General features: G+C 42.0%; 1 protein-coding gene across 1 annotated transcript; it reads right to left on the reverse strand.

The window, feature by feature from the left end:
• Window positions 1–13,934: 13,934 nt before the first annotated feature.
• Window positions 13,935–59,541, reverse strand: LOC147710612 (uncharacterized). Its single transcript, XM_086919368.1, has 8 exons — window positions 59,069–59,541; window positions 56,385–56,454; window positions 54,308–54,378; window positions 47,224–47,294; window positions 38,479–38,916; window positions 37,444–37,659; window positions 36,798–37,007; window positions 13,935–14,108 (listed from the first exon to the last, which is right to left on the reverse strand). Exons 5-8 carry the CDS (start codon window positions 38,914–38,916, stop codon window positions 13,935–13,937), a joined length of 1,038 nt encoding a protein of 345 aa, XP_086775494.1. The 5' UTR covers window positions 47,224–47,294; window positions 54,308–54,378; window positions 56,385–56,454; window positions 59,069–59,541.
• Between the last annotated feature and the right edge of the window lie 12,548 nt (window positions 59,542–72,089).

Here is a 72,089-nt window from a genome sequence, read left to right on the forward strand (position 1 = left end):
ATCATTCTGATACTATGGGGCAGATTTACAAGCCCCTTGCGCCTCCTTTAAGCCGCCATTGAACACTTTTGTGACGCAGCGGCGGCGCAAAGCCAGCGCCATGCTGCAGGGTATTTACAACGTGACGCTTCTGGGAGATGCGTCACATTGTAAAGCCCTGTGCCACATATAGGCGTTCCGGCGCAGGGAGGGGGGGAGGGGCGTTCCGGCACAGGAAAGCCTCCTAAACGTGGCTGAGTGAAATCTACAAGATTTCACTCAGTCACTTTTAAGGCTATGCTGCGCCAAAATCCTGCGCATGCTTGAAACAGGCATAAGGATTGACGCAGCATGTTAGCCAATAGGGGCAGCCCGAGCCTTGCTGGAGCTGCGTCGCGCTTGCGACGCAACTCCAGCAATGTGCCGTCTTTCCGCCGGGGGATGCGACACGTATCTGCCCATCCGTGTGTCAAGGTGTGCCGCATTGTAAATGCGGCGCATCAGTGGTGGCTCACGGGTGGGCAGATGCATCACAACTCTTCTGGCGCATCCCTGCTGATTAGCAGAGATGCGCCAGAAGTAGTCACTCTGCCCCATAAGATTTATATACTGACTGTACTTAATAACCACTTAGTGTAAAATACCAATAGCTGTGTGTGTCTACTGTTTCCAGGTGCCTGGATAAAGGTTTACGCGTATACATGCAGGCCCTGTGGATAAGAGTTTCTGTGGCAGGGTGGTCTGACTCTTAACACTCTCAATGTGGATGAGGTGTCAGTGGTTAATTTGTAAAATAAAAGGTGCCGGGGCTCTCTTCAGGAGGCAGCGCTAACAGTAGAAATGTGCTGGTGTAAACTGCCTCCGGAGTAGAGCCCCGGCAATTAATATTCTAGACAGAACTTGGCCTAATGGCTAGAACTACCGATTCGGATCTGGGGAACCGGGATCGAGTTTCCGCGTGGCTCCACATCCTGTGATTCTGGGGGAAAATTACGATCCTTCCAAATGAGTGTGTCCTTAATTGGTGCTATAAGCTGCGGTGTCTGTGAAGGTGGTGCAATACACAATATCCCCTTGAAGTTAAGGAGATTCCCAGGATCGTCCCCCCTGAACTGGAAGCGGGGGGTGGGGGGGCGATTCATAAAATGAGAATCTGTCTCTTCGTGACCAACACTGAACAGTTACTCGGAAAGCACTATGCTAGAGAATACTCAGTTGCTCAGGAAGCACTATGCTAGAGCATACTCAAGGCGAGAGCTCTATTGTACTTTGGTTCCAAGCACCTCCCCATAAAGACTCAGCAGCACTGCCTTCAGCAAGATAAGAAAACTGAAAGTTCAACAAATCCTTCCTCCAAAATGTCTTGTCTCTCTAGGTTTCGCTATTCTACCCCTAGATTTATAGGTTGAAATGTTGCTTCCTTCTTTTTATCCCTAACGTTATTGCAAAGTTCTGACTCCTTTTTCTCATCTATTAACAATGGCTCTCACACGTATGTCTCTAAAATGTGTAGTCCATGATGGATACTCTTTATTTTGGCAAGCCTGTCTTCCAGTCCCTTTACACTGATATGTAAATCTGAGACTTAGGGGCCTATTATGATGTTGGGTGGAGTTTCCTCCGTCTGACATTGTCTTGGTCTTGGGACCGACCGACACCTGGTCGGCTGTCCCGACCGACTAATTAGGATGCGTCCGAACACGGTTCATTCGCATTCCTATACTTTACGATGGGAGCATGTATTCCGGCAGGAATGCATGCTCCCATTGTATAATAGGAGCTGCAGTTCATCCCTGCACCCCGTCAAGGTGCCTGCCACCGGGTGCAGGGATTACCACCCCCCTAAGGGGGTCCTGGTGGGGGACCCCAAAGTTGAGTTCCAACAGCCTTTCTGTGTCAGAAAGGCCGGCACGAAAAGGCTAATGAAACACAACATCATAAATACAGGGACGGAAAGAGCCACCTTTGGGATTACTGGCCACATTCTGACTGGCGGGCGGGCTCTCCGAGGCCGTCAGAAGCAAGTCGGAATAACCATTTGGACTCTTTTCTGACCACCTCCATCGTAATGAGGTAGTCGGAAAGGAATCCGACTGGCATATTATGCTGCGGTCGGAAAGGCTCCAACTGGGGGTCGGAGCCGTTTCTGACTATATCGTAATTAGCCCCTAAGTCTTAAATGTCAGCCCTGATTGCTTACCTCTCCAGCAACAATTCATGACTATCTCTGTTTGTGTCCACCTCATTATTGTCCTCTACCCCGACTTAGATTGGGTCCCCGAAAGAACATATGTTGTGATACCCTTAATTAAAGTTAGTAACACCTAGGCTTCTGCTGACATCTTGCCGCTCTGGTCCATTTTGCAGGTTGTGTGTCATTATTGCTGCAAAATCCACCAACCTACTTTGCTAACTAACATGCTCTACAGATGTTCCCCTGTATTCATACCTCTTTATCAGAAGTGGGAGTTAAAATCTAAGCCTACTTAGTAATTTCTTTATATGGTAGGAGTGTCTTACATTCCACAATAAAAATGCGGAATATGCTTATCTCTCTGTCTGGCAGGTGTACAACCTCTAAAATATTGAACAAGTGTGGATATTCATGGAATGAGCAACATGTGAACAACAGCTGGCGAATGTTTTGTCTTCAGGGGAACACGGTACACTTGTGGTATGAAAATGGTTCCCAATCCATGAAAACTCCCAGATTTTCACTTTCTAACCTCCGATATTTAGGCCTCTTCTGAAGTATGAGCCTCCCTAATATAGTACATTGTGTTAAAATTAGATTATGAGCTCCGACCTATAGTTTCAACCTTTTATTATAAGGCCAGCTGCCTATGGACAGCTAAGAAGCTCTAGGCTGAACGTAGTGGCCACCTAAAGAGTGTGTGTGTGGTTTGTGCATGTACTGTGTATGAGGATGAACGTGAGCTTGAAGTGTGTCTCTTGTGCTTTAATCTTTGTGGCAAGGATCAATTTTTGAATATCTGTGTGTGGCTGGTACACAGGATGGAGAATGAAGAGAGTCTGCCAGGCAGGGACATAAATTGCAGGAACATTCCCATCGTCCTTTGTAGTAGACCTAGCTCCAGTGAAAAGAAGGAGAGACATATGCCACTTTGAATTGTAGGGGCAGCTCCTGCCCTCATCCTGCTTCCTTCTTACTCAAAGGTGTAGACAGTTTACTGTAGTAAAGGAGTTGTAAGGCCTCCCTCATGCCTTTGTCTCAGATCCCTCAGGCAGTGCACAACCAGCTCCACCCCCTCTGTCTGAACAACAAAATACTTTAGCCTGGTCAACCTGGGGCCAACGAAATGTCTAGAGCGGGTGGAACCATCTTTAAGTGAAATAGTTGAATCCACACATACAGTTGCAAGACCACCTAATAGAAGCCCAGATAAGTGTGTCAAGATTCATAATGACAAATGCCAGCACATGCACAGCAGTGTGGATGGGAAATACTTGGGCTCCAAAGCCTTCCTTCCCAGACTTAGACAAGACCCCTCCAAGGAGGGCTGTAGAGTGCCTGGAAGGGGGTTGCTGGACTGTGTCACACAGAGGAAAATGTGCCTTTTGGAGTCACCTGCCTTAGTGTCTGGTCAGAGGTTTGGGTCCTGGCCCTAATGAGGAGCTGCTTCTGCCTCCAGGGAACTGACCAGCTTGCTGTGCAGTGGGTGCTTGAACTGTACCCCTGTAAGAGGTAGCTGTCTGGAAAAGGAGATTGCAACTGTGCAGACATACAACTCTGACCATTTGCAGTAACCGCTAAGAGAGAGGCTGATATGCATAGAAAATAACCTTAAACCACATAGAAATCGAGGTATGTTTGAGGAGAAAATTTAAATACATGACTGGTATCCCCAAGGGACTTGGACACCCACCCCATGTACTTAGTGTGGCCTTAAAGATGGCAGCAGAATGCCCCAGGTTGAGCCCGTGCAGGAAGATAGTGGGCTCCTCTAAATCTGCCAGGAGAGGGAAGGCAGGTGCCCAGGAGCTGGGGCTGACTGCATGTCAAAGTCATGGGGCAGAGGACACCAGCTGCTAGGTAACCAGTAAACAAAACAGAAGTCGCAAATCCTTCATCTCCCTTGGAGGTAACATTGAATGTGGTTGAAATTATGCATGTTCCTTGAAGGAGAGTTTGTTTTTGAATGCATTCATGTATTTTTAAATATGGCGGCACTCTGTTAACCGCTTCTCAGGAACTTAATGTTTATGTTTTATGGAATATTATGTTTCAATGATTTCATTAGATTATTGTTACAACGTATAGATGCGCATTCCATCTGGTCACTATTTTCATCATAAGCAACAGAGCCTCTTTTAAATTTCCTCCATTACAAGATAAAGGTGTTTTTTCCCCACTGACTTCCCCCTTTGCTCCCTTCCCCAAATAACCCAGCCTCCCCATCGAAACTCACAGTATCACACTTCTACTGACAAGCCATCTGCTCAATAACCTAGTACCCTAGTTTAACACACAATGGGGCATATTTACAATGAAATGGCCTGTTGGGAAGGGCGACCCTCTTTAAGACGATGTCCCTACCTCGTTTTCTGTATGCCCTCCAGAATACAATGGATATAGTTCCGGCCAGTTATTTCTGAGAGGTGGAGGGGGTGCAGCGTAGCCTATTATGGGAGGATAGACCTCGTATTGCTTTGGCTAAATTGACGTTACCGTGGTACGACAGTGGTATTGCCCTCCCTGACATCAGGAGATACTATTGGGCCTCTCAATTGACAGCCATAAACCAGGGTACGTATGGGCCTGGTTCGGACCCCGGGTATGCAATGAATAGGTGGCTGCTCCCGGGTGGAAATTATTGTAGAGATTTATATGCCAAGTCGGCAGGGAAAAGTTTGACTGGACCGATGAAGGTGGCTGTACGGATATGGCACGACGCCACTAGCTCTTTGGGATGGAGAAGCCGCCTTACGCTGGCCACTCCACTATTTGGCTCGGACAGACTGGGCAAGCTTTGGAACACAAAGGGTTTCTATAAGTGGGACTTGATAGGGATTGCTACAATTGGCGATATTTGGGTCAAGGGCAGGATTAAGACGTTTGCTGAATTACAAACCGAATTTGAGTTGAATGGAGCGGAGTATTTCCGCTATGCGCAAGTTCGACATGCGCTACAATCGGTGGTACCGGCGAAGGAGGAGATACTCGAGGCCTCGCCATTGGAGGATAGAATATTGGATGGGCATTTTCCAGATAGAACTATTTCCCTCATTTATAGGAAACTGATTAACCACAGAGCAGACCTCCTTGTCGAGTTGAGAGATAAATGGATGAGGGACGGTATTGAACTGGATGATGAAGATTGGCAATCGCCCGTGTCCTCCCCGAAGGTGGTTGCGATTCCAGCGCGATTGAGGCTAGTTCAGTTGAAAATATTACATAGGGTGTATGTCACAGGTCCACGCTTGGTCCGGATGGGGCTATCTGAAGAAGGTTTGTGCAGGCGAGGATGTGGGCAGATGGGCACGTTCCTCCATATCCTCTGGGAATGTCGATATATGGTCGAGTATTGGAGTTCGATACATGATGTTATGCAAGAGGTATTAGGGGTGACGATGTTACCAGAGGCGAGGAGATGTCTCCTTAATATTTGGGAACCTACAGATTTAAACACAGCACAGACCAGGTGGGCCACTTTTGGGGCAATGATAGCAAAACGAAATATAGCACAGCAGTGGGTATCCAAGCGACCGGCCACGACTGAGGAATGGAAAGAGAGCATGGACTGGTGTATGTTCCGGGAGAAGACCGTCTATCTGGCCAGAGGCCGACCTCGTAAATGGGCGACTGTGTGGGGATTATGGAATCGATACAGGGGGGAGATTTACGTTCCACCGGTTGTCTCTATTTTGGAAATACCTACATCCCCGTGACCCTGGTATGTAAAAGTATTTCATCGCCCCTCTCTTTTCCCATCCCCCCAAGTATCATTGTTATGTTGTAATGCTATGTGGGAATTTTCAAACTCTCTTCTATGCACTCTGTAGAATGCCTTGTATTAATAAAAATAAATATAAAAAAAAATGAAATGGCATAGTGCAGTGCTGCAAGCAATTTTACGTAGCCAAGCTGCGTCATTTAAAAAACGCAAGAATGCCCCATATTTACAAGAATACGGTGCACCCCTGTGCTCTCACCTGTGAGGGTGCACAAACAGAAGCAGTGCGCCAATGCAGGCACTCTTCTTGAACCATGGTGCAAGTGGGCCCACTTTGCAGGGATGATTGCGTTTGTGCAGGAAGGAATACTTCCTGCACAAAAACAATCGTTAATGGTCCTTTGCAGAATGCAGCACACTTAGAAAGAACGAAAAAAGAGCAGAAATAAAAGTATTTCTCCTTGTTACAGCACTTTAATGCCTCCCCTGTGAAGGGGTTAGTTTTTGGCACTGCCTCAGATTTGCGAATCGTTGTCAATCTGGAACAGGGTCAAAAAGCCATGGGTATTGTGTGGAACATCCACAGCAGCACCCATGACATGCCCCTTTGACGAGGAGGGTCATATTTACAAGACTGCGTAAAGCCATGCAAATTGGCTTTTTGTGGCCTTGTAAATATGGGCCAACACACAGGGTCACAGGAGCGTAAAAAAAGTAACGCACCAGCAGCGCAATTGGCTTGTAAATATCGCATAGGCACAGTTTATTAGCATTGTCATTGCTTGATGAGAATTAGGGTGTCTGATTCACCAGTACATGCTTAACCAGAGCACGTGCTGGTGCTGTGGATACCAAAATTCTCAACAAGCAATGGCAACGCTAAGAAACTGTGCCTAGGAAGCTCTATTGATTTTCACAATGTTTTTTAGTCACGGCTAAAAGTATATAGAAAAAAGCGCTAGACGCTGTCAACGATGACTCCGTCCTAGTGCTTTTTAGGTCGATTCTGGGCAGCACATGCGCTGCTCTGCGAGGTACGGCATAAACGGCCCGCCGATTTCCTGCTTATCTTTTCAATTGGCTCCTATTACTGTCTTTGCAAAATCGTCACTTTTCATTTGTGAATAGGCTTAATAGTCCCTCCTTGGTACCCCCTTGTCTGCATTTGTAACCTCCCATAACGACTGGACTTTTTACTTATATTCTTACACAGTCTACTTAATAAGTCGGTGAGCACTATTTTCTTTAATGAACTTACCCTTTAATTTACAATGAGGGTCGCTTTCAGTTTAGCGGCCACACTTATTTAAATAATTCATTTTACATCACAGGCTGCTATCACTTTAGCAGCTGCGCTAACTTATTTATTTCATTAGCACCACTGACTTCTTTCACTTTAGCAGCCGTGGTACAGAACTTTTTTAATAAAAATGTTTTTCCGCTTTGAGAGAAAGCGTGCCATAAGTGCTTTCACTTTAATGTTGGCCACTCCCCTTTCTTTAGACGCTGCTCGCTGTAATGTGTATATGTGAGCAGCGTCTAAAGAAATGGGTGCGGCCACTATTAGAGTGGTCTCGCATTTGCAAGAGTTTGAGCTATTGGCATTGAAAATGACAATGCCTTTTATATACGTGTTGCTTTAAAAATGCTTAATTAAAAGGCATTTTGCAACCAACAGGTGCCTCTAAGACCATGGATCAACAATCTTTCAACGCCGGAGATCTACTAATGTTATCTCCGAATCTGTTTGATTAATGAACCGTGCTTGCTTGTGTGGTTCTTATAACATCATGCTAGTGTTTTACCGTTTTTAAATTAGAATATACAACTCAAATGGATTATATAAATTTTTGCTCATATGCTGTATAAATTTGCTATATCAAACATTTTGTCTTTAAAACCAACAGTGGAATCGCACAGTAACACATTTGTATAGACCACAAAACAATTAATGCATTGTGTGACACAGGACCAAAAAATAGATCAACAATTTGGTCTACTACATTTAAAAAACAACGCACAAAATGACGAAAAAGAGCGTACTAGTCGCAGGGTGGTGCGAATGGTGCGGTCGCAGCGGGCACTGACCTACAGGGGGGGCGCTGTGTTTATTAACAACTTATGTTCCTCGAACCTCCAGTTTTCAGGCTGCAATGAAAATGTAAATATGCAAAGATTCTAGAGAGAGAACATTTTGTCCTGTGGCAGTTTTGACTCACCATAACAGTGCAGAGAGTTAATATGCATGCTGCAAAGAACAGATCTGTATTTTATGTGGATAGCTGAGTGGATTAGTAAAGCCAGCCTTTACCAGTACTTTAAAACAAATGAAATGTATGTGAGAGAGAGGGGCTATGGAGAGATGAGGAGCACTTTTGCCAGATGGTAGTGAGGGAGTCAGAGGAAAAGGTCATGGGGGAGGGGTGCAAAAAAGGTTGGTGCACCAAACGCCACCAGCGCTAAAGCTGGCCCTGCTTGACTACACTGAGTGACCTTGGGCAAAACACATAGTGTCACATAGTAAACTGGCTAATCACTCTTGAAATAAAATTGTGCATTGAAGTGCTTGCGCCAACAGCGAAGGACAGTAGAAGTGAGGGGAGCAAAGGTGGAGCCACTGACCACATCCGGGCTTCTGCAACTTTCTTTCGAAGTAGGCGTTGCTCCTCCCATTGATGGAGATCATGCTAGGGCAGAGGTCTTCAAACTTTTTGATGCCGAGACCCCCTTGTAAAACCTTTTGAAGCGTAAGGACCCCCTTCCGACAAAAGTTTCTAGAAACTGGTACTCCTCGTTATCAACTTTTGACAACCATAAATGCGCCTGTTAGACCTCATCACATCCATCCATCCATCATTCATCCACCCACACTTTCACACATCCATCCATCCTTCATCCATCCACCCTTTCATCCTTTCATCCATACATGCATCCTTCATCCATCCACCCTTTCATCCTTCCATCCATACATCCATCCTTTACCCATCCACCCATCATTCATCCACCCACCTTTTCAGACATCCATCCATCCTTCATTCATGCAACCTTTTTATTCATCCATACATCCATCTTTCATCCATCCTCCCTTTCATCCTTCCATCCATACATCCATCCTTCATCCATCCACCCTTTCATCCATACATCCATACATCCATCCACCCACCCTTTCATCCATCCATCCACCCATAATTCATCCCCCCACCTTTTCACACATCCATCCATGCATCATTCATCCATGCAACCTTTTATCCATCCATCCATCCAGCCACCCTTTCATCCTTCCATCCATCCTTCATCTGTCCACCCTTTCACCCTTCCATCCATACATCTATCCTTCATCCATCTACCCTTTCATCCTTCATCCATCCACCCTTTCATCCATACATCCATACATCCACCCACCCTTTCATCCATCCATCCACCCATCATTCATCCCCCCAACTTTTCACACATCCATCCATGCATCATTCATCCATGCAACCTTTTATCCATCCATACATCCATCCTTCATCCATCCATCCACCCTTTCATCCTTCCATCCATCCATTCTTCATCCTTCCACCCTTTCATCCTTCCATACGTACATCTATCTTTCATCCATCCACCCTTTCATCCTTCCATCCACACATCCATCCTTCATCCATCCACCCTTTCATCCATCCATTCACCCATCATTCATCCACCCATCTTTTCACACATCCACCCATCCATCATTCATCCATTTACCCTTTCATCCTTCCATCCATCCATCCATTTACCCTTTCATTCTTCCATCTAACCATCCTTCATCCATCCATCCTTTCATCCATCCATCCACCCTTCATCCTTACATCCATCCATCCATCCATCAATCCTTCATCAGTCCACCCTTTCATCCATCCATCTACCCATCATTAATCCACCCACCATTTCTGTGCCTCTCTCATGGGGGGGGGGGGGGGGGGGTGTCAGTATCTCTCTGCGTCTTCTTCCTTCTTCTTTCCCGCTCATGGGAGGGCATCTCTGTGCCTCCCTACTGGGGGCGGTGGGGGGGGGGTAGAGGGGCAGATAGGCTGTAACAACATCTCACCATGAAGAACAGACTCTCAGGCACATTTCTCCTGCACAGGTACCAGGTATGAGGGCTCCTGGGACTTGAACCAATGATTTATGGGACGTGTCACGGGACCCACAGCTCCAGGCGCGCAACGTCCATTGAACTCAAAGGGCTACACTACAGCCTCCTCCCCCAGCCCCTCCCCCAGCTCGTGTATGTGAGCCTGAAACAGCTTCAGGGACACACACACACAGCCACACCCGAGTAGTACTTCACAGGTCTTTAAAAGACCTTTTACTTGTTACTGAGGCCTTGATGTTTTTCACCCCTCGGTGTGAATTAGGCCTCTGCCGTGAGCAGCCTCAATCAGCCCAACGTCAGGAACTGCATGCTCTGACAGAATCTGCGACCCCCTTCCAAGGACTCCACGACCCCCCTGGGGGTCGCGCCCCACAGATTGAAGACCTCTGTGCTAGGGTGTGCGACTGCGGGCAGCAAAAGACAGCCAGGGTGCAGGGTCAGTAAGGACAGAAAAAAAGGCTGGCCACCAAAATAAAAGTGGCCCAGTTAGTGAATTAGATAGCTAAAAAAAGTGCCCGTGTTTGGAAAGTGACGCAGTTTCGAACTTGAAGAGACTGTTTTGAAATGTATGGTAGACTGCATGGATTTGAGCTTGCAGTAGGAAATGCTTGTTGTAATAGCAAGAAAATCAACAGTAACAAGCAGTGACAAAGCCAATAGGTCTCGCCTATGGAAGTGCTGCTGGCGTTGCCAATGTTTTTAGTCAACATGTAGCTTCTGTTCAGAATGGCTTAACGTCAGCAGTGTAGAGGAGAGTGATGTAGAGTGATGAAGAGTAGAGTAGAGTGGCAAAGAGTAGAGTAGAAAGGAGAAGAATGTCGTAAAGGGGAGTTGAGCATCCTGGAGTGTCTTGGAGAGGAGTGGTGTAGAGTGAAGGACATAGAGTGGAGGGACTAAGTGTCTATTCACTAGAATCTTATTGGTGGTTGACAAAAATATCACAATCTCACCTCCTATGTCTAGGGTTATCATTAAGGCGCTCCTGCTAAATTGTGCCGATTGACTCTTCATCCCTTACATGTTCTGCAGTTCTCTGGCAGAATAGCCAAAGCTGCAAGATATCTATGAAGGGACCTGTCCTCTTCTAAGGTTCCACTAACTCCATGTGGGCCATGTTCAATATTGACCATGGCTGCTGTCCAAATAGAGGTTTGAATGGGGATAGCTCTGTTGATTACTGGGGAACACTTCTTCATTTCAATAACAGAGGATATCATTTAACCATATCTTTCCCATATCGATTGATCACCTTTCTCATCACCTGCCTAATGTCTTATTAAACTATTCTACCAACCCAATGGGCTGTGATTGGTAAACTGAAGTTTTTATGTGCTCGATTTTTAACCTTTCACAGACTTAAGCCATGGGCTTAGACATGAAATCTACACCCTTGCCCTTTAATATCTTATCTGAAAGTCCTACTAGAGAATGGTACAGGATGAACACATTACATATAAAGGCAGCGGTGGAGCTCCATAGGGGAAATGCCTCAGGATATCTCTAGACATAATTAACTAATGCTAGTATCTACTGATGCCTCTCCTTGATGGTTACATGTGCCTATAAGGTCCATCCCAATTCCCTTAGAAAAGTCTGGTATGATTGGTATATGTTGAAGGGGAGCTTTGGGTATATAACCCGGATTTACCTTTTGACAATCGTGACACTGCCTGCAAGGCTTAAGGGTGTATCCCTGGCCTGTTAACCCAGAGAGTGACCCTCAGATGCCCTCTTGTAAGGTGACTATGACTCCGTATTAACACCAATCATGTATGTACAGTGTTCTGCTGCCTCGTGGGTAGGTTTGCACTATAGAAATACCCCAAACATACATACCCTTTCCCTGTGAACGAGGTACATAATAGTATCTGTTTAGTAGTGGGCCCTTCAGCTTGCATATCTATTCTATACACTAAAATCGTTTTCCCACTAGAAGTATGGACATAATGGTGGGATGGAAGTGTCCCATTAGTTTTATTTCAAGCTCATTGAAGAACATAGGTAAAGGTAGAGTCCATGCGTTCTTCTTGTTGAGATGTTCCCCAATTTTCATAATTCCAGTTTATGCTCTGATCTGCTGCCTGGGAGGCCAATACTTAGGTTTGCTTATTCCTTCTCTTTTCCCCCTTTGAGTTCTTCTCCCTGGGTAGACTGCTCGCTAAATCTATAGCAAAAAATGAGACCTCTTCCCAACATTCATCGGTCCTACTCTAATCTTCTCTAGTTAGCCTTCTTGATGTCATCATAAGGGGGGTTTTGCCATCAAAACTGGCTGAATTATATGCCGCCTGCATCTCTCAAGTTAATAAGGGAGCAATATAATGTCCCCAACATTCTGTGGGTCATGTTGTGCTCCGGGCAACCCATTCGAACACACTAAAAAGTAACTAGACAAAGGCAGCTGCAATGACATCTTCAAGCTGCGTCATGGCCTCTTGATCCTTTTCATGGGCTGAGGTCTGTCATTCATCCTAGCCCAAGACTATCCACTGAACATCCTGGCAGCCCTCTTCTACATGGTGTTGGAACTGCTTCATGACTTGGGCTTATTGCGTTTGCCCCTTCCACAAGCTGTTGAAACAGGGATTTCATCTTGCCGGGTCCTTCCAATCCCACTTCTGACACCACTTGTAATGAATCACCAGTACACAAGGTATCTTTTCCAACAGAATATGGATTTATTCAATAGATTAAGTACGTTTTTTATGATCAAAATCTTTTCTTTGAGCAACAAAACACTTACAAAGGTATTTAATAGAAAAGTCCATTATAAAAATTGAGTTCTGTCTCAAAGATTATTTCAGTCTTTCAAGTGGTTACATCACTATCTTCAAGGGTTCATATTCTCCATTTCAGTCTCTGGTCTCGATTTTATCTGGTCTCTCTATTTTCAGTTAACTTAGACTGGTGTGTTGCACTCGATCAGGCAACTCTTTTACCTCAAACATAAAGGTTTCCCAGGTATGGACTAGCTGTGTTCCCATGCTGCATCCTTGTCTGAATGATTCTTCCCTGGATTTTTTTATGGATTCACTTCTCCTCTTCCCAGTTCTAGATTGATCACCACCAGTGGCGGCCAGCATGGCTTGCAGGTGGCGCAGTGGGGGCGGGACACGCGGGGGGTGAAAAATATAAATAAAACATTTCTAAAAAACGTACCTTGTCGCTGGGTCCTGCATCTCTGCTCCTGCTGTCCTCGTCGAATTCATAGAACAGAAAGCACAGCCAGGCCCCACTGACCAATCACAACACTGCAACACAGCAGTGCAATTGGTCTGTGCATCCTGGTTCAATGCTCAGCCAGGGAATGGGGTCCCAGGTATGTTCTCCAGGCAGGCTATAATGCAGTCTGCATGGAGAACAGGGAAAGTGTGCATGACTGTTTTGTGTGCCCCAAGGGGGGCGGCCAAAGAGTCATGTGCACTTAGGAGTGGGCAAACCACTCCTCCCCTGCCCTGCTCCAAGAGCAGATCAGCCCCACGCTCCCGCCCACCCGTAAAGCAGCACAAGCATGAAATGCTAATAATTCAAAGTTAATATTTTATTTTTCTACTTCGCACTGCTTAAAACAGTGGGGTGAAGCTCCTCCGCCATAGTAGCGGAGCCACCATTGGTCACCACCTTCCATATTCCCCACCTTGTCTGTCACTTCCGGTTCCTATTGGTTCTTTCACCCATAGACTCCACCCCTACAAAACCCAGTGACCCTGCCCCCTCCCCTCACAATGAAATCAAGAAGTTTCTAGCATTTTCCATGTAGTGTGCCTATTATTCTGGCTTCTGCTTTGAATTGTAGGCATCTCCCCAAGGAGCAAAGTAATGTCTTGCCTTTCTTACATGTAAGAAATAATGCAATTCATGGCCCTTTCATTTCTCTGCCCTCCATGCAATCCTTAAATTGCACCCCGGTTCTTTCATCCACTTTATGCCTGCAAACTACCGCTATCTGGCTTGGGCTCCCACTTCACCTGTTTGGAGCTATCATACCTACCATGAAGTTCCTCTAGATACCTGCTGCTGGCAATGGCACCATGTTCTTTAGGTATATTCTCTTCTGCAACTTCTTGCTGGGTCCCCCCTGCCAGGTGGTAAGCAGTCTGCAGATCGAAGATATAGCATGCATGTCTTCTATTTTGGCAAATAACATCTTTTCAAATTTAGTTAACTTCCTGGTAGCCTCTGCTTTCACCCCTGGGCTGTGTATCCAGTGCTTAGTTTGGAAATGTCTAATTTGCTCTTGTTCTAGAATGTGGTAGCCTTCCTTCATCTTTTTAAAAGATTTAACCCATCCTACCTCAAATACATCAGGGATGGTGAGACAGTTCCCTTCCCTCCACCTCTTAACTGACAGCCTATCTATCCCCAGCATAAATTCTGAGTTCCGTAATAAAACAGTAAAAGGAGAGGAATAAGATATCAGAACCTGCATAACACCAGTCAGTTACCATACAGTAAGGGGCTCATTACGATGTCAGGTGGAAAATCTATGCCCAACACCAAATCGGAATCGGGACAAACTGGCTTGCGGTCAGTGGTTCTGGCTGCTGGATTACGATGTGAACGGACACTGTTCGGTCGGAGTCCCATTGTTCCCTACTAGAGCTCGTGTTCCGCCTGGTAACCGCCTTAACACAGGCTTTAATGGGTAAATGGGGTGTGTGCGGAAAACCCTGCACCCTTTTGCAGGCACCACATGGTGCCTGCAACACAGTGCAGGGTTTTACAGGGGGTCACTTGGGTACCCCTCGGACAGCAACTGTAGGCTGCGGGGCCTAGAGGGCCCTGCCAAGGGTCCCCAAAGTCACTTTCCGACAGCCTTTCCATGTCGGACAGGCAGACACAGAAAGGCTGTTGGAAATCGACATTGTAGACCAGAGGGTGGAAATGCTGTCCATTAAGCATGAGCATAATTTGCGAATTCGCGATATGCGAATTCACGCGAATTTGTATCGCGATTTTCAAAAATCTGCCAAATTCCGCAAGCTTGCGAATTTTTTCTTTGGGGAGTTCGTGAGATTTTTTTACCAGTTCGGGAACGAGAACTTGCGCATGCGGTCGCAATGGTCGCGAACATGTTGTTTTCACTTAACCAGCCTGCTCGCAATGCCTTTTTCCTGTTTCGGGTTGCAATGACGTGTTCGTGTTCGCAATTTCCTGTTTCGGGTCACAATGACGTGTTCGCGTTCGCAATTTCCTGTTTCGGGTCACAATGACGTGTTTGCGATCGCGACATCGCGCGGCCAGCGACCAAAATCTCCCAGCGCACGCGAACAGGGAGGAAAACTCATCAGCGAACGCAGAATCATGGTAAGTCAATGCCGCGCACGCAATATTGTATTTTTGAAGCGCGAACAAGAAAAAAAAATCCGCCGACTCACGAATTGCAGATTTTTGGTCAATTTTGCGCGATTCGCGGATCGCGAAATTGCCCAAAATTTGCAAATTCCGCGAGGGGAACAAATTTTCCGCCCATACTTACTGTCCATAGGGGGGCATGATGCAATTCTGACCGACACGAATACTCCGCGAGTCGCTCGAACTGATTCGGAATGACTGCGCAGTTTACATTCCAACTGCAAACATTGTAATCGGGCGGTCGGAATGTAAACCGTCCGAGTCGGTCGGGATGGCTTCAATGCGGTCGAGGAGATTCCAACTGTCGGGAGGAAGCTCTCCGCCCGACATCGTAATGAGCCCCTAAGTGTTGCTCTAATCACTGGCGAGGTCTGTAAATTAGTATGATGATTATTCTGTCTAAGCCATGTGTTGTAAAAAAAGATGGATCCTTTTAGGCTATATGATGTAGGTTTATCTAAGGAGATACCACTTAGTTACAGGTTAAAGGTTCAAGGTAATGTCCCACCAGGAGTAGCATCCTTGCTGCTCAGCCGACTCACACCAACTGACATTTACAATAATCAGACACTCATCAACATTCCGTGACCTCACACACACACACAGGCTGAGCAGTAAGCAGCTGTGCACTATGGAGAGGTTGCATAGCAACCATGACAAGTCACAACACATCTCCCCCATAAAGAAATAATTGAAAACATAAATAATCAACCAGTCCCATAAATATTCATTGTCATTAATAATCACATCAAAAGGACAAGAGTTGGAAGAAGCGATCAATCAGTCCTATGAATATTAGACTCATAAAACATCAACAGGTAAATCCAATTTACGCCTACTGCACACAGTACGCTCTTAACCCTTAAGAGAGACATTACTCAACATCAGGATGCAACACACATGCCCCTACAACACATCATCCTAAACCACATCAGGGTGCAACACACATGCCCCAGCAACATGCCCATAGTCCCATGGGGAGGACACTACAGCATGTCCTTAACTCCTTAGGACAGACACCATAGAAAGGGTATCTTTCACCCCACACTCAACAACAGAACACAGGGCATCTTGTGAAAATAACAATGGCTGTCTTTCAACCCTCACTCATTCCCACACTCAGGACATCTTCTGAAAATAACAATGGGTATCTTTCACCCCCCCCCGTTCATTCTCAACCAGAGGGCATCTTGTGAGAATAACAATGAGTGTCTTCCAATCCTGGTACTGGGAAGTACACCAGGCTCAACCCACATTTAGAGCCAACGTCATCTCTCCAAATTCAACTTATAGACCACACTACCCTCACTCCCCTACTGCACCAAGCACAATCATAACCTCTGGACCCAGTATTGCTCATAAGTTACACTGCAATAGACTCTGGCATAAACATATTTAAAATCCAGTATGGTCGCAGTGACAGTATATCTAAAAATTATTTTCTGGAAAATACTAAAATCCTCAACACCAGTGAGCGACTCCTCACTCGAACATCCTTATGCCTCATATCAGTTTTTATTGTAAGGGCTCTGTCAAGTCTTAATCTTCACCAGTCAAGAACACCTCACAGTGCTCTTAGTCACTCCCGAAAGCAGAAAGATGCACAAATCCACTGATGCACCGAGATCCCATATTCCGCCGCTCGCGTTCCAGACTTTTGCCTCCAAACACTGTAACTACCTCTTCGAGCTGCTGAGATGCATACACTCCCTGCACTGAGCACAGCAACCCACCCCAGGCCTGCTGTTGTCAATTGCCGTTGCCTTGGGCGCAACAGTCTTGTGCAGCTCCCCAGTCTTGTGCGGCTCACCAATGTTGTGCTCACAACCACTGCAAAATTCAGGGTGACTCACCCCTCAATGCACCCATCTGTCACATTTTCTCAGAGGGTCAATTTCATCCACCAGTATTTCTTTACACCTTGCTGGTGCACTCCAGTCCAATGCTGCAGGTTCACTCCAAATTTACTCCAATTAAACGCTGCCAGTTCAATTAAATTCAAAGTTGCTACTCAGTCGCGGCTCTCATGACTTGTTGAAGGAGATCGTGTGGGGGTTCGCACCGGGGAGGGGTGGGGGTAATAATTTAAAAGTAAATTAGAAACTTACCTCACCGGGTCCCGCGCCGCCTCTGCTGCTGGCTGGGTCCCATGTTTTCCTACTGCTTCAGGAGAACAGGAAGAAGGCATCCTCCCTCACCTCCCCTAAGCCAATCACAATGTTGCAATGGCAGCGTTGTGATTAGTGTGGACGGGACCCAGACGGGCGCCTGTAGGGAGGCCATTTTCTCTATGTAGGCTGCATGCAGCCTACATAGAAAAAATGTAGTGTTTCACTTCATTACACATGGTTCCATCTCTGAACCGTCGCCAGTGTTGTAAATGAAGGGGGACCCTTTTAAGGTTAAATGACGTAGGTTTGTTTAAGGAGGTACCACTTAGTTACAGTTTACAGGTTTAAGATAATGTCCTACCAGGAGTAGCATTCTTGCTGCTCATCCCACTCAGAATGTACACCAACCAGGCACTCATCAACATTCCGTGACTTCAGATACATACAACTATCCTACCACTATGGGCTGAAATTGTAAACGGCACTCTGAGACTAGGCGCCCTTCTGGACTGTCTTAAAATAGGGCAGGTCACACCTATACTAAAGAAAGCTGACACCACCCCATCTGATCTTAACAACTACCACCCTATATCCAACATCCCCACTTTGGCAAAACTGTTAAAGAAATGTGTGCAAATTCAATTATGCAACTATATTGAGAATTACAAACTCTTAGGCAGTTACTAATCAGGTTTCTGTCAAGGTCCCAGCACTAAATCTGCACTCACTCACATTATGGACGACATTCTAAAAATGCTTGACCACAATGAGTCACGCCTAATGATACTTTTTTTTTTTTTTAAAACCTTTAGTTTCTGACTGCACAGTACACAGCGTCTGCCTACAACCCAATCGGGCAGGCTGCTATGACAAACATCTGGATACCAGACAACACAATGTAACAGTAAAGCCATAAATCGCAACATATCGGTGCACTGGCATCAAACATCATAAGGAAAGGATCGACCAGGTTTTGTTATTATAATTTTGATGAAAACAAGAACCAACATCACAAACACTCACATGGTAGGAGCAATATCTGGGGTGTGAGGTAGGGAGGAGGAGGAAGTCAATTTCTAAGAATTTAGCGACTACTATCAAGGGACGGGGGATGGCGAAAAGGATCACAAAGAAATGCTATTGGTCAGTCTTTAGGAACGTCAATTACGGGGACGAAGGAATACCAGCAGTGTACTCGAGTGGAGGGGCACAGATATCTCCAAGGTACTCATTCCATTGTGACCAAATCCTGCCTCACTTCCTGGGACGGCCCGAGCCTCATAGACCGTCTTCTCCCGAAACATGCACCAGTCCATGTTTTCTTTCCAGGCAGTTATCCCAGGCGGTCTGTGAGAACCCCAGAGTTGCGCTATGTCCCTCTTGGCAACCATGTTGCCAAGAGTAACCCAAAAGGTCTGAGCGGCCGTACAATCCGTAGGCTCCCAGACATTAAGCAGGCAACGACGCGCCTCAGGTAGAAGAGAGACCCCGGTGACCCGCCCCATTATATCATGCACTCTGGACCAGAAAGCGGAGACCACCGGACATTCCCAGATGATGTGGAGAAAGGTGCCATTCATGCCACAACCACGCTTACACAGTCCGTCAGTCGAAAACCCCATACGAACCAGACGCGTACCAGTCATGTAAACTCTATGGAGGATCTTCAATTGCACAAAACGAAGGCGAGCTGGAATAGCCACTTCTTTAGGGAAGGCGATCGCTATCTGCCAACCTTCGCCGTCTATTCGAGGCCCTCCGCAGTCCAGGAGGCCCGAAGCCGCACCAAAAGATCAGCTCTGGTGTTGATAAGCTTTTTATAAATCAAGGAAATCGTACTGTCCGGCACGTGGCCGTCCAGAATCCGATCCTCAAGCGGCGACGACAGGGGGATCTCCGTTCCAGGAGGGAACACGGAGACCAGGGCATGGCGCACCTGAAGGTATCGAAAATACTCCCTGTCGTCCAGCTGATCCTCCACCTTAAGGGCTTCAAAAGGACTTAACTGTGCCTTTGGACCAAAGATCCTCCACCTTACTAATACCGATCATATCCCATCTATCAAACCCTTTCGTTCGCCACAGGCTGCCCAACCGCTCAGAGTCATACAATGGAGTCAGCCGTGTCATCCTATCACCCCAGCCTGTAGCCGCAGTCGCATCTCTCCACGCACGCACAGCACATTTTGTTGGTCCAGTCAGGAGTCGGAATGGCTCCTTCGAATACAAAGCCCTGTTGAAGTTGCCACCCGGCAACAGTAATTTGTCCATAGCGAAGGCAGGGACGGGGCCCGGGGAATACGTCACATGATTGACCGCACTCAACTGTGAGGCCCAGTAGTAACGATTGATGTCCGGAAGGGCTATGCCACCATTATACCATGGCAACGTGAGTTTAGATAAGGAGATACGAGCCCGTACGTCCCTAATCAATTGCCTTTGGAGTCCCTCAACCTCACGGAAGTAGCTAGAGGGAACAGGGTTAAAGAAATTCTGCAAGGCGTACAAAAATCTAGGGAGGGACATCATTTTGAAAATTTGTCCCAGTGTGGGACAAAGGCAAGCCGCGCCACCGTTGAACGTCCCGTTTAAGGCGCCGAAGAGGAACATATAGATTGCGGTCGTATCGTACAGAGGGATCCAGGGAAATGAAAATTCCCAAATACTTGAACCCAGTCTCTGCCACTTGGATCGGAAATCTACGGGGTAGTGGAGGCAGCACCCCCGCTATAACGTATACACACGATTTAGTCCAGTTAATAACGAGCCCCGAGTTCTTCCCAAATGAGGTGAGGACATCAAAGAGCACATTAAGGGACTTCTGAGGGGAGGTAAAGTAAAGAAGAATATTGTCCGCGTAGAGAGAGACGCGATCCTCAAGGTCCGGGGCCCACCGGATCCCTTTAATCGAAGGCTCCCACCGAAGCCACGCTGCCAACGGTTCCAATGCCAAAGCAAAAAGGAGGGGGGAGAGCGGGCAGCCCTGTCGGGTGCCGCGCCCCAGCGGGAACGATCCAGAGACTCTGCCATTAACAACTACCTGGGCCAACGGACGTTCATACAGGAGCTTTACCCACGCGATAAAGTTAGGGCCAACACCAAACTTCGAGAGGGCCGCCCACAAATAAGGCCACTCAATAGTGTCGAAGGCCATCGTGGCATCCAACGAGGCCAAGATGGCGGGTTCAGTAAGCGTCCCAGCTCTCGTGAGAACACCATGAAGTCTGCGGAGATTAAGCACCGTATTCCGATGAGGAATGAAACCGGACTGATCCGGATGGATCAAGTCACAGATAACTGTTAGTAAGCGATTCGCAAGGACCTTAGCCAGGATCTTAGGCTCAGCGTTGAGCAACGAAATAGGACGATAAGAAGTGCAATGATCACGAGGCTTACCGTCCTTGTAGATGACAACTATAGTGGCCAAGCGCTGATCAAGGGGAAGGAGGCCAGCCTCAAAGTCATCAATGAACATATTGCGCAGATGGGTCCCCATCTTATCAGGCCTAAGCTTATAGAGCTTGATGGGTAGACCATTCGGCCCCATAGCCTTACCCGAACGCAAGGATCGTATGGCGATTGCAACCTCATCCACCGTAATGGGCGCGTCCAAAGCGGACCTATCCTCCTCCGACACACAGGGCAGCGCAATATCACGCAGAAGCAAGCGGGAGTCAGATTCGTCTCTATCACTCACCGATCGGTATACTGTTTGGAAATGGTCCACAAAGCATTCGACAATCTCCCCTGGATAAGACACGCATTCCCCAGTCTCACGGGTGATCACGGGCACCACACGGTTCATTCTCTCAGACTTATCCAACCATGCCAATAGCTTACTAGCCTTATCTCCCACATCATAGAGCCTGCCCAGTTGATTCGTGTGCATTACCTTAGCAGCATCGGTCACCCGGGCCCTATAATCAGCCTGTTTCAGCGCTAAGGAGTGCAAGATTGCAGGGGTATCATCACCACCCAAGTCACTTTCAAGCGAGGTAATTTCGGCCTCAAGGACTAACAAGTTTTCCCTCTTGGCCTTCTTGTCAGCGGCAATGAAGCACAGTGCAGAGCCCCGTATTACAGTCTTGAAGGCCTCCCACAAGGAAATAGGGGAAGAGACGGACCCCTCGTTCTCGTCAAAATAACGGTATACACCCGTTACAACGCAACTTTTACAACTACCTACTATTACAACGCAACTTTTACAACGCATACCATTACAACGCATTGCGCTGGGGGGCGCTCTAGGATAGGGAATACGTTTAATTTACTATCCAACGCCTTCCCTAGTGTCCACGGGGACTGGAGTTGGAATAGTAAATTATACTTACCACTATCCAGCACCCCAAAGCGCTATGCGTTGTAATGGTATGCGTTGTAATGGTAGCGTTGTAATGGTAGGTAGTTGTAATGGTATGCGTTGTAACATGGTACATCCCAGAATAACAGTCAATAGCCTTGACAAGTTCCGAACAGAGCTTACTTAAGTCCCAAGTCCCGCAATCGACGTTTCACTCCCTGGAATCCCGTCCGTTGCCGCTGCACTTGAGGAGTGAAATCAGGGTAAATAGAAATGGAGCTGTTCTCGTATTTCAGTGGGCCATGTCTACGAGAGGCCTGGAGGATAGCGTCCCTATCCCGAAAGTGCAATAGCCTAGCGATGAAAGGCCTCGGGGGAGCCCCCGGCTTGGTCTGTCCACCCGGGAAGCGGTACGCATGCTCGACCGCAAAAAACTTACTAAGGCCTGCGGGAGCAAGATGAGTCACAATTAAGTCCTCCACCAGTAGATCCACGGTAGTATCACCACTGTTCTCAGTTACCCCGACTAAGCGAATGTTGTTCCGTCGGGCCCTATTTTCGTACTCCTCCAAACGTCTAGCCATCAGATCATGCGATGACCGCAGGTTGCCGATCTCCGACTGCGCGTCCGCCATGTCGGTGACAAGACTGGAGGCCTTAAGGTCCAAGGCTTTGACCCTCTCATTGGTCTTAGCCAAGTTCGCTCTTATGAGGGTGACAACAACCACCATCGTGTCTATCTTCGAGACGATAGCCTCATACTGGTGCCCCATGTCCGTTTTGATCCCTACGATGGCGGCCATGAGATACTGGAGGGACACCTCCGGCGTCGCCGCCAGGTCCGTCTTCGGGTCTTCAAGACTACGGCCAGCAGCACTGGGGGAACCTTTCGGTTGTGTGTAGCGGTCCATGACATTGGACTGAACCGAGCCCCCACGAGTCGGCACCTTTGTCTTGCGCTTCTCAATATCGGGTTTAGTTGCCATATTGGAAGCAGCCCCCCGAAGGGTCTTTCTGGACCTGGTGTAAATGGCAGTGATCTGTAGATCGCCAAATCAACACTTCTCTCCAAAATTGTAGCTTGTAGCTTGTAGTTGTGGCCAGAACGCACTGTGGGTCAGGCTACCGTGGTCCGAGATGAGGAGTACGTCCAGGGCAGTCAATTAGGAGGTAGAAGGGAAACCGAAAGTGAAAGTGACAATGACACCGGTGGAGCAGATGTTCGGCGACCGTTGTTGTTGAGTTACGTCTCGGCCAGCCAGAGCAGCTGAGACCCCGGTCCCATCCGGGGTTAGGCCAGAAAGTGAATGACGACGTAGAAATCATTCCCGAAGTCCGATCTCAGCCCTGAAAAGTGTAGCAGGATCATCAGAAGTAGAACTTCAAAAGCCCATCGAAATAATCAGGATATCAGAAGGATAGGTGCAAGAGTGCGGCGTGGGTCTCGGGAGCCCTCTGCTCACGCAACCATCTTGGATGCCCGCATAGCTCCTCCCCCTAATGATACTTCTTGACTTATCCTTCGATACGGTCTAGCATGAAAACCTTCTGTCCCTACTAGAACGAAGGATGAGGCTCTCGGGCACAGCATTGCAATGGTTCTCGTCCTTCCTAAATAACAGAACACAAAGAATCAAGATGAAGAACTCACTCTCGCAACCCTCCGTGGTCACCCTGGTTTTCCCTCAGGGATCAGCCTTATCACCCATTCTTTTCAACCTACTAATGGAACCTTTGGCGAACGCACTGAAATCAGCGAACATTCTATATCACATGTATGCAAACGACACTCATCCGTATTTGAAAATCCCCACTCCAGAAGACTTCATTTCCCTCAATGCTATTCTATTGAACACGCAAAGTTGGCTCACTAACAGCCACCTCATGCTAAATACCAAAAACCGGAATTCATTCTCACCTCTCCACCGAATTACACACCAAAGATTGACCTGTGGTTAAAACACCTAACCTCCTTTGACTGTGCTCCCCTCATTACTAACTCATCAAAATCCCTAGGAATCACCATGGACAAACACCTGCATATACAGTCGCACATCACTAATGCCACCAAGGGACCCAATCACAAGTTGAGTATACTAAGGAAACTCAAACCCTCCCTCCCTCAGGCCAACCTAAAAATGGCAGTGCAAGCCCTAGTGCTACAAAGACTAGACTATGTAAGCACCACTCTTTGCGTATTCCCCAAATACAAGCTGGCTCCGCTAAGGGCATCACTTAATCCTGCGGCTAGACTCGTATCAGGATTTCAAAGAAACAGCCACATCTCTCTGACCCTGAAAGCCCTGAACTGGCTGCCTTACGAGGCTAGAATACACCTAAAGGTTGCCTGCATGACCATAAAGCTCTACATAACAATACACCCAGTTACTTAGCTCTAAAGATAGAAAGGTCGGGAGGTTGCAGACAATATTCGTAGAGTGAGTACTTTACTTCTGATACCACAATCCTTCCATAAGAAGAGAAGTGGTTGCAGTGCTTTCTCAGGGATTGCACCAAAGGTTTGGAACTCCTTATCTTCCGTGGTGCATGGAATACCCTCCTTTACCACATTCAAAAAAGTAAAAATACTACTAATGAACAAATTTGCTTCCTAAGTCTTAAATCTAGGTTGACACTGAGTCACCCATACGAGCCGCATAATATTGCCTACCTCCGGTGGAATTAATGAGATTATTATATGTATGATTATTACCACTGCCGCTTAATGCTCAATAACTGTATTTAGCGTAAAGCTTAGTTGGCCTCGGATCTACTATATGATCCATATACTCCATAGCCATGGTGAATCGAAGAAGTATATTATATGTATGTTTATTAGCACAACCACCCAATGCTCAATAACCGTATATTGTGCAATGTCCTGCTGAGTCTGGGTCACCTATGTTTGTTATCTATATATTATATATCTCTTTTGTACATAATAACACATTTCAAATGCTTGTATACTACATCATCTGCTTGTGTTTTACACTGTATACAGTAAAGCGCTCTGATACCCTCGTAGGTCACGTTTGCGCGATATAAAACTTTATAAATAAATAAATACTGGCTGAGCAGCAGGGAACGGGGTATGGAGAGGATGCATATCAACCATGATAAGTCACAACACCATGATACTTTTCAAAGTGGGAGTCCTATCAAAGTATACTATAGCATGCATGATTTGTCTATCTCCCTCCTCGTCCACTAAAATAGGTAGCACAAGTGCACATCATGGTAATCTAGCAATTTTCTTCACCATATATAATCCATGCATGTCACCTGTAAACTTTTTCCTATTTAAAATCGAAAGAACAGGTCTGAAATACATATGATTCTGGGGAATATCATCTTCAATAGTTCACTATTTCCCAGCCAGGACGGCAAACGTTTTCCAGTTAGTCAACTCAGCCTTAACCACCGGAAGTAATTCTGCTTCTGTGGATTCTGCAAATTATGCACCAGTTCAATTTCTGGTGAATTCACGGAGATGGTCTTAAAAATTTCAAAAAATTGAGTGTTCCATCTGATGTATTTCATCCCTTCACAACAAGAGGTTGCGCCCCTCTGATTAATTGATATTCACTTTCAGAGCGACACCAGTTGACATTAGGCTGTTTCCGTCAGCAACTCCGGGATGACTCTTGAAGCACTGACATCCAGACCAAGACTTTTAAGTACCTATCCTTATTCTCCTAATGGTATTCTTCATTTTGGACTCTATGTGGCATATTTACAACAGAATGGAGATGCGTGGCTGGTATATTTGACTTGTGTCTTTCCTTTCCCTGGCTGTGACTTTCCTGCTGCTCAGCTAGTGTGAGTGATAGAATGCCAGATGACCTCATGGAATGTTTGAGTGTCTGGCTGGTGTGTGGAGTTGCAGTTGATGGCTGGCTGAGCAGCAGGGAGGCTGCTTCTAGTAGGGTATTGCTATACTCTACTTGATTACCTGAAACTTATGTATTTCCTTGCTATAGCTGTGTCTTCCCTGTTGCTTAGCTAGTATGAGTGTTGGAATGCCTGATGACCTCATGGAATGTTTGGGTGCCTGGTTGAGTGTAGAGTCTCAGTTTATGGCAACCAGGCTGAGCAACAGGGAGGCCTCCCCTGGTGGGGTTTTATTCCATCTACCTTACTTTTGTTGTATTGCTTACTGTGTCTCTTTAAGGCTTCTGTGTAGAATTTAGGAATGTTAGGACATGTATTATTCTAGCTGAAGCTGTCAGTTATTGAGCTGCATGAAGACTGGATACATCTTTTCCCTGGCGCTCACCTGTTGTTATATATATGTCTTTATTCTTTAATTAATAAAGTACTTTAACTATAATTATCGTGTGTCTCCTCCACTACAAATTGGCGACGAGGGAAACCGGCACTGTTTTAGAAGATTTGTGCTCTCCATGATTCACAGGGGTGCATTGGATGCACAAGATTATTGGAGGACATTTTCGTGAGTGAATTGTTCCATATTTACTCGAAAGAGAAGGACTTTTGGCGGCATCCCTAGCATTGAATGGGGTGAGTTTTACCTAAAGTGAGATTGCAGGGTGACCGTTGGAGTGTGCGCCTCCGGCTGCATTATACAACCAGTGGCGGCATTCCGGTATTGCTGAGCGCGGAGCGGGTGACGCAGTGGTTGTCTTTGCGCATCACCAGGCATGCACAGATAGCATACGTTCATCGGAGAAGCGGAGTGACGTCTCGCACTCTCGCACACTTTACCTTTCCAGTGGTGTTGGGTGCCTTTGCGGGGATAATTGATGTTGTACGTAGAGGCACTGGAATCCTTCATGATGTCTTTCCTTCTTCGCTTCTCGTTGCTGCTGAGGGACGCTCTCCTGCGTTGATGTGCCGTGAGCCATCCGGCTTTGCGTCAACTACGTGCAGCCATATTGAGGTTGGAGATGGCGTCAAAGCTGCACAACATTAGTTTCCTTTACAAAAAGAAGACCGCCTGGGTATTTCATGTGAGTCTGAGGACACCGGTCGGATGAAGGGTGATGTACAAGTGCGGAGTTAATGCCCTTTAAAAATGTTCAATTATAATTCATCTACTAAAATCATGATTAAAAAGATAAAAACATTAATCAGATTAAATACCCTAGCTGCCAATTTTCACTGTGCAAACATTATACAGAGTTACATCCAAATTCATCTATATTCAAGCAATCATTTGTTTTCCTATTTCTTATCCTAACAGCACCCACCAAAAAGTTAGCAACATGAAAAACAATCATCAGAGTCTCTAATAATTGCAAATACAGGAGGGCAGGCTTAACCTGCAAAAACCCAGCCTCCTTTAAAATTGGAACCAAGTATTTCATCCTTAATTCCGTGTAGTGACCACAGAACATCAAAAAGTGCATGGTGTTCTGGACGGAAAAATTGTCACATGAACACAGCATAGCATTATCAGGGGTACCCCAGTTAGGAAAGTGACCAAGGTTCAGATGAATCAAGTTAAAACGAAAACGTGTTAAAAGAAACCTATGATAGGGATGATTCACCAGGTTAAGATAGAATTCAGGACCTTGTGGGCTGGAGATTATAAGATTAGCCCTAACAGTGTTTTTTTTTTAATTCCAATTCTTCTCTCTCCAGGCACAGCATTTGACCCATTGCGCCCTTTATTAGAGCAATGTCTTTTGATGTTATTGACTCTGGAGAAAAAAAAGCTCTGGTCTCCCTAGTTTAAAAAGACTGTTTTTAACATATGTTAGCCATTGAATCTTGTTGTTGTTATCCAATTGGAGACAATCTTTCAATATAATATGATTCAAGGGAATTTCCTGGTTTAACCAGGTCTTCAACCTGCATATTTTAGGAGCCATTCTTATCGAGTCCGTAATATAGCCCACCCCGAGTTCAGAGTGAACGGTGTATGAGGGAGAAGACTGTGGCACTGAAAGAACAGATCTCAAATATTTATTTTCTGTAATCTGTAAACAATCCGGGGCAATATAGCCCAATATTGAGCTACCATATGTGGCCACTGCAAGCCATTTTGCTTTATAAATCTTCATTAATGCTGTTATAGGCCTAGCCCCCTATTTTTTTGTAAAAACTTGGAGTACAGAACTAGTCCTTGCGAGGGAAATGTTTCTATTTTTTAGCTGCGGGCCCCAATTCCCTCTCTCATCGAACGTAACCCCCAAATAGGGGAATGTTGGCACTCTGCATAGTTCCTCTGTACCACAGAAAAAAGTTTTAGAATGCTTCTTCCTGGAGCTTCTCCCCATGATCATGATCTGGGACTTCCTAGCGTTTATTTTAAGATCCAGGGAGCCCATAAAATTCCCAAAGACATCTAACAGACGCTGTAGGCCCACTCGGGTACGCGAAAGAAGGACAGCGTCATCCACGTATAGGAGAACAGGGATACCAAGTTCCCCCATACGTGGAATATCAAGGGTGGCCTCCTTTAGAGCAGGTTCTAGGGCGTTAATGTAAATTGTAAAAAGAAGGGGAGCCAGGATACACCCTTGCCTGACTCCCCTTTCGGACTTAAAATGGCTGGAACAACGCCCCTCGGTATTAACCCTGACCGACGCTACCAAGCCTGAGTGCAAATCCGCCAAAAGGTTAACTAAGGCCCTATCGAGACCCATGTCAAGTAAGATTTTCCACAGCTTTGACCGATTTACAAGGTCAAAATCCGAGGAGAGGTCCATGAATCCCAGATACATGGACCCCTCCTTGGCCCTAATATATTTATCCAGTATCAAATGTAAATTGAGACATTGGTCCAACGTGCTCCTTTTCGGTCTAAAACCATATTGCACGTTGGACAGGATCCCTCTTTCACACACCCATTCGTTTAATTTAAACAGGATGACCCTACCCAGAATCTTGACAGAGGAGTCTATGAGGGAAATGGGTCTGTAACAAGAGGGGTCCTGCCTGTCACCCTTCTTGAACACTGGAATGATAATGGATTTTTTCCAAGAGGCCGGGATGTTATTTAGATTTAAAACATTAAAAACGTTACACAAAATCTTTGACCAGAATTTTGGTGCACATTTAAAGACATCTACGGGGACCCCGTCAGGGCCTGGAGCATTGTTTTTTAAGGACAGTTCAATCGCTCTTTCAACTTCTTTGTCTTCAAAAATTACATTTGCGCCCACAGGACCAAGAAGGATATCGCCCATTTGAGTTTCAGGATCTGAGTTGGAGTATATTTTACCAAAGAGTGTTATCCAGCCCTCATCTGGTATGTTAGCCTCAAGTGGCGAATTCTCCTCACCTGAGAATAACGGTTGATTTACAATTTTCCAAAACTGTCCACTATTTTTGAGAATGTCAGGGGCAAGTAATTGTGACCAGGCCTCATCTTTCAACTCTTTTTTCCTATCCAGGATGGCTTAGGCTGGCTATTTGGGCTCGATCTTTAGGGGTGGCCTTCAGAGCCTTAAGTAATTCACCATGGCCCTAGAGCATTTTTTGTTGAACCATCTCTTACCACAATGTGTCTTCTGTTTGGAACCGGCCAGTAGGCTTTGGTTTATTACCCTACAGATATTATCAAAAGCAATAACCACATGCGTGTTTTGAGCCTGATTCTCTAGGCATATGGCCACCTCGTCCTCAACTTTAACCAAAACTTCTTGCAGAAAAGTTTCAGGGACTATGTTTGACCATTTAAGCCTACGACCTTGGTCTTTGACCTCCACGTTTAGGCCCCCCATTATGTGTCACTGTTTTCAAAGTTAAGAGGTCCATAGATATTATTTCAATTAGCACCGGGTTGTGGTCACTAAAGACCGACACCTCAGTCTTATACGTTAAAACTTTACTCAACAAAAAAGAGGACATAAGGATATAATCAATAATCGTACCATCGTATGTTCCTTTAAAAGAGGCCAACTGACTCCACCTTCCACACATCCTGACTCATAAAGGTTCCATCTTGCAAGGAAGTTTTCAAGGGCCTCCCCCTGTTTAGAATGTTCAAAGTGCATGGGGGGAAGAATAAGGGGGGCCTTCTTCCTCTAAGCTAATGCATGGTAGGTTACAGGGATGAATGTTAAGGTCACCAAGGAACATTATTTCAAAAGTATTCACCTTGTTACTATAGACTGACAACAATTTCTCCAAGAAATCCAAATTGTAACTCGTGCGCTCACAAGCACTTGAATTATAAAAATTTATGAATAAAATCTTAGGGTTATCAGGAGTGGATAATTCCACAATTAAACAGTTCTGGGATCCTGAATCACACTGAGTTAGTGTACCCTTTATGTCAAGTTTAAATAAGCTTAATAGGCCTCCCTTAGCTCTACCTGCAACACTACTAATTGCCGGGATGCTAAAATGTCTATACCCATCTATAGGAAAGCTATTTGCCTGATCCCATGTCTCTTGAAATGCTATGACATCATAATTTTTTAGTAAATTAATCCAAATATCATTCTGTACTTTGGCATTAATGCCAGCAATGTTCCAGGTCACAATTCTAAAAATAGGTTGTAAGCGGTGTGCATTTGTTCTCGATATGTTATTATTGACTTAAGCATTTCCTTGCTATAGCTGTGTCTTCTCTGTTGCTCAGCTAGTATGAGTTTAGGAATACCTGTTGACCTCATGGAATGTTTGGGTGCCTGGTTGAGTGTAGAGTGTCAGTTGATGGCAGGCAGGCTGAGCGACAGGGAGGTCGCTCCTGGTGGGGTTTTATTCCATCTACTTTACTTTCTTATAATGAACTTAACCTGGAACTAAGCTTTAATAAATGCAACCTATTTTATACACCTGGCTCCAAGGACCTTCTGTTTACAACAGTGGTGTTAAGCTAACATTGCTAACGCCACGCTTCTCCATTCTGAAAACGAAGAGATGCGCCGTATTCACAAGAATGCAGTGCACCCCTGCATTTCCCCTAGCGCTGGCGCTGAGTTCATCTGCCTAGCGCCAACGCAGACATCATTGCACCATAGAGCAAGGGTGTCTGCGTTGGGGGAAATGATTGTTTATGTGCAGGTAGGTCTTCCACCCTGCACATAAACAATCATTCATGGCGTTTTGAAACTACTATGTGTGCTGCTTAATGTAGCACACATAGAAGTTGCAAAAAGTCATTTTTTTATATTGTTCATGTGCAGGAAGGGTCACCTTCCTGCACATACACAATCAATGGCCATTTGCTGTTTGTATGTGTGCTGCACAAGGCAGCACACATGGAAACAGCAAAAACGAGGAAAACTGAAGCATTTCTCCATGTTGCTTCCGGGTAAGACCAGGTTTTTCTGGTCTTAATTTAGGTTCTGCCTCCTATTTACGCCACCCTTGTAAAGAGGGGGCAGCGTCTAAATCAATGGGTGTTGATGTGGAACACCCACTGCAACACCCATTTTCCTCCCCTTTCATGCTGAGCACAGCGTGAAAGGGTGCAATATTTACAAGGCAGCATTAAGTCACGTTAAGTGGCTTAACGCTGATTTGTAAATAAGGCGAAGCCCCTATTACCATCACAACGTCACCGAAAGTGCCTTTGTGGTGGCGATAGGAGCTTGTAAATATGCCCCCATGAGTGAACGGCTCCATGGAGAGAACAAATGAGAGGTGGTCGCATATATAGGATATCATTCACTCAAACACCTTCAGAAGGCCACCTATAATTATCTAGCACCCACCTCAGGAAGTTGCCTTCGATCCGCACTGTTCTGAGGACATCTTCCATGAACCTATAGTTAACCGCATCAAATGCTTTTTTTGTTTCCAGTGACATCAACTCCCTCCTCCTGTCCCCTCGTGGCAATGTTGATTGAATGTGAAAGTTCTTTGTGCTGTCCACCATCTGGCTCCCAGTTAGATATCACACCTGGTCTGTGTGTACCAGGGAGCATCAACACCTGAAGTCTAGTTGTCAGCAGGGCACAAGTCTTATAAAAAGAAGTGGGGGGACTGACCAAGTTAGGCACTATGCAAGTTACATCATGACACGTGCCATCACGGCACATGGCGTCACGTCGTAGCGCTATAAAATAAACAAAATAGTGTTATTTAAATTATTTGTGTAAATACGGGGACAGACTACCCATCTGAGGCTTACGGTGTCTGCACTTATATACAGGAATAGAACAAAGGCAAAAGCATGCACCTGTGAAGAGATAGCAAGCTGTGTGCCTTTGTTTCCCTCTGTGGCATTTACATTTGTGTTATGTTGCAGGACACCTCTAGTCAAGATATTCAAACAAAAAGAGGCCTGACGGCCCCTTAACTACGGCCTGGCTGGAGGTAAAAAAAAAAAAAAACCAACACCCCTCGCTGCTTGCACGTTGCTGCTGGAAATGGAAAGCAGACAACGTGCAGGCGCTGCTGAACGAGTCCCGGTGTCTTACAGCTGGACAAGTTCAGCATATTTCTTTGGGGCCCAACTTCTTGGCAGGGGGGACGACGTCCACCCTGTCAAAAGAGTGGGTGGATGCTGCTTACCTGTGTGTACCCCCGACTCGTGCCCTGGTTGTCAGGATCTTCAGCAACAATTTTACATTGGTGTTCAACCGGAATCTGTTATACAAGCCACATTCAGGGGGGTCCATACTAGGCTTTTGCACCAGTGTTACTGTAGATGTCCAACAGAGGGCGACACTATCCCACTATACACCATAACATTTAAAACATCTGTTAAAAGGTTTATCAGTTTGGGGAGAACGTTTTACAGAAGGCTGCCTTCTGGCTGCTGCCTTTGACCTCCGAAGTCTTCACATTGCTACTAATGTGTCTTCCTTCACCATAGGGGGATTTAGCCGCTTACTGACCTCCACTGACAGTCTAGGAAGACCAGCCTGGGGATGTGCTCCTGCCAAACCTTATTATCAGTCTGAGAAGCAGTATACAATTTCGTAAAGCAGTTAGCTTTCTCCTCCGCACACTGTCCGTATTGCCCACTGTATTTAACAAGCATTTACAATGCAATGGTTTTGCCTTTGTTAAAGTTAGAGCTATTGGCATTGCTTTTAACATTCTGCACTCTGAAGCTCCACTCTGAAGCTCCACTCTGCTATAGAACATAGAATGAGTGCATTTGTTGTATTTTTGTTAAACTAGATTTGCATAGTAACATTTATGTTGTTTGTAAATAATAATGCAAAGACAAAATAAGGTTTATTTTTTTTATTTAAGTAAATATATTTATTATTGTAAGCAAATTAAACTGTACTGAAAATACGTTTACATTTTGTATGAAACATAATTTACTTATGTTTTTTTAGTTCCATTTACAGTAAAGTTGTGTACTTTTTTTCAACTTATGGAAACATATCTTGTACAAGCCACTTTTAGATGGATGCAGGCAGCTGCTTTGAAACTTCTTTAAACAACATATACAATGATGTGAAGGTCTTAGAATGCGATTGCATGTATTGTTGGAAAACATCAATAAGGCACTTGAGGATGTCACACCGAACCATGCATAAGTACAATATTGCACAGTGACTTTACTAGTTTGAAAAAACCATAACTTCTGAAGAATCCGAAGATTGATGTTAAATGTTGCATGGATGACTGATGGATGTGTGAAAACGTGTGTGTATGTGTAAAGGATGGATGGATGTATGGAAGGATGAAAGTGTGGATGGATGAAATGTTGGACGGAAGGACGGATAAAAGAAAATGTAGGTGGATGGATGTATAAAATGTTGCATGGATGAATGATGTATGGATGTGTGAAAAGGTGGTGTGATGAATGATGGGTGGATGGATGAAAGTGTGGGTGAATTGATGGATGTGTGAAAAGGTGGTGTGATGAATGATGGGTGGATGGATGAAAGTGTGGGTGAATTGATGTATAGATGAAATGATGGATGTATGAAGGATGTATGAAGGATGGGTGGAAGAATGAAAGGATGGATAGTTAAAGTTGCATGGATGTATGATGCATGTGTGAAAAGCTAGGTGGATAAATAATGTGTGGCTGGGAGGATGTGTTGATGTGTGTATAGATTGTGGAATGAAATTTTAAGATGAATGTAGAAAATGTTGCATGGATGAATGATTGATAGTTGAGAAAGTTGTTGGAAAAATGATGAGTGAATGGATAGAAGGGTGGATGTGTAAATGATGTATGGATGGAAAGCTGAAAGTGGATGGTTGTATTGTTAGTAGAATGAAATGGTAGATGAATGTGATGGATGGATGTGTTGAAATTTATGTGGCTGTATGATGGGTGTATGGATTGAAGGGTGGATGAGTAAAGGATGGATGTATGGAAATGTGGAAGTGTGGCTGGATGAAGGATGGATGAATAAAAGTGTGTATGAAAGGATGCATGGCACTGTTAGATGGATGCAGGCAGTTGCTTCGAAACTTCTTTAAACAACATATACAATGAAGTCAAGGTATTAGAAAGTGTTTTCACGTTTTGTTGTAAAACATCAATAAGGCATTTTAGGATGCCACTGAACTATGCATAGGAACTATATTGCATAGTGACTTTACTAGTTTGAACAATTCCATAACTTTCGAATAATTTGAAGATTGATGTATGAAATGTCGCATGGATGAATGATGGATGTGTGAAAAGGTGTGTGGATGTGTAAAGGATGGATGTATGGATGGAAGGATGAATGTGTGTTTGGATGCAGGATGTAGTGGAATGATGAAAGGGTGGACGGAAGAAGGACGGATGTAATAAAAGATGGATGTATGGATGTATAAAATGTTGAATGGATGAATTATGTATGGAGGTGTGAAAAGATGGTGTGATGAATGATGGGTGGATGGATGAAAGTGTGTGTGTATTGATGTATAGATGAAAGATTGAATGGATGAAGCATGTAGGATGGATGGATGGAAAAATGAAAGGATGGATAGTTAAAATGTTGCATGGATGTATGATGTATGAGTGAAAATGTAGGTGGATAAGTATTGTGTGGCTGGATGGATGCGTTGATGTGTGTATAGATTGGGGAATTAATGTTTAAGATAGATGTGAAAAATGTTGCATGGACGAATGATTGATGGATCGGTGAAAATGCTGTTGGACAAATGATGAGTGGATGGATAGAAGTGTGTATGTGCAAAGATGGATGTATGGATGGGAAACTGAAAGTGTGGATGGATGTATTGTTAGTCTAATAAATGGTAGATGGATGTATTAATAAAAATGTTGCATGAATGATGGATGTGTGCAAATGTAGGTGGGTGTATGAATTGAAGGGTGGATGTGAAAAGGATGGTTGTATGGATAGAAAGAAGGAAGTAAAGAGGACGCAAGATAATGGAGATCATGAGAGAGAACGTTGAAAGGGGAAAAGACTGCAGAATGGAGGCATAGGGCAAAAAATAGAAGGAGTGCAAGATGGAAAGCCAGAACAAGATAGGGAAGGAGATTGAAAGTCACAGAGTGCAAAAGGAAGAGCAAGGAAGAGAGAAAGCAGGAGTTAAAGGGAGGGTGTGCATGAGCAAGAAAGAATTAAGAAGGGAGCAGTTGGAAGAGGGGGCAAGAGGGAGAGTGATGGCAAAGGGAAAATAGCAGAAGGGAGATACAAAAATAATCATGATAGAGAGGGAGGAAGAAGGAAGGAGAGAGAGGAGATGGAATAGGGTGTAGGAGAGAGAAAAAAGAGCAAAAAGGAGAGAGAAGAGAGTGCAGAATGGAGTCAGAGGACAAGAAAGAGAAGGAGTGCAAGATGGAAATGGAGAACAACATAGGGAAGGAGATAGAAAGTGAAAGTAAAAGAGAGGGCAAAAGGGAGAGCAAAGGAGAGAGAAAATGCATGAGGTAAAGAGAGGGTGGGAAGGAGGGCATGAGCAAGAAATAAGTAAGAATGGAGCAGTTGGAAGAGGGTGCAAGAGGGAGATTGATGAAAAAGAGAAGAGCAGAAAGGAGGGAGATAAAAAGAGAAGCATAATCGAGTGGGAGCAAGAAGGAAAGAGAGAGCAGTTGAAATAGGGGGTAGTAGGGAGAAGGAGAGAGCAGAAAGGAGAGATATATATAGGAGAGCAATAAAGAGAGCAGGAGGGAACAGATTGTGATGGAAGAAAGAAGGTGAGTATAGATGAAAAAAAGCACAAGATGTTGCATGAATGATGGATGTGTGCAAATGTAGGTGGGTGTATGAATTGAAGGGTGGATGTGAAAAGGATGGATGCATGGATAGAAAGATGCAAGTGTGGATGGATGAATAAAAGTGTGGATGAAAGGATGCATGAAAGGATAAAAGGGTGGACGGATGAAGTATGGATGGAAGAAAAGATGGCTGGATGTATGTGTGAAAAGGTGCTGTGGTGAATGTTGGGTGGATGCGATGAATGATGTGTGGATGGAGAAAGGGTGGGCGTATGGATGTATAGATGATAGCGTGGATGGATGAAGGATGTATGGATAGGAGGATGAAAGGCTAAATGAAAAGTTGCATGGATGGATGTGTGAAAAGGTAAGTGGATGAATGATGGATGATGAAAGGGTGTGTGGATGGATGTATATTTGGGAGACTGAAATGTTAGATGGATGTATGGATGGAGAAAATGTTGCATGTATGAATGATGTATGAAAAGGTGGTGGGATGAATGATGGGTGGATGGATGAAAATGTGGGCGTATGAGCATTATCATGGGAGTAGCATTTTTAATGAACGTTGGATATGTTTTTATGTTACCATTTTTTCACAATGTATAAGACAGATGAATTTGCTACATAACATCGAATGAGTGCACATGTGGTGTAGCTTCAGTATAAAAAAATTTACACATTAACATTTCAATTTGCTATAGAATAATTACATTTGTTGTTTTTTTTTCCAAGTAAAATTGTACATTAACATATCTTATGTACTCTGTAAATAATAATGCAAATACAAGATAAAAAGCTTTAAAAAGTTTTATTTAAGTAAATATATATTTAGTATTATTGTTTGCAAGCAAATTAAACTTTAATTAAAATACTGTATTTTTATCCTTTTTACTGAAACATAATTTGAATATCTCCCATTTTGTACGTTTATTTACAGTCAAGTATTGTGTTGTTTTTTACAACTCATGTATTTTTCGTATGTATCCATTTTGTTATATTACATTTACATTTTTTGGCAAGATTGGCATTAGAGCTTCTTGAATGTCGTCAATGTCCGGTGGTATATTGAAGAAGTCCAGTAGAATATTGTTATCTATTTCGACAGATTGTAAATTTTCTGCATTATCAATATGTACATTTAGTGTACTGTGTTCCTGATTCGCAGTTTCGAGCCCATATATAGTCATATTTATTTCTTCTTCTGGTGGTTCTATTTTCTGTGAAGGAAAAAGAATTTAGTTAATGTCATATTTATGAAGTTATTTTATTTCTTTTCTTGTGTTGACCTACGGAAAAATTTATTGTTATATGCAGTCTTAAATAATGTTAATAAGTAGTGAAGATAGTTTAAGAAAGGATAGATTGTGAGTACGTATAGTGAAAAGGTATAATAGAGGATTATAGACTGTTTTGTAATGTTATAGATACTTTAGTAAAAATACGTTTTAATAAAGTGGAGAGTATAAGTTAGTTGTATAGTAGTGATTAGTATAATACATAGTATAGCTTAATGCATTTAGATAGAGAGTATTAGAAGTGAGAGTTTGAGTGAATTGTAATTAGTGAATATAGAGTTTGATGGTGTTTTAAAAAGTAGATAGTATAGATTGAGTAGTAGAGCAAGTTATTAATATTTTCATAATTTGTACTCACTTGAAATTGTGTATTCCTTGTTGTGTTTAACATTTTATTGTTGTTAAATTCATGCACTGTCAGGTGCGTCATCTTAATGTAGGATCCAATTTCAATGGGAAAGTCTGTGGCATCTCTCCAAAGAGTTATTTTTACTGAGTCCGTTGTATCTTTCACAGTTATTGATTTAAGTTTTGTATCTTGTCCGGCAATAACAATTGTTTTTATTTCTTCTTCCTGTAAGACAAAATTGGTAATAAAAATTAAAGAGAGTCTGTCAAAGAGAGAGTCTATCAAAGAGAGAGAGAGTCTGTCAAAGAGAGTGAGTCAAAGAGAGAGTCAAAGAGAGATAGTCAAAGAGAGTGTCAAAGAAAGAGAGAGTCTGTCAAAGAAAGAGAGAGTCTGTCAAAGAGAGAGAGAGTCTGTCAAAGAGAGAAAGTCTGTCAAAGAGAGAGAGAGTCTGTCAAAGAGAGGGAGTCAAAGAGAGTTAAAGAGAGTCAAAGAGAGAGAGTCTGTCAAAGAGAGAGAGTCTGCTCAAAGAGAGAGAGTCTGTCAAAGAGAGAGAGAGTCTGTCAAAGAGAGAGAGAGTCTGTCAAAGAGAGAGAGAGTCTGTCAAAGAGAGAGAGAGTCTGTCAAAGAGGGAGTCAAAGAGAGAGTCAAAGAGAGAGTCAAAGAGAGAGTCAAAGAGAGAGTCAAAGAGAGAGTCAAAGAGAGAGTCAAAGAGAGAGTCAAAGAGAGTCAAAGAGAGTCAAAGAGAGAGAGTCTGTCAAAGAGAGAGAGAGTCTGTCAAAGAGAGAGAGTCTGTTAAAGAGAGAGAGAGTCTGTCAAAGAGAGAGAGAGTCTGTCAAAGAGAGAGAGAGGGAGTCAAAGAGAGAGTCAAAGAGAGAGTCTGTCAAAGAGAGAGAGAGTCTGTCAAAGAGAGAGAGAGTCTGTCAAAGAGAGAGAGAGTCTGTCAAAGAGTGAGAGTTTGTCAAAGGTGTAAGTATTGTGTGCAAGAGTTTTTGGTACATAGTGTGCGTGTAAAAGGGTGTTTTTTATTTCTTTTTATAAGCTTACCTCAGCAATAGTCCCAGAAATGCTCATTAATGAGCGTAGTGAAGCTGCTTTTACTGTTTTTATCGGTGATATTGGTGGAGCAGGGGGTTGTAGGATATATTGTGCCTCCTGTATTATTTCTTGAGGTATAGATAAGGGCATCATGCGTGATAGTTTCGTTTGTTTCGTGATGATAATCACATTGTTTTTGGCTAAGAAATTGCGAATCATAATAGCATTTCCTTCTTTAGTTTGCTGGTAAAATGGCTCATTGTAGCACGTTGCTTTAATGCAACTACTTTCATCAGCTAGAGCTAGATGATACATGACTTTGTGCTCTTGTTTAGCATTTGTATAGTTTGTTTTTGTCGAACATTTTATTACGTTGGCTCGGATTGTTTTTTGGTAAGGTTTGTTGTCTTCATGTTTCATTTTTTTGAGGTCTTCTATGGAAATCATCTGAAATGAGAGAAAATGTTAGTACACATTCTGAGCATAAATTTTTCCCCTTTTGCTATTACCTGTAATAAAATAGCATGTTAATGAAGTGGTTGCATTTTAAACTGCCACCCATAATGCTTTGTGATCACTATAATATGATTCTAATGTACCGTAGTGCATGATGTTGTCATTAGTATAGATGTGATCTAGTGTAGAATTGTAGTCTGTTGTGTATTGTTGTATTTTTTGCTGGCATTGAAATTGCTGCAGCATATATTCTAATAGCAAAGTTCTGTTTGGTGACATTTGTGTTAAATCTATATTGAAGTCTCCCATGATGACATATTTTGAATTTGGATACAAGTAAATTATGCTACTTAAAGCTTGTAATAATGTCTGCAAAAGTACATGTGGTGGTTTGTACAGTATAATAAATAAGTATTCTGAATCATTAAGATGCTGAGTGAAAATTAAAAAGTCAATTTCGTGTTGTGTTTGATATATTGGCGATAAAAGCATGTTTTTTTTGTAGTAAATGGCAATACCATGCTTAGTGTGCTGGTTGTGAAATTTATCAAATAATACTAGGTGATATTGTTCTATTAAGAACGTATTCTTATCTGCTTTTCTAGTTGTGTTGATTTCAGTAAGGCATATAATATCACTGTTCATGATATTTTTGTCTGATTTCATAGCAGTGTAATTTCTTTGCAAGGACCGTATGTTATGGACAATTATATTACACTGTTGTCTATAGCTATCTAATTGTGGTACTGATATTTGTAATAGCATGTGTGTTCTTAAACGTGTCATTTCTTCATGCACTTTTGGATGTACAGCTATTTTGTCTTGCTGAAAGTTTCTAATGTATATGTTGTCTAAAGATTTAGCTCTGCTTAAAGCTACATAATGTAGATGATGTACTTTACTGTTGTTAAAGTGAATGTAAATGGGCTCAATTGTTTCTCCTTGTGTTCTATGTATAGTTCTTGCAGATGATTGTCTCAATGGGAATTGTTTGCGTATAATAGTTATAAATTTCTGTGTATATTGGAAATGCCGTGTAATAGCATGAATGGGTGTCCAATGAGGCAAAATATTACTGTGATATATGTGTTTGTTTTCTTGTCTTGTTAATTTGCCTACTGTTTCTTTATCAAAATTAATCCAAATTACATTTGGGCTGTTATTGATAGTTTCCACAAATTCTACTATACCTGTTGCACCATTTGTTAAACCATCATTGACATTTATATTGTTAGTTAAATCATATCTTAATTGCAATGCAATATGTAATATTGATGGCAGGCTCATTGTTTTAGTAGAATCTGTGGGCAACTGTTTGAGTATTTTTTTTTTACTGCTTCACTTAAGTCTGCTGCAACTGTATCTATTGCTGTAGCTGTGTAAACTGGGTAATGGGTTATATGTTCTAATAAAACTGCATTATTTATGCTATTGACTTCATTGTTAGTTCCCATAATGTAAGGGATCGTTTTGCTAATGTTTTCAGGTGGCTCTATTTCTCGTGTTTTTATCTGTATAATATCCTCATTTGTTTGTTTCCCTGCTCTTAATCTGTTTAGTAGTTGAGCAAATGGCAAGTCATTTTGTTGTCTCATTATTTTAGTCAACTCAAATAACTTGAAATGTGTCTGCCATAAATTAGTACTTACTGGCCTATATGAATGTTTTGGGTTGTCAAATATGTATGGGTCAAAAACTGGCTTCAATTGGTAAAAGTCTCCAATTGCTAAAATAGATATTCCGCCAAAAGGGAGATCAGACATTTTTATCTCTTGCAATCTATTATGTATAAAGTTGAATACATTAGCCCCTACCATTGATATTTCATCAATTATTAGCAATTTAAGATGCATTAGCTGACCTTGTAGTGTGCTTCTATTCTCATGAGTTAGCTGTCTATGAGTTAGTGTTTGTGAAATAGGTATTTTAAAAGTACTATGTAGTGTTTGTCCTTGAATGTTATGTGCTGCTTTGCCAGTTGGAGCTGTAAGCAATACATATATGTTATCTGGGTTTTCTCCTGCTTTTGTATTGTAATAACGTACTAATGTTTGGTAAAGTGCTGTTATAAGGAAACTTTTGCCTACTCCTGCACCACCTGTACAAAATGTGTAGCATGGTGTTTCTTTTGTTTTAACCCAATGCAAATGATGATATATAAAGTTAAGTTGTTCTTCTGTTAGATTTTGCATTATACTATCATATTGTTCTTTTGGCATTATGTTATTGCTTATTGATTCTTCTCTACTTGTACTTCTAATCCCTAAATCAAATGATAGGTCATACAATGGGTTTTCATTATTTTGCACTTCATGGCATATGGGGTTATCTTCTTCTGTATCTATTGGTGGTAGCAATGTATCTAATATACTAGTTTCATTGCTATTAGTGGTTAGTTGTTTATTATGTTTATTATATTTATTATGGTTTGAATCAACTGCATTTTTAAGTTCTAGATAGCGTTCATAATAAGTTTCCTTGTTATTAATTATATTATGTTCATTTCGCCATGGGTAAAAAAGCATGAGCAATTCTCTATAGTAATTTTCTGAGTCATTTTTGATGTTAAATCTGCAATAGCGAATTACTCTTGCTTTTTTTCTTTTTATGCAGTTTGTTTCGTCTACTAAATTTATCTCAAGTTCTTCGTCATCTGAGCTATGAAAGTTATTTTCAATAAGGAAATTGTCATGGCCTGTTTCTTCTTTTCCTTTACATTTTTTCTTTTCATTATACATAGATGCATAGTCAGCTAATGTACATGTTTCTAATTTTACAGGGCATTTACTATACCTGACTATAATATTATCATATTGTATTTTACAAGACTCATCTGGTAAAGAATTGATAGTTTCGATGTCTTTTAATAAGTATGTACGCTTTTCATTAGGACTTGTATTGATAAATACAAAAGATCTTGAACTTTTCCGTAAAGGAATTTGTAGTATTAGATATGCTGCTTCTTGTGCACTTATTTCTGTACAGTTTAAGAATTTGTTCCCTATATGCTTAAGTTGTTCTTTAATACTTGGATTGGCATGTACTTCTTTAGCAGCTTGGGCAATTAGTTTGCTCATTCCTCGCTGTGATTTACTAATGTATGAAACAATATACACAGCACATGCATATGCATCTAAGATGTATTGTATATCTATGTTTGCTTGCCATGCTTTCAAAATAGTTGGATTGTAGTTATTTATAAAGCATTCAGCTGGTGTCCTTTTCAAGAAAATAGTATTTTTTTGTATAATAGATTGTATACATAAAGTATATTGTTTTAGATCTATGTTCATTGAATGTAAAAACTGTTCAAAAGTATAATTTGAAAATTCTTGGCTATTTATAGTTAGATGTATTAGTTCAATTTGCTGTAAGAGCTCGTTATTTGTTTTGTCTAGCTCTATTGGTTCTAGTATAAAAGTTTCAGGCATTGGATATCTGGGATAATGATATTTGCATGTTCTTTTATGTTTGATACGGCAGTTTTTGGTATGGCCGTGTCTTTGTAGAGGTAGTAAAGACTCTATATCTGGTTCTTCTGTTTTTGCACATGTAACATACTTATTTATGAAAGTAGTGACTTCATTTCTATCAGAAGTTTCATATAGTGGAGCATTTTCTATCCATATTATAGCATGTATATGTGGTGATCCCCGTTGTTGGAATTCCACTCTATAAAAGTAATCAATAATTTTGCCAATTGGATTACTTTCATGCAATAAAACAGAATTAAATAATTTCCGAACTTGGAAGTCAAAATGTCTTGCACATGTAATGGGATTCTGCTGTATTAATTTGCATTTTGTTTCCCATGACATATTGTTAAATTCTTCTTTTGTGCATTCTGGTCTCTTTTCTGTACGTAATAATATGTTAATTAAGTGATACCATTTCGTTTCTGCAGCAGATAAAGTTAAAAAAAATGTTGGTAATCCTAATTGTCTAATCATAGCAAAGAGGTCTTTTTTGCATTGCTCCCAATATGGTGGTGAACTACGGATAGTTTTAAGTATTTTGTATCCTTCATTATACTGCAAAATTGTATCTAATTTATTCTTTATGTCTTTGGCAGTTATAATGTTTCCATTATTAAAGTATTTCCTAAGAGATATAAATATTTTGCTCTGTAATTGTTTAATGTGTAATGTTTTTAATTTAAAGAAAAGATTAGTAACACACTTTGCTACTCTTAGATCATTACTTCTTACTTCTGATTGACAGATTGTGCTGTAATGTATTGGGACATGCCTTTCTTCATTAGTCGGCCTTCGTTTTCCGCAAAATATAGTTGGGAATGCCAAATATTCAGAATCTTTGTCTTCATACAGGCCTCTTGGTGTGTTATATTCTGCAGGTGCTAAACTTAAAATATTATTTGTTTCTGTAGTAATAGTTTCATTATCTAACATAGTATCTAAATTTCCTGCTGGAATGTTGTCTGAGGAATCTGACGTATTACTTGTATCTGAAGTCTCATCACAAGAATGTATATCTTGTGTTGTATAATCCCAATCTTTATTAATAGTGATTCCATATTCTTGAAACAAAGTGCTTGTAGTGGCTAAATATAAAGCTGCACGTTTAACTTTGTTTGGTCTAACATTTTCATAATGGGTATAAGATTTATAACTTAATTTCCTTTTTAATTTTATTGGAATTGTCATGTTATCATTAATTTGCCTTGGTAAAACAGTTACTGTTGTCATAACGTCTGCAGGGACATTTACTACTGCACCTGATAGAGATTTTTGGAATCCACGTGGTAATGTTCTAATTTGTAAAAAAGGTATTCTTGGCGATACTAATCTTTCTTCTAAGTTATGCAACTGTAAGACTGCTGGGATATCAGGAAATGTCATCCCATTATATACTGAACATGGAGGTATTTTGTCTTTAGATATATATGTGTAACATGTTCTGCATATCTCATTTGTTCTGTATTTGCTAATATTACATTCTATGAATTTAGCTCTCTTACTAATACTGTGTGTATTTTGAAGACTTTGCTTATGCCATAGTTGATTGCAAATAGTGCAAGTGTACTCGGGTCCATATCGTATTTCTTCCTGAAATATCCTAATTATCTCATTTGTTGTTTGACCTGCTATATGTCTATGATTAAGTTCATTCTCTTTGTTTTGTGTCCGTTTTCTTTTTCTATTACTGTTTATTTCTAGAATTTCTATATTGGTTGGTTGAATTAGTGATTCAACATTAGCTGTTAATGTGTTTATTATCTCAGTATTGTTAAGAGCTATGTGTGAAGCTAAATAACTGTCTTCTGTTACATGCAGTCTATTGTCCTGACTATTGCTGTTTTGTGTGTTTATTATTGTATTTTCTACTTGTAAGTTATTCGAAGGAATTTCCCCTAATGCATTTATAGATATATGTGTCGTATGAACATATATGCTTTTTCTAGACTTTACATTTCCTTGTTTATGATTCCGTAGTGTTTGGTGTAATCCTTTTTTGCTAATTGTTGTTATGTTCACTGTAGTTAAATCTAAAGTAATACTCTCAGAATTAGTAATTTGTTCTCTATTGCCTAACTTTAGGATGTATTCTATAATAAGATTAATAGAGTCAATGTTGATAGCAATACATGTTCCATTAGGATGTTGTATTGCATTTTCATTTTGGCTATGTGAATCAAATAGAGAGTATGTATGTAGAGTTTTGAAGACTGAAATTATATATCTACCTATAGAGATCAATATACCAGTTTGTGAATTAATTGTAGAAGTTAGTGCAGATATAAATTTACTATGTAAAGTTTGTGCTGATTTTGTTAGTTCTTCGCTAAAGCATTTTTTGAGCTTTGTAGAATAGATTATGTCATTGCTAACTATGTAATTTGGTAACTTTAGAGGTTGCATACAATCTTGTTCATCGACAGAGTGCATTTCAGTGTACAAAGCATCTCCAAGATTCATAATGCAGTGCAAGTCTACACTATCCCAAATATATGCTGGTTTACAGTAGTTCTTTAGAATAGCAAATATATTATTTTGAAGACAATGTGTATAGTGAATAGTTTTATCACTATGTGTATTTTTTTCCTGTGGATGTGTGTTATGTAAAAAGGGAATTTCTTGTGGTGTTTGTGTTAAAATATGTGAATCTATATTGGTATTATTTGTGCTACTTTCCTTGTTCTGCAATGTGCTATTGTGTATATTATCAGGAAGTAAACTGTCATTACTTCCAGTAATAAGTTTATATGTATTATAGTAATCACTTGAATATGTGTTTGTATGTACATTACTTGTGTTTATTGTTTGTTGTACATTTATGTGTGTGTTATTAATTACATTAGTAGAATATGTGTTGGTATTTAAATTACTTGCTGGTATTGTTTGTTGTACATTTATGTGTGTGCTATTAATATGTTGTCTTTCTGTGTTGCTCTTAAGTGTTTTCTTAAGTATACTTGCATATGTGTCAGTAGGAGTAGTCTCTTCTGGTGTATTAGTATATTGTGTTGTGCTGATCTGCTTGCTGTTCTTTTTAGATTGATTATTAGGCCCTGTTGTAGTGAGAATTGCACAGGAATACGTACTAGTACTAGGAGTATTATCTAAAAATGCTAATGGCTGTTCCTTATTCCCAAAAGTATTTTTTTTAGATTGACATCTCTGAATGATTTTTTTGGCATTTTCTATACGCATTTCAAATGCTTGTGTGAAAATTTTTTCACTACCTTTAGTAGAATACACATAAAATTTTTTCGGTGCTACTGCATTCTTATTTTTTTCATGACGCACCATTGCTTTTTGAAGTGATTCTTTTGTAACCGTACTTATTTGTATTGGAGTTAATTCATACGGCACACAATTCAGGTTTGGTTTCTTAAGATAGTGTGCCAGATTAGTGATGTACTCTAGAAGTTTTTCAAATGTGAACTGTATAGTAATACATGTTCCATTTGGATGAGGCATTCCAGTCTTATCACGACTATGTGAGTCAAATACAAAGTACGAATCATTTTTCTTAAAAATGGAAATAACATAAATTTCCATGCAAAGTATAACACCGGAGTTGGAATCAAGTGCAGGTTTTAATATTTTGTTGAGATTTGGAAACGAAGGGTCACATTGTTGTAATATGTCTCCATAATAAGGTTCTTTAAGTTTAAGAGAATAGATAGTAGTATTGTGTTCAATAAAATTTGGTAACTCATCTGGATGCCTAAGTTGTTCGCTATTAAGTAAATGCATATCTATATATAAAGCATCACCTAATTTCATAATGTAATGCAAGTCTTCTTTAGTCCATGTATGTGCATCTTTGTAATAGTTGTGTATAATTGCAAAAGTACTATTTGGCAAGCATTGATAACCTCTAGAATTGCATGTAAATTTGTCATGACCTTGATGATAATCTGCTGCTAGTATTTGCATCTTAGCTAATCTAATTTATGAAATAATTTGATATCGCTACAGTATTGCTAGATTTTTTTGTTATACGCGAGTCTACTTTCGTTCTCTTATTTAATCTCTATATATATATATATATATATATCTATATATCTATTGCTAATTTATATTTTCTTTTGTAGTTAACTATAATGCAAGGCAATTAATTGAACACTATTTTTTTGCTTTGTATTTTAGGTAGCAGATTTAGATGTATTTTGTTTACAATTTTAGTGATGTACTAGCTATAAGTTATACTATTTGCATATATATATATATATATATATATATATATATATATATATATATATATATTTGGATATATATATATTTGGATATATTTATATGTATATATATATAGTTATTTTACTGTTAAATATATTCCAAGTTACAGGTTGATAGCTTATTTAAAAAACATACTTCTAATTGTATATATTTCCAAACAATTAGCAATTGTCTTTATAAAAGAAATAATTTTCAATGTTAAGTATATAAATATATATATAATTTTTTTAATAACTAATTATATATCTGATTTTGTCTAGTTTTTTTTTTCACTAAATCCACTCTATTGTTTTGGCCTTGTTTTATAGTTGGAGCTGGTAGCAAAATAAAAAGCAATTACTTTTACTTTTTTGTTAACTATTTTTTTTTCTTAAGATTAATGTTACCTATGGAAATCTTCTATATGATCTTTTCGAATTCTAAGTATATACTATATATATATATATATATATATATATATATATATATATATATATATATATATATATATATATATATATATATATATATGGGTGTGTGTTGATATGTGTCTTGCTTTTTCCCTTGCTATTTCTATACTTACAAGTCAATACAGAAGCAAAATAGATACTTTTACCGTGATGATGTTTTCACTGATGTTGTGTCAAACAATTATGAACGTCTGATGTTATTCAATCAATTGGCAATCTAAGGAAGAATGAAACAAGCATTAATATTGAGTTGACATATTAATATAATAAAAGCGGCTCGATACTCAAGACTATGTGTAGAAGTTGTATGTGTAGTATGTGTGTGGACTGAGTGAAGCATAGTAGTCGTAAATCGAGTATTAGAAGTGTATGTAGTATAGAGTAACTAGTAATGTATAGTAGTAAGGAGGATAAAGTGAGCAAGATAGAGAGAGATGGAGGGCAGGAAGAAGAGATGTTAGTAAAGAGGGGTGGTTAGGCAATATTGAGAGTAGTGGAAAGATGAAGAGAAAGATAAGGAAAAGAGAGAAGTCTGATAAGGAAGAGAGGATATAGAGGTGTAGAATGTAAGCTACAAAAAAATAGAAATGTAAATTACATGAAGTGATTTTTCTGAGAAGTTGTAAAGAGTGTATTAGATGCATTGTTTGTAATTTTAAGCAAGTACAAAGGAATAGGAGAGGTAGTGAGATTAAGGAACACTTAATCCCTTGTTAAATCTAAATAAACAATAGAAGAGACGTTAAATACATCTGAATTTGCCACAGAGACTGAGTGATGCAACTGGGGAATTGCACACTCACTTTAGGTGGAAAAGAAAGCCCTCACACACCGACCTAGTCAGTGTCATGCTTCATCATTGGGCCCCACCAAAGAGGCCGAATGCCTCTTTGGTGTGCTACGACGCCAGAAGACTGCGGAGCAGGTTTTGTGAAAAAGGCATGTTGTGAGTTTTATAATTAAAACTGCCTAATGTGTAAGTAAAAATCTATAATTCTTGATGCTTAGTACACAAATGAAAGAGTTATGTGTTTGAATTTAATGCCCAAGGTAATGGATTTGTTAATTTAAAATACTAATTAGTCAGTCAACATGTTTCATGTTTTACAGTTGTTTACATTTACTTAGGCATTTATAATGACAGAATTATACCCCGGCGGTATGGACTCTCTAATCGCCCACCCTGACCTGGGGGCGTGAAAGTGAAAATATCAAAAAAAATGATTTAGTGCATAAAAAAAAGGGGGAAGAGCAATTGCTCATTCCAAAAATACTCCTAATTGCGGAGTGTTTGTGCACCTGTAAAAGAAATAACAGACAAACATATAAAACTTTCACACAATTAGTTGTAAATATAAGCCATTGCGTTTGTCCAGGGTGTTCTATAGTTGTTGCATAGTGTTCCTAAATAAACACTATAGTTAACATCATCTATATAGCCTTATAGGGATGCTCACACTAACTTAGTAAAGTGAAGTGGAAAAATGTGTGTAAAGCACACAAAGTAGCTAGAAAGTGTTGATGAAGAGAGGAGACACATAAGAGATCAAGAGAGCTAGAAAGCAAGAAGAGAAGTAAGTGCAGAATGGAGTGAGAAGATAGCAAGTAAAAAAAGTGCAAGATAGAAAGTGAAGACAAGATGGAGACGTAGATTGAGAGTGAAGGCAGGAAGGATAGAGGACATGAGAGAGAGAGAAAAAGGGAGGGTAGGATGTAGGGCATGAGCAAGAAGGAGGAATGGATGGAAGAAAGTGCAGGAGCAAGAGGGCCAGCTCAGTGGTGTAAAGACTTTCAGGTAAGCAATGTTGTGTTTTGTAAAGCTGATAATACTGTCACTTTGAATGCGCCGAATGTGACTAAATTTATTTTTCTTTTGTTGCAGTATTTGACAGCAGGGTTGGGCAAGTATTTCTTGTTGCCATTTTGTCTTGAGATCTTTGGCTTGCTGTCAGTGTCCATGGTGCAAGGACCCCCATAGAGATAGATGTAGATGTAGGGCAGTAAAGAAGAGAGCAGTTGGAAGAGTGGGCAAGAGGAAGAGTGATAGCAAAGGGGAAACAAGAGGAAGAGTGATAGCAAAGGGGGAAAAAGCGGAGAGGGAGATAAAGAGAATAATGATAGATAAGGAAGGAGAGAAAGAGTGGATGCAGAGAGTGAGCAAGAGGAAAAAAGAGATAAAAGATAGAAAAGAGAGAAAGTTAAAGGCAAAACAGGGAGAATGTGCAAGAGAGAAGAATAGTAGTTAGGGAGGAAGAGAGGGAGGAAGAGAGAGGGAAGACGAAAAGTAAGTGTACAATTGTGTGAGAAGATAGGAAACAAAGAGTGCAAGATAGTAACTATTTCCGGTCGGCATTTTGTCTTGGGATCCATGGCTTGCTGTCTCCATGGCACAAGGGATTTCAGGTATGCGTTTTAAATTGTAATGTAATTAGTATTTCTCTTACAGGTGTTTAACTATTTTGTTTATATTCTTATAATATGTTTTTTTTTGGGCTGTTCTCTCTAGTGTTTCCGTGTTGGGTCTCCTCCTTGGCGTAACAACTTTCAGGTAAGCGATGTGTTTTGTAACAAATAAATGACTGTCTCTTTTGAATGACCGGTTTTTTTTTTAAGTTTGAAAAGGATTTTTTGACTTCATTCTACCCTTACGTTTCTTTTTGTCTTTTTTTTCTCTTCCTCCCTATGTACTATTTTTCTCTTGCACTTGCTCCCTCTTTTATCCTTTTAACTTTCTCTTTTTTATCTGTTTTTTCTATTGCTCACTCTCTGCATACTCTCTCTCTTGCCTTATCTATCCTTATTCTTTATCTCCCTCTCCTTTTTGCTTTTTTTTCCCTTTGCCGTCACTCTTCCTCTTGCCCCCTCTTCCAACTGCTCTCTTCTTACTGCCCTCCATCTACATCTCCCTCTATGGGGGTCCTTGCACCATGGAGAATGAGACAGTGAGCCAAAGAGTGCAAAATAGAAAGAGAATACAAGATGAGGACAGAGATGGAGAGTGAAGGCAGGAAGGAGATAAAACGCAGGAGTAAGAAGAAAGACAGAATGTTAAGTAAGAGTAAGAAGTAGGGCATGAGCAAGAGGGAGGGAGAGAGAGCAGATGGAAGAGGGTGCAGGAGAGAGGGATGGTAGAGCGAAAAGAAAGCATAAAGGAGATAGAGAGAAGAATGATAGATAGGGAGGAAGAGGAACACGGAGAGTATTAGAAAGAGAAAAAGAAAAGAAAAAGGAGAGTGCAGGACAGAGAAGCATGATAGATAGAAAAGGAGCTAGAAGAAAGGAGAGAGCAGATGTAATAGGGGGCAGGAAGAAGGAAGAGAGCATAACGGAGAGATATATAGAGAAGAATGAATAAAGAAGTAATTAAAAAAAGGAAGAGAGAGTGCCAAGAAAGAACGGAGTATGCAGAGAGGAGGTGAAAAGAAGTTAGAGAAAGATAAGTAAGAAAGAGGAAGAGAGTGCCGGAGATAGAAGTATGATAGATAAGAAAGTAGAGAGGATGCAAGATAAATGGAGATCATGAGAGAGAACGTAAAAGGGGGAAAAGACTGCAGAATGGAGGCAGAGGTCCAAAAATATAAGGAGTGCAAGATGGAAAGGCAGAACAACATAGGGAAGGATATAGAGAGTGAAAGTCACAGAGTGCAAAAGGAAGAGCAAGAAAGAGAGAAAGCAGGAGTTAAAGGGAGGGTGTGCATGAGCAAGAAAGAATTAAGAAGGGAGCAGTTGGAAGAGGGGGCAAGAGGGAGAGTGATGGCAAAGGGAAAATAGCAGAAGGGAGATAAAAAAAGAATGATGATAGAGAGGGAGGAAGAAGGAAGGAGAGAGAGCAGATGGAATAGGGGTCAAGAGTAAGAAGAAAGAGAGCAAAAAGGAGAGAGAAAAGAGAAGAGAGTGCAGAATGGAGTCAGAGGGCAAGAAAGAGAAGGAGTGCAAGATGGAAATGTAGCACAATATGGGGAAGGAGATAGAAAGTTAAAGTAAGAGAGAGGGCAAAAGGGAGAGCAAGGGAGAGAGAGAAAAAGCATGATGTAAAGAGAGGGATGGAAGAAAGAAGGTGAGAGGGTAGATGAAGAAAAGCACAAGAGTGTGAATATAAGATGGAGTGGGCAAAATAAAGAGAAATAAAGAAGGAATACAAGATAGCGACATAAGGAGCAGAGAAAGAAAGGAGAGAGATGGAAAGGGTATGCAAGAAGAAGAGTGGGGCAAAAGGTAAGAGAGCAACAGGGAGAGAGATAAAGATCGAAGGAATAGGAAGAGAGGGCAGGAGAGATAAGCATGATAGAAAAGGATGGAGAGAGCAAGCAGAAAGGAGAAAGGACGCAGGGCGCAAAGGGAGCAGCTTTTTTGCGCAGGCGAAAACATAATGAGAACTGTAGTGTGAGTTTGGGTCGGCCCTCGTCATTCATTGTCTGGCTCCATAAATTGAGCCTAGCCATTGGACGAGGGGCCTGTCCGTCAATTTAAAGCAGACTCAGGGGCGTTCAAGATTGTTTGGCTTTTGCCGACAAAACGACGCCGGGAACGCCCCCGATTCTAGCCCGGCATTGCCGGGACCTGCCTTTGATGACGTATCAGGTTTCTTTGTCTGTGGCGGAACAAATTGCAGGTAAGCGATGATGTCTTTTGTAATATAAATGACTGTATTTTTTGAATGCCCCATCCGAAATGTTTAATCACGTATTTTTTTTTGTTCTCTGCAGGTATTTTGCGACGGCCCGGTGGGGGGAACAATTTCCGGGCGGGATCCTTGGCTCGCTGTCTGTCTCCGTCTCCATGGTACAAGGGATTTCTTGCAGGTAAGAGATGGTATCTTTTAAGGACAGAGATGGAGAGTGAAGGCAGGAAGGAGATAATACGCAGGAGTAAGAAGAAAGGCAGAAGGTAAAGGAAGAGTAAGAAGTAGGGCATGAGCAAGGAGGGAGGGAGAGAGAGCAGATGGAAGAGGGTGCAGGAGAGAGGTATGGTAGAGAGAAAAGAAAGCATAAAAGAGATAGAGAGAAGAATGAAAGATAGGGAGGAAGAGGAACACGGAGAGTATTAGAAAAGAAGGAGAGTGCAGGACAGAGAAGCATGATAGATAGAAAAGGAGCAAGAAGAAAGGAGAGAGCAGATGGAATAGGGGGCAGGAAGAAGAAGGAAGAGAGCAGAAAGGAGAGATATATAGAGAAGAAAGAATAAAGAAGTAATTTAAAAAAAGAAGAGAGAGTGCAAAAAAAGAACGGAGTACGCAGAGAGGAGGTAAAAAGAAGATAGAGAAAGAGGAAGAGGGTGCAGGAGATAGAAGTATGATTGATAAGGAAGTAAAGAGGACGCAAGATAATGGAGATCATGAGAGAGAACGTAGAAAGGGGAAAAGACTGCAGAATGGAGGCATAGGGCAAAAAATAGAAGGAGTGCAAGATGGAAAGCCAGAACAAGATAGGGAAGGAGATAGAAAGTGAAAGTCACAGAGTGCAAAAGGAAGAGCAAGGAAGAGAGAAAGCAGGAGTTAAAGGGAGGTGCATGAGCAAGAAAGAATTAAGAAGGGAGCAGTTGGAAGAGGGGGCAAGAGGGAGAGTGATGGCAAAGGGAAAATAGCAGAAGGGAGATACAAAAATAATCATGATAGAGAGGGAGGAAGAAGGAAGGAGAGAGAGGAGATGGAATAGGGTGCAGGAGAGAGAAAAAAGAGCAAAAAGGAGAGAGAAGAGAGTGCAGAATGGAGTCAGAGGACAAGAAAGAGAAGGAGTGCAAGATGGAAATGGAGAACAACATAGGGAAGGAGATAGAAAGTGAAAGTAAAAGAGAGGGCAAAAGGGAGAGCAAAGGAGAGAGAAAATGCATGAGGTAAAGAGAGGGTGGGAAGGAGGGCATGAGCAAGAAATAAGTAAGAATGGAGCAGTTGGAAGAGGGTGCAAGAGGGATATTGATGACAAAGAGAAAAGAGCAGAAAGGAGGGAGATAAAAAGAGAAGCATAATCGAGTGGGAGCTAGAAGGAAAGAGAGAGCAGTTGAAATAGGGGGTAGTAGGGAGAAGGAGAGAGCAGAAAGGAGAGATATATATAGGAGAGCAATAAAGAGAGCAGGAGGGAACAGATTGTGATGGAAGAAAGAAGGTGAGTATAGATGAAAAAAAGCACAAGATTGTGAATGTAAGATGGAGTGGGCAAAATAAAGAGAAATAAAGAAGGAATACAAGATAGCAACATAAGGAGGAGAGAAAGAAAGGAGAGAGATGGAAAGAGTATGCAAGAAGAAGAGAGGGGCAAAAGGTAAGAGCATGCGGGAGAGAGATAAAGATAGGAATAGGAAAAGAGATGGCAGGAGAGATAAGCATGATAGAAAAGGGAGAGAGGAAGCAGAAAGGAGAAAGGACGCAGGAAATAGAGAGATAAAGAATGAATTCAAGAGACAGCTACATTTAGGAAGTAGAGAAAGAAAGGAGAGAGATGGAAAGGGTATGCAAGAAGAAGAGGGGCAAAAGGTAAGAGAGCAAGAGGGAGAGAGATAAAGATAGAAGGAATAGGAAAAGAGAGGGAAGGAGAGATAAGCATAATAGATAAGTAGGGAGAGAGCAAGCATAAGTAGAGAGAGCAAGCTGAGACGCAAGCTAGAAAGAGCATCAGAGAGAAGGTAAGGAGGAGTAAAAGTGAGAGCAGAATAGAGTGAGTAAAAGAAAGTGCATGATACAAAGAAAGAGAAGAGGGGAATACAGGAGAGAGTGTAGAAGAGAAAGGATGCAAAAGAGGGAGAGGAAAAAAAAGAAGGAAAGTAGGAGAAAGTGAGGAAAGAATAGAGCAGGAGTAAATAAAATAGAAAGACTGCTGGCAAAATCATGAAGGAGATGCAGAGTAAATGCAAGAGAGAGGAAAGGCAAGAATGCAAAATTGAAAGGGAAGGCAAGAGAAGGAGATGTATATATGTTGCATGTGCTGTCTCAGTATCTAATCATTTGCTCATCTCCAAACTAAATCAAATGTTGTTTATAAGGCAAACTTTTGTGTATATCCAGCAAAGAATGCCCAGTACAGACAGAAAGAACAAAGTCTTAGTTATAAGTTTTCCTTTACCTTTGACCTCTCTCCTGATTCCGACCTCACCAGTGCTGCTTTCATGTCCAAACTAAATTAAATGTTGTTTGAGGCAAACTTTTGTGTATAACTATCTAGCAAAGAATGCCCAGTACAGACAGGAAGTACTACCCAAAAATGTCTAAAGTAAAATAAGTTTTAAGTATGAACGTACCGTGTTGAATGAACGAATTTGAAAGATGTGTCCTCGATGGGGCAGTTGCACCAAATGGCAAATTTTTTGTCCTGTAAAAGTAAAATATACTGTTAGCAAAAGTTTGAAAAGAGTGAGGACATTTGTGTGAAGTATATTAGAAGTTGTAAATAGAGAATTAGAAGCACTATGTATTATAGAGTAACTAGTATAGTAGTAAAGACTATAAAGTAGCAAGGTGGAAAGAGATAGAGGTCAGGAAGAAGAGAGAGATGGATAGAAAGAGGGGAGAATAGGCAAAAAGAAAAGGAGTGAAAATAAAAAAGGAGAAGGATGATGAACAGTGCAAGTTAAAAAGAAGCTTGATATGGAGAGAACGCAAAGAAGTGAAAAGACGACAAAGATAAAGACAAAAATAAAGAAGTAAGAGAGTGCAGGAAATCGAAGTATGATAGTTAAAGAGTGAAGCATAATAGAGAGGGAGCAAGAAGGAAGGAGAGAGCAGCTGGTAATTGAAAAAAGGAAGAGAGTGCAAGAGAGAACGGGAGGAACTTGTTTTTGACAAAAGAATGTGAAAAAGGGTATATAAAGAAGAAAAGCACAAGAGTGTGAAAGTAAGATGGGTAGAGTGTGCAAAATTGAGAGAAATAAAGAAGGAATACAAAAGAGCGAGATATAAGGAGGAGAGAAAGAAGGAGTGGTGGAAAGTGTCTGGAAGAAGAGAGGGGCAAAAGGTTAAGATATCAAGAGAGTGAGAAAAATAAAGATAGAAGGAATAGGAAAAGAGAAGGTAAAAGAGATAAGCATAATAGATAAGTCGGGAGATAGCAAGCAGAAGGGGAAGGACGCAAAAAATAGAGAGCAGGAGAGAGAAGAAAAAGATGGGTAAAAGTGAGAGCTGAATAGAGAGGGAGTAAAAGAAAGTGTGCATGATAGAAGGAAAGAAGATTAAAACAGGAGAGAGAAGGTATAAGAGAGGGCATGAAAAAAAGAGAGAGAAGAGAAGAAGAAAGAAAGTAGGTGTAATAGTGAGGGAAGAATGTGCAAAATTGAGAGAAATAAAGAAGGAATACAAAAGAGCGAGATATAAGGAGAGAAAGAAGGAGTTGTGGAAAGTGTCTGGAAGAAGAGAGGGGCAAAAGGTTAAGATATCAAGAGAGTGAGAGAAATAAAGATAGAAGGAATAGGAAAAGAGAAGGTAAAAGAGATAAGCATAATAGATAAGTCGGGAGATAGCAAGCAGAAGGGGGAGGACGCAAAAAATAGAGAGCAGGAGAGAGAAGAAAAGGATGGGTAAAAGTGAGAGCTGAATAGAGATGGAGTAAAAGAAAGTGTGCATGATAGAAGGAAAGAAGATTAAAACAGGAGAGAGAAGGTATAAGAGAGGGCATGAAAAAAAGAGTGGGAAGAGAAGAAGAAAGAAAGTAGGTGTAATAGTGAGGGAAGAATAGAGCAGGAGTAAATAAAAGAGAAAGACTGATGGCAAAATGGGAAAGGAGATGCAGAGTAAATGCAAAAGAGATAAAGGCAAAAATGCAAAATTGAAATGGAAGTCAAGAGAGTGAAATGTATGTATGTTGCATGTGCTAGCTTAGTATGTAAGCATTTGCTGCCGGGACCTGTAAAGAAGGTGGGGATGAATATATAGGGTGAGGGCAGAAGAGTGAGGATGCAGGAGAGAGAAGGAGAGCAAAAGAAAGAGAAAGTCGGAGAAAAGGAGAGAAGAATAATGCGAGAGTGAAAGAAAGGACATTGAATGTAAAATTGTGAAGGAGATGCAGAGTAAATGCAGAAGAGAGACATAAGGAAAGGCAAGAAAGAAATTGAAAGGGAAGGCAGGAAATAAAGAGATCTATGTATATTGCGTGTGGTAAATGAGTCAAAGCATTCCCTACAGGGACCTGTAAAAAAAGGGTTTGTTATAAGTTTTCCTTCTCTGTTGACTACAACTTTACCAGTGGCGCTCTTGTACAAAAGCATAAGATGTGCTTTATGAGCGAAATTTTGTGTATAAGTATACAGCAAAGAATGCTCAGTACAAACAGCAATTATTAAAAAAAGAAATGTATTAAGTAAAATAAATAAAGTATTAACATACCGTGTTTATATAACGAATTTCAAATTGTGTAGTCGATGGGTCAGTTGCAACAAACGTGTACTTTTTTACCCTACAAAACAAAAATAGCATTAGCAAAATATTATGAGTGCAGGCAAAAAAAGCAGTGATTTTCTCATTCAAACTGTGCAAATTGAATCTTAGCTAAAGCTTTGCGTATTAGCGATTAATGCGTTCTAATGTAATAGTATGGCAATTATTTGCGTCACGTTACTGGTTTGTATGTGCCTTTAAAAATACAGAAATCCGCGCATGCACGTAGTGAAAATAAAAGAAGGAATGTTGTCAGTGTTTTATTTAATTTCTCGCATCGTGCAAAGCAGTTTGTGAACTAAAGTTGTAACTGAACATATATATATATATATATATATATATATATATATATATATATATATATATGTGTGTGTGAAAGATTAGTCTTACCTAAATCACTGAAATGGATTAACAAAAAACATGGTGAAATTGGCCAAATGATACAACACAATTGAATTGTAAAGTGATACGTATTCTTACTGCAAATTAGTTTCACAGAAAGGCATACTTACATGCGCAAACATTTTCATCCTAAATGCACAGTTTGAAAACATTTATATCGTAAATGTACCTATTGGCGATGTATGAAAAAGAACTCAAAGGCATTAAACAAAAACATGGGTAAATTGGACAAATGTATATGCAAGACAATTTAAATCTAAAGTGATACGTATTATTACTGATTTGTTTGCGCGTATAAAAACTGAAAAATGTGCTCGTAATACCGCTGCTCAAAAGAACAGATTACTTTCACAGAAAGGCCTGAACTTACATGCGCAAACATTTTCATCCTAAATGCAGTTTGCCCATGTATAACTTTGCACTGAAAGTCGTCGTGTCTCACCTTATCCTAACTGTTCTTTATGCTCTCAGTAAATGTAACGGGCCTTCATGCTCTGACTAAATCTAGTGTTGCGACAAACACATGCTTGTGCTCATCTAACTCTCAGCCCTACGATTTGAGCATATTAAATAAAAAAGGGGACAAATTACTTTCACAGAAAGGGCTAAACTTACATGCGCAAACATTTTCCTCCTTTATGCAGTTTGCCGATGTATAACTTTGCACTGAAAGTCGTCGTGTCTCACCTTATCCTAACTGTTCTTTATGCTCTCAGTAAATGTAACGGGCCTTCATGCAATGACTAAATTTAGTGTTGCGACAAACACATGCTTGTGCTCATCTAACTCTCAGCCCTACGATTTGAGCATATGAAATAAAATCTGCCATCGCACAAACAAGGCATCCAAAATGTACATAATGACGAATTGCATCAGCCCTACGATTTGAGCATATTAAATAAAAAAGGGGACAAATTACTTTCACAGAAAGGGCTAAACTTACATGCGCAAACATTTTCCTCCTTTATGCAGTTTGCCGATGTATAACTTTGCAGTGAAAGTCGTCGTGTCTCACCTTATCCTAACTGTTCTTTATGCTCTCAGTAAATGTAACGGGCCTTCATGCAATGACTAAATTTAGTGTTGCGACAAACACATGCTTGTGCTCATCTAACTCTCAGCCCTACGATTTGAGCATATGAAATAAAATCTGGCATCGCACAAACAAGGCATCCAAAATGTACATAATGACGAATTGCATTAAACAGCAAGGCCTTACAAAGTAAGCATGTGTTCGAATTTTCAAAGGCCATGAATAAAGTAGACATGCGCAAACATTTAAATCGTAAATCTACCTACCTTTTTCTCCTAAATGCAGTTTTCCGATGTATAACTTTGCACTGAAACTCGTCGGTCTCACCTTATCCTAACTGTTCTTAATGCTCTCAGTATAAAATCGGGGACAAATGACTTTCACAGAAAGGGCGAAACTTACATGCGCAAACATTTTCCTCCTAAATGCAGTTTGCCGATGTATAACTTTGCACTGAAAGTCGTCGTGTCTCACCTTATCCTAACTGTTCTTTATGCTCTCAGTAAATGTAACGGGCCTTCATGCTCTAACTAAATCTAGTGTTGCGACAAACACATGCTTGTACTCATCTAACTGTCAGCCCTACGATTTGAGCATATTAACTAAAAAAGGGGACAAATTACTTTCACAGAAAGGGCTAAACCTACATGCGCAAACATTTTCCTCCTAAATGCAGTTTGCCGATGTATAACTTAGCCCTGAAAGTCGTCGTGTCTCACCTTATCCTAACTGTTCTTTATGCTCTCAGTAAATGTAACGGGCCTTCATGCTCTGACTAAATCGAGTGTTGCGACAAACACATGCTTGTGTTCAGTTAACTCTCAGCTCTACGATTTGAGCATATGAAATAAAATCTGGCATCGCACAAACAAGGCATCCAAAATGTACATAATGGCGAATTAGAATAAACAGAGGTCCTTACAATGTAAGCATTTGTTTGAATTTGAAAACTTCATGAATAAAGGAGACATGCGACAACATTTATATCGTAAATGTACCTATTGGCGATGTACCAAAAAGAACTCAAACGCATTAAACAAAAACATGGTGAAATTGGACAAACGTATAGGCAACACAATGTAATTCTAAAGTGATTCATATTATTACTGCTTTGTTTGCGCGTGTAAAACTGAAAATTGTGGTCGTAATACCGCTGCTCAAAAGGACAAATTAATTTCACAGACAGGAAGGAACTTACAGTTTATATCGAAAGGCTCCAGTCCGCTGTCTCGAAGTATACCTCCTGAGATCGGTCGAGAAATCGAGAGGCTCCAGTCCACTGTCACGAAGTATACCTTCTGAGCTCGCTCGAAGAAATGTTTCTTTCCGTGGCTGTAGTCCTTTACATACTGTGGAAGACAAAAAAAACGCAGTTAGTTCATTAAATAACAAAAGACTTGCAAAGTTTGTTGTTAAGAACATGTAGGTGAGATGTTCTTTAGGATGTTGCTGTCTCGACATATGTAAATTGCCGATAGGAGGCTGTCTGGCCGAATGAAAAGGTCGTGGATGCTGTGACTCGTTAGAGTACTTAGTGGCTATGTGCGACTTTTGCCGATCTTGAATATCAAAGCTTAGTGGTAGACGAGTTGGCGCCACGCTGCCTGCAAATACAAAAAAGAAGTGCTGGTGAATATCATTTTGTTAAAGTAGAAAAACACGATAGCTCTTTGCAATAATTCCCTACACAGAAAGCACACGATATAAAATAACTATTAAAGTAAGCATAATAGAATTACGACACCACGCCGCCGACAGATTCCTGCAAATAAAGGAAAAGAAATGAAGTTAGAAATTACTTTTAAAAACGTAAAAAAAGCACTCCGGGTATTCGAAAGTGACAGTAATTGTTTAGTTACAAAACACATTGCTTACCTGCAAGTCGTCACGCCACGGATGAGACCCGACACGGAAATACTAGAGAGAACAGGCCAAAAAAGAAACATCAGAAGAACATAAACCAAATAGCCCGAACACCTGTTACGTTAAATCTACAACACGTGTAAAAAAAAACAAATTCCATTTGAATCTATCTACACCGAGTCGCACTAAGACATGACCACAGCGCTTACCTTAAAGTCGTTCGTCCACGGGGAAGGAAACCCGACACGTCACGGCAGGCTACACGGAAACACTAGAGAGAACAGCCCAAAAAAGAAACATTAAATGAATATAAACAAAAAAGGCTGAACACCTGTAAAAGAAATACTAATTACATTACAATTTAAATCGCGTACCTGAAATCCCTTGGACCAAGGAGACGGAGACAGACAGCCAAAGATCCCATGACAAAATGGCGACCGGAAATCGTTCCCACGCCGCCGCCGTTCAATTCCTGCAAAGAAAGGAAGATACATAAAGTCAAAAATACCTTTTCCATGTTAAAAAACTCCCGGGCATTGAAAAGGGACAGTCATTTGTTACAAAACACAACATGGCTTACCTGCAAGTCGTCACGCCACGAATGAAACCCTACACAAAAACACAAAAGAGAACAGTCCCAAAAAAGAAATACATTACAATATAAACAAAACAAGCTGAACACATAAAAGAAATTACAATGAAATAAAAAAGTAAATTACACAACACACCATCGCTTACGTGCAAGTCGTCACGCCATGGAGGAGACCCGACACGGAAACATTCGAGAGAACAGGCGCAAAATATATAAAAGCAATAGGCACAACACTTGTAAACAAAAAAAGTATTACATGAAAATGTAAATTGCGTACCCGACACGAAAACACAATATTACAAAACACACCATCGCTTACCTGCAAGTCGCCACGCCACGAAGGAGACCCGACACAGAAACATTAGAGAGAACAGGCCCCAAAAATAAATACATTACAATATAAAGCAAAAAGACAGAATACATATAAAACAAATTACAATTCCATACAAATTTAAATCGCGTACCTGAAATCCATCGTCCCACGAAGCCAGACACCGAGCGCAAAATGGCGACCGGAAACCGCGACCACGCCCAGATCCCGGGACCACGCAGCGACGGCGAAAAAAAACCTGCAAAAGAAGTGAGATAAATTAATTTCTAAAACACTCTGCAAAGTTATAAAAAGTAGAACACATAAAAGAAATTACAATTACATACAAATTTAAATCGCGTACCTGAAATCCATCGTCCCACGAAGCCAGACACCTTGCGCAAAATGGCGACCGGAAACCGCGACCACGCCCAGATCCCGGGACCACGCAGCGACGGCGAAAAAAACCTGCAAAAGAAGTGAGATAAATTAATTCTAAAAAAAGCTTTACAAAGTTACAAAAAGTCACAGTCATTAAAAAGAGACAGTCATTTATTAATTACAACACACACCATCGCTTACCTGCAAGTCGTCACGCAACGAAGGAGACCCGACACAGAAACATTAGAGAGAACAGGCCCCAAAAATAAATATACATTACAATATAAACCAAAAAGACAGAATACATATAAAACAAATTACAATTACATACAAATTTAAATCGCGTACCTGAAATCCATCGTCCCACGAAGCCAGACACCGAGCGCAAAATGGCGACCGGAAACCGCGACCACGCCCAGATCCCGGGACCACGCAGCGACGCAAAAAAAAACCTGCAAAAGAAGTGAGATAAATTAATTCTAAAAAAAGCTTTACAAAGTTACAAAAAGTCACAGTCATTAAAAAGAGACAGTCATTTATTAATTACAACACACACCATCGCTTACCTGCAAGTCGTCACGCCACGAAGGAGACCCGACACAGAAACATTAGAGAGAACAGGCCCCAAAAATAAATATACATTACAATATAAACCAAAAAGACAGAATACATATAAAACAAATTACAATAACATACAAATTTAAATTGCGTACCTGAAATCCATCGTCCCACGAAGCCAGACACCTTGCGCAAAATGGCGACCGGAAACCGCGACCACGCCCAGATCCCGGGACCACGCAGCGACGGCGAAAAAAACCTGCAAAAGAAGTGAGATAAATTAATTCTAAAAAAAGCTTTACAAAGTTACAAAAAGTCACAGTCATTAAAAAGAGACAGTCATTTATTAATTACAACACACACCATCGCTTACCTGCAAGTCGTCACGCAACGAAGGAGACCCGACACAGAAACATTAGAGAGAACAGGCCCCAAAAATAAATATACATTACAATATAAACCAAAAAGACAGAATACATATAAAACAAATTACAATTACATACAAATTTAAATCGCGTACCTGAAATCCATCGTCCCACGAAGCCAGACACCGAGCGCAAAATGGCGACCGGAAACCGCGACCACGCCCAGATCCCGGGACCACGCAGAGACGCCGAAAAAAACCTGCAAAAGAAGTGAGATAAATTAATTCTAAAAAAAGCTTTACAAAGTTACAAAAACTCACAGTCATTAAAAAGAGACAGTCATTTATTAATTACAACACACACCATCGCTTACCTGCAAGTCGTCACGCCACGAAGGAGACCCGACACAGAAACATTAGAGAGAACAGGCCCCAAAAATAAATACATTACAATATAAACCAAAAAGACAGAATACATATAAAACAAATTACAATTACATACAAATTTAAATCGCGTACCTGAAATCCATCGTCCCACGAAGCCAGACACCGAGCGCAAAATGGCGACCGGAAACCGCGACCACGCCCAGATCCCGGGACCACGCAGCGACGGCGAAAAAAACCTGCAAAAGAAGTGAGACAAATTAATTCTAAAAAAAGCTTTACAAAGTTACAAAAAGTCACAGTCATTTATTAATTACAACACACACCATCGCTTACCTGCAAGTCGTCACGCCACGAAGGCGACCCGACACGGAAACAGTAGAGAGAACAGGCCCAAAAAATAAATACATTACAATAAAAAGAGAATAGGCTGAACACATAAAAGAAATTACAGCGACATAAAAATGTAAATTAAAAAACACACCATCGCTTACCTGCAAGTCGTCACGCCACGAAGGAGACCCGACACAGAAACATTAGAGAGAACAGGCCCCAAAAATAAATATACATTACAATATAAACCAAAAAGACAGAATACATATAAAACAAATTACAATTACATACAAATTTAAATCGCGTACCTGAAATCCATCGTACCACGAAGCCAGACACCGAGCGCAAAATGGCGACCGGAAACCGCGACCACGCCCAGATCCCGGGACCACGCAGCGACGTTGAAAAATACCTGCAAAAAAAGTTAGATAAATTAATTCGAAAAAACGCTTTTCAAAGTTACAAAAACTCACAGTCATTGAAAAGAGACAGTCATTTATAAATTATAAAACACACCATCGCTTACCTGCAAGTCGTCACGTCACGAAGGAGACCCGACACGGAAACATTCGAGAGAACAGGCGCAAAATATAAATACATTACAATAAAAAGAGAATAGGCTGAACACATAAAAGAAATTACATCGACATAAAAATGTAAATTAAAAAACACACCATCGCTTACCTGCAAGTCGTCACGTCACGAAGGAGACCCGACACGGAAACATTCGAGAGAACAGGCCCCAAAAATAAATACATTACAATATAAACCAAAAAGACAGAATACATATAAAACAAATTACAATTACATACAAATTTAAATCGCGTACCTGAAATCCATCGTACCACGAAGCCAGACACCGAGCGCAAAATGGCGACCGGAAACCGCGACCACGCCCAGATCCCGGGAACACGCAGCGACGGCGAAAAAAACCTGCAACGAAAGTGAGATAAATTAATTTCTAAAATAAGTATGACATAAAAATCTAAATTGGGTACCCGACACGAAAACACTATTAGAAAACACACCATCGCTTACCTGCAAGTCGTCACGCCACGGAGGAGACCAGGAGACAAACAGCGAGCCAAGGATCCCGACCGGAAATTGTTCCCCCCACCGGGCCGTCGCAACCTGCAGAGAAAAACAAAAAAAAAACGCGATTAAACATTTCGGATGGGGCATTCAAAAAATACAGTCATTTATATTACAAAAGACACCATCGCTTACCTGCAAGAAATCCCTTGGAGCACGGAGACGGAGACAGACAGCGAGCCAAGGATCCCGACCGGAAATTGTTCCCCCCAACGGGCCGTCGCAACCTGCAGAGAAAAACAAACAAAAAATACGCGATTAAACATTTCGGATGGGGCATTCAAAAAATACAGTCATTTATATTACAAAAGACACCATCGCTTACCTGCAAGAAATCCCTTGGAGCACGGAGACAGAGACAGACAGCGAGCCAAGGATCCCGACCGGAAATTGTTCCCCCCGCCGGGCCGTCGCAACCTGCAGAGAAAAACAAAAAAAAAAACGCGATTAAACATTTCGGATGGGGCATTCAAAAAATACAGTCATTTATATTACAAAAGACTCCATCGCTTACCTGCAAGAAATCCCTTGGAGCACGGAGACGGAGACAGACAGCGAGCCAAGGATCCCGACCGGAAATTGTTCCCCCCAACGGGCCGTCGCAACCTGCAGAGAAAAACAAACAAAAAATACGCGATTAAACATTTCGGATGAGGCATTCAAAAAAATACAGTCATTTATATTACAAAAGACACCATCGCTTACCTGCAAGAAATCCCTTGGAGCACGGAGACGGAGACAGACAGCGAGCCAAGGATCCCGACCAGAAATTGTTCCCCCCAACGGGCCGTCGCAACCTGCAGAGAAAACAAAAGACACCATCGCTTACCTGCAAGAAATCCCTTGGAGCACGGAGACGGAGACAGACAGCGAGCCAAGGATCCCGACCGGAAATTGTTCCCCCCACCGGGCCGTCGCAACCTGCAGAGAAAAACAACAAAAAAAATACGCGATTAAACATTTCGGATGGGGCATTCAAAAAATACAGTCATTTATATTACAAAAGACACCATCGCTTACCTGCAATTTGTTCCGCCACAGACAAAGAAACCCGACACGTCAGCAAAGGCAGGTCCCGGCAACCTGCAGAGAAAAACAAAAAAATACGTCATTAAACATTTCGGCTGGGGCATTCAAAAGAGACACTCATTTAGATTAGAAAAGACATCATCGCTTACCTGCAATTTGTTCCGCCACAGACACAGAAACCCGACACGTCACCAAAGGCAGGTCCCGGCAGGCAATGCCGGACCAGACTCGGGGGCGTTCCCGGCGTCGCGTGACGTCGGCGAAAGCCAAAGAATGTCAGGAACGCCCCCGTGTCTGGTCCGGCATTGACGGACAGGCCCCTCGTCCAATGGCAAGGCTCCGTTTACGGAGCCAGCCAATCAATGACGAGGGCCGACCCAAAGCACCCTACAGTTCTCAACAGGTTTTCGCCTGCGCGAAAAAGCTGCGCAGAGCGCAGCTTTCGCTAGGCAAAACCTAAAAAGGTGTTTTTTTTTAAAGTTTGTTTGAAAGTTGGAAGAGGTCCCTTGGACCACTGCCTACTTCCCAACAAACGTTTTTATGCATTCACTTCCCTAATTTGCAAATGTGTTACCACCCCAACTTGGGAGTCTGTATTTTTTTCAATGTTTTATCACTGGATTTCAGATGCAAAACATTGCTGCATATCATAACGAATCGCTATTTAGAATGGATGCCCGATACAGATCCCTTTCAAATAGCTATTTTTTATGCCTTTCTAAACCCATTTTGCGAATCTGTTACTGAATCGCAAAATGGGTTTAGTACATATCAAATAGCTTCTCAAAGGCCGCAAATTCTGTGATTAGCAAATCGCAGTATTTGTAACTGCTAAATTGCTTCTTACATTTGGCCCCTAGTGCCTCCTTTATTTGGAACTAAAGCTTTGCTGTCACATTTCTTCAGAGCTATGGTTTGGGGTAGTTCTATGGCAGAATATCGAGAGCAACCATATTACTATATCAGAATATCATGTCAAAAATACTGTCTACAAAAATATTGAGTTTACGTACCTTGTATCTAATCTGCTAAAGTATTGTATCAAAGAAATCGTGGAACAGAATATAATTCTAAAAAAAGGTATGCAAATTGAAATATTGAAGCATTATAAGAAATTTGTTGAAAATATGAAACTACAAAACAATAATATAAAGAAAAATAAATACTTTTAATAAGTAATGTAAATTATATAAATATATATACATACATATTTGTATACTCTTTAATAAATATAAAAACAATTATTAAACAATTTTTACAAGACATCAAGTTAAAAATAATCAATATTAACCATAACTTACAAGCAAACATTAACAAACATATGTAACTAAAACAAAGTGGCGGTTGGTGGCATGAAAAAATGGTGAGCCGATACGTGCCTACATTATAAACAAACAATAAAGAAAGAAAAACGAAGTTTCACCTACCTTGTCCTTCAACACGTCCTCAATCTTCTCATGTCCCTGGCTCCAGACACCTCTGGGCGTAAGTACCTTATCCAATCCAGACGCTGCTCTCATGCTGTTAAGCAGCATGAGTAAAGCATCTAGATTGGCTGGAGCAGGCTGCCTCAGCACTCCAAAAGCCACACTGGAGGCCCGTGCCTTATTTCCAACCCAGGTGTCTAAGACTGCTGGGTTGGAGAGGTTTGAATTACACATGTTTGGCTGGCCATAGTAAGATTGCCAGTCAAACCGTCATGCACACTTCAAACTGAAGGGGCGACTCCGCGTTGTTACCAATAAGCAATAATGACACTGGCCCGACCCAACACTCTGATGGCCAGAGAGTGAAAAATAAAATGATGATAAAATCATTCATTTCCATTGTATTTTTCACTCTTTCTGAAGCAGTGTGGGGGGGCGACGCTCCTCCACTCCTATGGAGGAACCGTCGCTGCCAAAACATATACATAATCTAAATTAAATAGTAAAATTAATATAAAAAAGTTTTAATCATTACTGTGAACTAAATATATAGAAAATGTATATACATATATATATATGACGCTCAAAATCCTCTCCGTCTGAAAGGAACACAGCACTCCGGGGGTAGCAGTGAAAACTTTGTAATTAAAAATTGTAATTAAAAAGTTTTCACTGCTACCCCCGGAGTGCTGTGTTCCTTTCCGATGGAGAGGATTTTGAGCGTCATATGTTGCGGGCGTCCACGGCCCGCTGACAGCACCCGCTCCAGAGTGCTCGAGTCATTCGTGGTAAATGAGCGTTGGACATATATATATTTATAAATATATATATATATATATACTTTAAAAATATAAACATATATTTTAGCAATTTAACAATTACATGAATATTAACAATAACAAAATTAAAATGAACATATATTAACAAAATATATATTGCACTTACTTATAATTTGTATAGCAATTAAATAACATTTACGTTAACTCCTTAACTTCTGGATCCCCTACCCACTCCCCATTCACCTCCGTATGGGGAGCACTTTTTTGGCTATTTGTGGTAGTTCACGCTTAGGGCTCCATAGTGTTTTTTCCACATAAGGTTTCCACACCACATTTCTTTTTTCCAACAGCCTGGGTATTCTAAAGGTACCGAGGGTTTCTGGATTCCCCTGGAGGTTATAGAGAAAATGGCCAAAATATAGCTACATTCTGAGTTTTTGGGGCAAAATTGGAAAAATGTGCACCACTAAAAAGTGTCTGTTTTTTCAAAATAAATGGCATAAACGGAAGTGTAACTGTGCTAAAGTCACCATCTTGATCTTCCCAGCTTTCAGCAACATGCAGAGGTGAATGAAAAACCACATTTTTTACCACAGTTTTGGCATTTTTAAAGAGGTAGCCTATTTTTTCTATTTTGTGTGCTTTAAACCTACTTCCAGTTTGTAGTGAACACCAGTGTGCACCAGCTCGGACAACTGCTATTTTTAAAACTCCCTTTGCCTATTTTCGTTGTTTAGGTTCTTTAACCCCTGTTTTTAATCGCCGCTCCACTGGGCTTCTGTCCCCTCACCCGCATTTAATTTTGGAAAACACACCGCCATTTGGCGGGTCCGGGTTCCGGGGCTGATTCATTTGCGGGCGCCATCTTTGGTTGGGGTGAGTGTGTGTGTGCGCGGGCGCCATCTTGGAGCGTCCCGACGCTCGAGTGGATGTGGGAGACGCCTATTTAAGGCGGACTTGACTTTTTCAGGCTTCCTGTGAATTGCTACACGAGCGCAGGTCGCGCTGACACCTAGCTCGGACAACTGCTATTTTTAAAACTCCCTTTGCCTATTTTCGTTGTTTAGGTTCTTTAACCCCTGTTTTTAATCGCCGCTCCACTGGGCTTCTGTCCCCTCACCCGCATTTAATTTTGGAAAACACACCGCCATTTGGCGGGTCCGGGTTCCGGGGCTGATTCATTTGCGGGCGCCATCTTTGGTTGGGGTGAGTGTGTGTGTGCGCGGGCGCCATCTTGGAGCGTCCCGACGCTCGAGTGGATGTGGGAGACGCCTATTTAAAGTCGTCCTTTCCCGCGCAGCGGGATCGCGCAGCGGGACGCCGTCGCTTAGCCGGAGTCGTGCCAGAGTCCTGCCCGTCTGCGCCCGTCAGCGTCCCGGAGGCGTACGAGGCGACGGGCAGGACTGGGCCATCTATTTTGTATTTTTTCTTCTGTTTGTGAGCATTATGCTCCACTACTCGGGATCTGAACTCCGCTCCTGGCAGCATATTAATGGCTCCTGCCGTACGGTGTTTCCTGCTCGCCACAAGGGCAAGCATTGCTGCCCTGAGTGTGGCTGGCGCCCGCAGAAACATCTGGTCGGTGCGCCGCAGAAGGCGGCGGTCTGCGTTAAACATCTGGGCCTACTGCTTAATACGAGATCTCTTGGTCGGCATGCTCTGGATATATTCGATCTGTTAGAGTCAGAAAAACCTCTATTTCTGATGCTCACCGAGACGTGGCTCGGCGAGGCGTCCAACCCAGATATTGCCACTGCTATTCCGCCCGAGTATAATATCTTCAGGCAGGATAGGCCAAAGGGGCGTGGAGGTGGGGTTGCACTAATAGTGAACAAAATGGCTACCTGTACCATCATCCCCTCGGACGCTATTAAGGATTGCGAATCCCTTGCCTTTGCCATTACCCTTTCTCCACACCAATCGCTGAAGGGTCTTCTAGTTTATCGGCCGCCAGGGCCCACGGGCTCTTTCTTTGAAGAGTTTCAGTCGGTGACCTCTTCCTTGCTACTCACGTCAGAGCATTGTATTGTTGCCGGGGACTTTAATGTCCACATGGACGTGGAAACGGATGCTGACGCGATTAAAATGTTGGATGTCACAGCCCCTCTGGGCCTGGTTCCCTATCATGTTGGACCGACCCATGAGAAGGGACATACCCTAGATTTGACCTTTTCTACGACTCCCATAGAGATGCTGGCTCCTATCCAGGTGCTTTGGTCTGATCATAGGCTGGTGAAATTTTATTTCCCGGAAGTTAGGAAGCCTTCCGCTGCCCCCCGGCAGACTCCCGTGGGATTCAGGGCACTTCACCGGGTTACTCCGGAACTGCTGGCTCAGTCTTGCGTGGACCATCCCTGTGCGCTAACGGGGGTCTTAGAGGAGGATGTGGAGCGAGTGCAGGCCTGGCTTTCAGAGAGACTTAATGACCTTGCGCCTCTGAGACCCCTCCGCAAACCTGAAAAAGGTGCATCTGCCCCTTGGTTTACGGCAGCATTGGCGGCTTCACGTCGGCAATGCAAGGTAGCGGAAAGAGCATGGCGCGTGAAATACGACGCAGCGGCGAAACTCGCCTACAGGTCTTTGGCGAAAGCCTATCATCGGAACATCCTCTCGGAGAAGAAGGCTTATTTCGCGAGAAAAATTGAAGCTGCCTCCAATTCCTGTAAGGAGCTTTTCGCCATTGTGCGGGAGTTTACAACCTCACGCGAGGCACCAACTCAGGCCCCCCCTCCTGCGCCGTGGGTCAGGGCGATTGCAGACTTTTTCACATCTAAGATCCAACGGATCCAGGACTCCTTCCTTGTGCTGGAGCCTGAGATGCCCGATCGGGTGAGGAATACCGCTGTTACCCTGCCTAACACAGGTGTGGCCCTGGCAGCTTTCCCGCCTCTCTCGATGGCCGCGTCATTTGACCTGATGGCTGGGCTTAAATCCGGTTCCCCTCGGGATGCCTGCCCCGCTAAATTTCTGGCTAAAATGGCAGCTGTCATTAATCCACTTGTGAACCCCCTGCTGAACTGTTCTCTTGCACAGGGCGTGGTTCCCCAGGCCTGGAAGCAGGCAATGATTATTCCCCTGCTTAAAAAGCCTGGTCTGGATGCGGAGGTGTTGGCGAATTATAGACCTATCTCGCTTCTGCCGGCCTTCGCGAAGGTCATTGAAAAGCATGTGCATAAAGTGCTTGCCGATTACTTGGAGTCCCACGACCTACTGCACCCCACCCAGTCAGGTTTCCGTGCCAATCTTAGCACCGAAACAGCTCTCCTGGAAGTCTCGGAGGCGATAAAGGAGGTGCTGGATTCGGGGGGGAGAGCGATGCTGGTGATGTTAGATCTGTCGGCGGCCTTTGACACCGTCCCCCATGAGGGTCTTCTTGAAAGACTCTCAGAGATCGGTCTCCGGGGGACGGTGCTCCAGTGGTTTCGATCTTTTCTGGCAGGCCGTCGACAAACGGTCTGGGCTTCTGCTTGCTCCGCCGAGATGTTGCCATTGGGTGTCGGAGTTCCTCAGGGCTCAGTACTGAGTCCAACTCTTTTTAACATCTTCATGACCCCTCTGGCGGCACTGGCGGAGTCTTTCGGGGCTCAGATTGTTTCCTATGCCGATGACACCCAGCTCCTCTTCACCTGTGAGAAGGGTGCAGACTTCGATGGAGGTAGGATCCAGGGTTGCCCTGAGGCTGTGTTTCAGTGGTTCCAACATAACAGCCTCAAGTGCAACTCGGATAAATCCGAGGTCCTCTTTTTTGGGTGCAGTTCGGACCCGAACTGGAAAGTGTGGTGGCCTGAGAACATGTTTCCACCAGCAAGTTCGTCCCAGGTGGCAAAAAACCTTGGGATCAAGATCGACAATGGCCTCACACTACGCTCACAGGTAATCGGTCTCACTGGCACCTGCTTTGGACTGCTCCGGATGCTACGCAAGTTTCTTCCCCTGTTATCGGAGGAACACAGGAAGATCACGGTTCAGGCGTTTATAGGTTCGAGAATTGACTATTCCAACGTCCTCTATCTCGGCCTGCCAGAATACCTGCTCCAACGGTTACAGGTTGTCCAGAACTCGGCAGCACGCGCCTTTATGGACTTTCTCGCCGTGCTAGAGCCTCGGGTCTCCTGGAGGCTCTTCACTGGCTTCCTGTCCGGAAGCGGATAATTTTTAAGACTCTTACTCTGGCATACAAAGCCTTGCATTCCTCCGGAGCAAAATACCTTCAGAAAAGGCTAACATTTTACCACCCTGCTAGGCCGCTCAGGTCAGGAGCCTTGTTTCTTGCTACGGTTCCTCGTGTCAAGAGAGCCCGCATCGGAGGCCGCTCTTTTAAACTACTAGCGCCTCAGTTGTGGAATAAACTGCCTGTGTCCCTGCGCAGCTCCCCTAACCTGTTGGCATTTAGGAAGGGGCTTAAAACTTGGCTTTTTACCTCTTAGTTCCTGGCCCTATTAGGTTTCCTTCTCTCTGTTTCATTTTCTCTCCTTGTTGTGTTATGAGATTGTGTGCAATTCAAAGCGTCGGGACACTCTTCTGAGTAGCCGTACGCTATATAAAACTCCGGGATAACATAACATAACATAACCCATGTGTGATTTAGAAAAGTTATAGATTTCTGAAAAATAGAGACAATTCTGAATTTTGCAATGGGTCATACGAGTAGATCTCTCAAGGTTTTCTCAGAGAAACTAACTGTTGAAATAAAGAAAATTTGAGAATGGATACGAAAAAACTGCCATTTATGACAACATTTTCATCTGTAACTTTTTGTCACAATGGCCAATTTACAAAAGGAATATACCATTACATATGCTAGACGCAATTGGTTGTGGAGATCTATAGGGTGGGTACGTTCTCGAAGAACCTGAGGAACCCAGAGCCAACAAGTGAGCTGCACCTTACAATGGTTTTCATTGTGTACCACGTATAGACCAATTCAGATGGTGTAATATGTAGAGTGAGAATTGGGTATCGAGGAAACCTTTGTGTTCCTAAAATGAAAACAAGATGTGAAGTTTAAGAGTAGTGGGTATTTGTCCATCTCTGAATTTGTGGGTAGTCATCCTAGCAAGTGATTCAGAGGGCATTTTTAAAAATGTGTTCTTTCTTACACATTGGC

The sequence above is a fragment of the Lissotriton vulgaris genome, chromosome 5, assembly GCF_964263255.1.
Source record: "Lissotriton vulgaris chromosome 5, aLisVul1.2, whole genome shotgun sequence".
Lineage (NCBI taxonomy): Eukaryota > Metazoa > Chordata > Amphibia > Caudata > Salamandridae > Lissotriton > Lissotriton vulgaris.

Excerpts from the sequence above, each read along its gene's own strand:
- LOC147710612 (XM_086919368.1), bottom strand. The coding sequence starts at position 38,916 with ATGATTTCCATAGAAGACCTCAAAAAAATGAAACATGAAGACAACAAA. Across the intron at positions 37,660-38,478 it reads TTTCTGGGACTATTGCTGAG|GAAGAAGAAATAAAAACAAT; the intron begins GTAAGCTTATAA and ends TTTGTCTTACAG. Across the intron at positions 14,109-36,797 it reads TGCCAATCTTGCCAAAAAAT|ACTGCTTACCACCTGGCAGG; the intron begins GTAAATGTAATA and ends TTCGATCTGCAG.